This window comes from Mirounga leonina, unplaced genomic scaffold, assembly GCF_011800145.1.
Source record: "Mirounga leonina isolate KUSES-001 unplaced genomic scaffold, KU_Mleo_1.0 Mir_125, whole genome shotgun sequence".
Taxonomy (NCBI): domain Eukaryota; kingdom Metazoa; phylum Chordata; class Mammalia; order Carnivora; family Phocidae; genus Mirounga; species Mirounga leonina.
Window position 1 is genome coordinate 45516046 of NW_023270305.1, and position 72089 is coordinate 45588134.

The 72089-nt window shown below is 43.4% G+C and overlaps 1 protein-coding gene across 1 annotated transcript; it reads left to right on the top strand.

Annotated features, from left to right (window-relative positions):
- The first annotated feature begins 48173 nt into the window (after positions 1-48173).
- On the top strand, positions 48174-54683 carry BMP10 (bone morphogenetic protein 10). Its single transcript, XM_035001392.1, has 2 exons — positions 48174-48576; positions 53255-54683. Exons 1-2 carry the CDS (start codon positions 48243-48245, stop codon positions 54193-54195), a joined length of 1275 nt encoding a protein of 424 aa, XP_034857283.1. The 5' UTR covers positions 48174-48242; the 3' UTR covers positions 54196-54683.
- The last annotated feature ends 17406 nt before the right edge of the window (positions 54684-72089 follow it).

Consider the following 72089-nt stretch of genomic DNA (forward strand, 5'->3'; position numbering starts at 1 on the left):
GGATGATCTAGCCATTTTTGAAAGCGGGGTTATCAAAGCTTCCTGCTATTTTTGTGTTGCTGTCCATTTCTCTCTTCAGATCTCCCCTGGTTTATATTTCATATTTAGGTTCTCTGATGTTGAGTGCACATATATTTATAATTGTTATATCCTCCTGGTGAATTGATCCTTTTATCATTATGTAATGACCTTCTTTTCTCTTGTGACAGTTTTTGACGTACTTCGTCTGATGTAAGTACAGCCACCTCTACTCTATTTTAGGTGCAATTTGCATGGAATATCTTTGTCATCCCTACATTTTCAGCTTATGTGTGCCCTTAAATCTAAAGCGAGTCTCTTTTGGACAACATATAGTTGGATTTTTTTTGGATCCACTTATCTACCCTGTATTTTTTTTTTTAATTGGGATATCAACTCTGTTAATCCACTGCATGCCCAAGCATCAACCTGCTCTAGGCCATCACGGAGGAGGGGCAAGTCCGGATCAAACAAAACAAAGCACCAAGGACGCTAGCAGAGCTGATCTGGCTACTAAAGCTGGCCCGAGGGACACGAATGTGCCAAAAGGGGTTTTGTAGGAATTGTGGTAAGGCTTGCAGTGGGGGATTCGTTCTTCACAGTAAGTGATATGTCATATAGACTCATTTGGTCATTTTGAGGTAGAACTAAATGTAATTTCATTCAGAGCTCCCAGGATTCAAGTATGTGAACCCAAACACTTTATTATGCAAATTATTTGTCTGGACAGCTGTTTAAATGAGTCTAAGCATCAGTTAACCCAAACATAATAAATATCAATTGATGAACTAACAGAAATATTGAGACTTCTAGCTTCTGATAATGATGAATTAGCCTATATCAGACTAACCTTGCTGACAGAACAATTACAAACCTGAACAAAACATTAAAAAAATAAGTGTCTGGAGGCACTGGAGAGTGACCCAAAGCAGGCCGAAACTGAAGAGGTAAGACCTTTGAAAGAAATGTTCATCATCTATTGTTGATCAGAGTTTTCCAATATTACATGACAAAAAAATCCACTGAGGACTCATTCCCCACTTAGTCCCTATTCCCAGCCCCCCTTTCCTGCTGACACAACCTCTTTGTTCAAGTGGCAGCTAAATGGCAGCCAGGAGGGCCGAGGTTGGGAAGGCCTGGGCTACCTCCATCTCGTTTCCCTTAGGAAGATAACGTAGCGCCGGCTTCCTGAGTCTTGTGATTGGTCTACGGGTGGCCGTATGAACTCAGTTCTGGTCAAGGAGAGCTAAATGAGACTTCCAGGAAGGGTCTTTCTTTCCCGATAAAGAAGGACAGACCCAGCTGGCATGCAAGTCTGCCCTCTGCTCTCTCTCTTGTTATTCTTCCTTCAGCTCGGACATGACGCGGATGCCTGGAGATGCATCTGCTATTTGGGGACCATCAGGCAACAATCCTGGAGAGGAAAGGTTCAGGAAAGAGTGAGCTAGAGTGCTGGATGGCATCATTCTAGAGCAGTTCCAGCTGGGACCATCATTCCCGGGATTCATCTGACACAGAGCAATGTCTGTCTGTTGGAGTCGCTGTGACTGTGTTCTCTTTATTTGCAGCTAGAAGCATTCCTTACACACCCGAAAAGGCAGAGTTAATCCTCTGGGCACACATGTCCCAGGCTCTGGGCCCACCCCGCCACCAGTGCCTGCACTCTGCTCCCCCCCACGACTCCTTCGGAAATTCCAGGTTCACCCCATCCCTGCACTCACACTGCAGACACCCGATGCCATGCACTTTTCAAAATATGACTGAGAAAAAACTGTTACTGGGAGCCCACCATCTAGCTCTGCCCGCCTGCTCTGCCTTCTGTTAGTGCAGACCCCGTCCCCAGTTGCTCCCTCAGCTCCGAAGCAACTATGTGAGGCTGCAGCAACTCTTTTGAAAGGACTCAGGACACACCCAGGAACCGAAGCAAGTGTTTCCTGGTTCTGGGGTCTGGGTCTAGCCATGTAAGGAGGTGAGCGCATTTCCTGAGCATGCTTCTAACTGCAGGGGAGGATCTCTGGCTATAGCAGGGTCCCCCTGCTCGTGCTGTAGCATGCGACCTAGTGAAGCCAGCCCCTGAGAATCCATCCCTCATGTTTTTAATGACACAGCCCCCCTCTCGACCTTTCTCTGAAAAGTCGCCTTTCCGCCTCCATAAGGGCGCGGGCTTAGGCACATAGTACAACGGCCAACCGTTCTCTCCTTAATGACCTCTGGCACCCTCACTTTCCTCCCGTTTGACCCGATTCAGTTGCCGTGATAGGGAGGTTCCTGGGGTAGTTGCTGGCCTGTAACAGGCTGACGTCGGTCTCCACTCCAAGGGTCCTGCCCAGGGTGTGTTTGATTTTTGCCGGGAGATCCTCAGAATATTCTACTACTGGACTTCTCCACTCCCCTGGGACCAGGCTGTGGGTGGACATTGCCAGGGAGTAGCTCAGAGGAACTTTCTGGGGGTGTTGGGAATCTTCTACATCTTCATCTAGGTCATGGCTACAAGGATCTCTTCATGTAGATATTCGGAGCCCTATGCTGAAAATCCCGCACTCTACTGTATGTTGCGCCCCACCGAAAATGTCTATAGATTTTTCTAAAATTTGTAATGCAATTGAATACAGAGAAGGCCCACCCAGTGTGTGGCCATCTTAGGAGACATCACAAGTCGACCATGGGCTGTAGGTGGCCCCCAGCAGCACTGGAAGGCTCCTGCTCGTGCCTGGAGCCAGGCCAGAGGGCTGGCTGCGGTGGGGGTTTGTGGGCCCATGGATAGCAACAACTGTGCTTGAGGGACAGCCTGGGGGACAAGCTCAGGGGGACAGCCCGGGGGAAATGCACTGTCAAAAGTGAAGCAGGCCAATGGAGAGGTTCCATAGGAATAGTTGTCCAGAGGTCTGGGTGAAAAGGTGGGGCTGGTCTCTCTGCTCCAGGCAGGCTGCAGGATGAGGTGAAGCAGCATGTTCCAGGAAGGATAAAGGGCCCCCATCCTGAACCCTTGGGAAACTGAGGCACAGAGCAAGCAGGGAACCAGAGAACAAACACGGAACAGCTACTGCCCTTGGCTGGCGAACTGGCTCCCATACCCTCAGACCTGAGGCTCAAGAATAGCTGGTTCTTCCTTAGGCTGCTGAGAAGAAGGATAATGGCAAGAGTTGGGAGCACAGCTGGCCAGGATGGAAGGGCAGCAAAGGGACAAGACTGCCCCCCTAAAGGGAAGTCTGCAAGAGGAGTGTCGTTCCCAAACTAGGAGGCCAGGCACTTGACCTCAGTCTTGATTCTCTTCTCTCTGAGAAGCACCTCGTGGGCAAGTGTGGAAGTTTTGCAAGAATCTCAGTGATTTCTTGGTGGGAGCATTTTGTGTGGTCCCAGCTGGGATTTAGTCATGACAGAGAACTTCTGGTGATCCCTCCCAGTGACTGCCTGCAGGAGGCTGAGGACAAAGCCCAGGGAGAGCTCAAGCTCAGGAAAGCGGGAGCTGGGTCATGGTCCAACCCAACCACAAATCCTGGATGGGGAAAGCAATACTAAGCACATGGTGAGGTCTCACACTCAGATTTGTCCCCAGTTGTCCCCAGTGGGTTCATACTGGAGGTCTCAGGGTGGTGAGTGGGGAACAATGGCACCAATGCATGGGGGAGACGCATTCTCCCAATCTCTGTGTGGAGTCTAGAAGGCCCGTGCTCCTCTGAATCCCAAAGGCTCCCCAACGAGTGGCAGACATGCCAGGGTGTGCCCCCGACACCACACAGCCGGTGGTGGAGACGGCTCAGCTGAGGACACTGGGGGCTGTGGGTTTCCAGACCCCTTTTGCCGGTCCTCAGAGGTCAGAGACTGCAGGCACCCCAAGAGAGGGGGGAAAAAAAAAGAAAGAAAGGAAATAAATTTCCCTGCTTGGAAGATCAATGGACCAATTCTTAACCACTTCTTAGGTGCTTCCAGAGAGGCTCAGAAACTAGTACAATGGATTTAGCAAGAAGGCTGAGTTCTTCGATCACAAGTAGATTGAAGTAACAGACTAATGTTAGTGTGATCTTGATTTCGGCTCCAGTCATGATCTCAGGGTCGTGAGATCGAGCCCCTCCTCGGGCCCTGTGCTGGGCATGGAGCCTGCTTGAGATCCTCTCTCTCCCTTGCCCTCTGCCCCTCCCCTCCCTTCTTTAAAAAAAAAAAAAAAGTGCGCCAAACTCCGACACAATCTTCTGTGGATAACCGTCTGTATCCCCAATACAAAATAAAAAGAGCCAGGGATGTTCTGGGTGTGTGTGGGGGGGGGGGGGCTGGCTCTGTCCCTCCCAGCTGTAGGAACGGACTGTTAAAGCATGAGTGCTAAGTGATCAGGTCCCTTATTCATCTGTAACAGAGGGAAATGCCCGGGGGTTACCACTAAGGGGGTTAAACAAGTTCCAAAGAGAGCTCTGGGAGGCCTCACTTCACCTGGATCTCCCCCCGGGGGTTTTCATGGTGGAGGCTGGGCCACCATGGCGAATAGGCTTCCACAGAATCTCAGGCCCAGAGACAGAGATGTGGTCCCAGACCTAAGGGCTTAAGCCTGCACTGTGATACTGTCTTTCTGAATTCTTAAGGGACTCCTCAAGGGACACCCCAGAGAGAGGCCCTTAGAAAGGAGCCAGTCTGGGGGGGCACCTCCTTCCTCACACCGTGCTGGCGTGCACGCTGTGGACCCTGCGTGTTTGGGAAAGCCGGACACCCCAGAGAGAGCAGTGAAACTGCGGGCAGCTCATCCGCTGGATGGACCAGTGAGGCAAGAAACTGGATAGTTCCAACCTGGAGGGAGAAAGCGTACCCACTTTTCCAGATGACGAGGCTGGATCTGGGGTTGAAAGGAAGAAGGTGGAGGATGAAATGAGCAGCTTCCCATTGGCAGAGTCGGGGCTGGGCCCCTGAGTGCTGGTTTCAGGCCAGCGGCCCCCACCGGGCGGGTCAGACTCACGCAGCCACCCTGGGGTGGCCCAGGGATCTGACCACAGATGGAAAGTCCCATAAAGGACAGAAGTTGGACTACGAAACAGGAAGCAGGGTCCACTGCCAGTGCGGTACCTTTGTTTTTTGTTTTTGTTTTTGTTTTTAGGATTTTATTTATTTATTTGAGAGAGAGAGAGGGACAGAGATGGTGACAGAAAGCATGAATGTGGAGGAGAGGGAGAGGGAGAAACAGACTTCCCACTGAGCAGCGAGCCCGATGTGGGGCTCGATCCCACGACCTTGGAATCATGACCTGAGCCAAAGGCAGACGCTTAACCGACTGAGCCACCTAGGCGTCCAGCCAATGCGGTTCCTTTAAGAAGAAAGAGAAGCATTTTACAAAAAAAGATCATTTAATCACTTTAAGACCCCAGAGTAGCATGGAGATATTTTGAGTTGTTCCTAAATTAGATGAGGTCATCAGAACAGCTCTACTATCAAGAGACTGTGGGACTAAAATGGAAGAACTCCCCTGTTACAATAAGTGGCTTCACATCCCCTATTTCTATTTCTTTTGCTGACCTTTATTTATCCTCTTTGATGCCCCTCACCTCAGCCCCTCAAGTTCTCCCTGTTCTCCTGCTGGATCCTCCTATTATGAAGAAGACTTGTTCATTGGGTTAATGTATACTAAGATGTAAGGGATGGGCAGCGGCCTAATGGGAAGAAGTTACCGACTATCTCTAGAATAGCAAGTGGATGTTGAAGTCTTATCTGGTAGCTTCCCAAGTTAGTCATTGCTGATCTCCCACCACCTTCCCAGCAGGAGCGGCAGCCACTGAGATGTTCCTTCCCCAGTGTGATCTACAATTAGGGGTCTGGGCAGCATGAGAAAGAGGAGGATCGAAAACCCCAAAGCCATGGGCCTTTAATGGTGGGATGGTGATGAAGCTTTAGGTCAGGTGAGGCTATCCACCAAGGAGAGGGATGTCCTTGACCTTCCAGGCAAGCTAATTCTGCCTCTTGTTCTCAGTGAGCCCTGATGTCAGGAAGTCATCTCTGCCACCAGAGAGAAATACATCCCAAGTTACATTATTTTCTTTTATTATGTTATGTTAATCATCATACATTACATCATTAGTTTTTGATGTAGTGTTCCATGATTCCTTGTTTGCGTATAACACCCAGTGCTCCATTCAATACGTGCCCTCTTTAATACCCATCACCAGGCTAACCCATCCCCTCACCCCCTTCCCCTCTAAAACCCTCAGTTTGTTTCTCAGAGTCCATAGTCTCTCATGGTTCATCTCCCCCTCCGATTCCTTCCCCTCTTCATTTTTCCCTTCCTAGTATCTTCTTCTTTTTTTTTTAAACATATAATGTATTATTCGCTTCAGAGGTACAGATCTGTGATTCAGCATTCTTGTACAACTCACAGCGCTCACCATAGCACATACCCTCTCCAATGTCTATCGCCCAGCCACCCCAGCCCTCCCACCCCCCACCACTCCAGCAACCCTCAGTTTGTTTCCTGAGATTAAGAATTCCTCATATCAGTGAGGTCATATGATATATGTCTTTCTCTGATTGACTTATTTCGCTCAGCATAATACCCTCCAGTTCCATCCACGTCATTGCAAATGGCAAGATCTCATTCCTTTTGATGGCTGCATAATATTCCATTGTATATATACACCACATCTTCTTTATCCATTCATCTGTTGATGGACATCTGGGCTCTTTTCATAGTTTGGCTATTGTGGACATTGCTGCTATAAACATTGGGCTGCACGTACCCCTTCAGATCACTACATTTGTATCTTTGGGGTAAATACCCCAAGCTACATTATTTTTATAGCCAGTAGCAAAGAGGTGGAATAGACCGGAAAATGGTCATTAGAATTTGTCAATGACCTAAAAATCATACTGCATTTTTTGGTCTCATCCATGGACTTGGCTTTCTAGTCAAATTATTAACACACCTTCTTTCCGCTGCTGGGGAAACTAGGTGGGGATCTCTTGGCATGTAGTCCTTGATGGGCTTTCCACACTGGGCTAAGTTCTTAACTTGGCTGAAGAGTGAATACAGTGTAGGTCAGGCCGCAACTGGAGGCATAATGCTTTTTAAAGACAGGAAGAAGTGGCATTTCAAAATGGTGAGACAGTATATAGAGGTGGTACAGCAAGGAGGAAGAGAGAGAAACATATTCCAGGGCACCCAGAGGATGCAGTTTCCAAAAATAGCTGTGAACTCAAACCTGGCCCTCGTTTTGTCTCTAGCAGCAATATCCAATCTGGCCATAAGGTGGCGACCTTACTCAAGAAAAAAAATGTGCCCGTCCTTGTGACTTGGTCTATGTTCCTTTTACCCTTAATTTCTCAACTTTTCTAACCTCAACTCTTTTCTCATCTCTAATGATAGCGTAGAATGGGTTTGAATTGTTTTTGCTTTTAAATTATGTTTTTACTTGCTATAAATCAGATGAGTGGAACAGTTTCTTTAAAAATTTGACTCTTTTTTTTTTTTTTTTGGTAACCTTGAACACTTCACTATAAAACCACCATTTTAGAAATGACAAAACAATTCTACAAAAGATTTTTTAAATGTGACCTGAAGTGCATTTTTTTTTTTCCTCAAAAATCAGTGACCCTCCTGCTACGGACATTCAGACATCCGTGCTGCCCAAATATGCTGGCCAGGTTACTTAAGCAAATGACAGCAGAGTTCAAAGACTTGCCAAGGACTTCCTATTGGTGTTTAATTCATTTGACTACCCTTGTCATTTAAGAGGCTGAGAGGGAGAGAGGGCTTATTTTCAACCAGCGATAAAATGTGTGTATGTGTTTGGAGGGCATGCAGGGGAGGAGAGATGGCACAGGGATGCAAATACTCTATTAATTCCCTCCAGTATTTATATTTAACAACTTAGGCTCACTAACAGGTGGCTCACACCCTTTTGGGGTACCTCAAAATCATGTCATCGCATGGAATTCTCATCGATCCAATTACGGTTTGACTTAAATGAATCAAGGGCCTTTGCGTGACGGTGAGGATTTCATGGGCATTAAGAAGCAAGCATACACTGACGTCCCCCCATGTGTCCAGCATCCTGCTAGCAGGTCGGGATGCTGCGTTGGAGGGCACCAAACACAGAGGGCATCACAGTGAGCTGATGGTTCAGAGCCTCGTCGGCCGAAGTTGGGAAGGCAGCCTGGTCCATCTCGGCCAGGACACAGGCTGTCCTGCCAAACAGCAGAGCCGCCAACAGGGCCTTAAAGCAAAACAGCAGATCCATGTCATTGGCTCAGTCACAGTACTAGTGGACTTGTACTCGCCATCAGCGCTGGCACGTAGATGTTCTGTAGACTGTGACACAGAGCCCCGGGCAGAGCGCGGCCCCGCGCCCCCCAGCACCGGGCCAGCAGCAGGATCCGCGGAACACACAGAACCCTGTTGCTCCTGGGACCTGTGGCCTTGTCCACCTGCTGCAGGACTGGTGGGACTGGAGGGGAGGGGGTGGTCAGCACCTGTTCTGCCACTGAGCAACTTTCACGGTCCTCAGCCGTTTCCATGAGCCTCAGTTTCCCCAAATGTAAAGCGGGAATTTGGGGCCCTCTCCCACAGGTCTGTCGTGAGGATGAGGGTATCCCTCCATTCATCCCAGAACCTGGGATCTGCCCTTTTATGACACTGACTGCCCAGGTCCCACCCTGCTCCTGTTACCTCTTCCCTGGCTGCCTCAGTTTCCCTGGAGGTTGCCTCTGTCCTTTCTTTTGTTTTCCCTGGACCCCAGACCCAAATATTTTCTCCAAAGCAGGCACCTCTGGGCCTACATACAACCTTCTAGCAAACATTATCTTGCTACCTCTTGTATCCATCCTGAGCTTCTCTCTACCCAAGTCTACTCAACTTGTGATGGCTTGATTGCTCCTACTTCTTCCTAAAATTCATTCCAGGCCCAAAGGCAGCCAGGATCCCAGTTCACCCTCTCTTGATAGGCAGCTGAATCTTTTACAAAGTTAATTTTTACAACTGATCTTTTCTTAAAGCAAGGGTTTTTATCTAGGCCCATGATTTGTGGATTGTTCTAAAATGACCTCCTGAAATTTCATGTAAAGCTTTATTTGTGGATGAGGTTTGTTTCTCCCCAGGGAGAAGAGCCATACCTATCATCAAAATTTTTCAAGAGTCTTTTCTTAAAAAGTTTAAGAACCACTGCCTCCAAGATCCTCTTTTCCCTACAGAAAATAGATATTTATTTTTTCTTTTTTAATTTATTTTCTGGTCTCCTACTTAACTTCACTTGGGAAAACTTCAGAAGGGGAGAATAGTAAGGAAGAATGATTTTAGGTGGCAAAACCATTTTGGGGAAGTAGATATAGTATGGGTTCACCCATTTCACAGATTTGGAAATAAGACCCAGAGACATAAAGTGAATGCCTGATCTAGGGTCATACAGCAAATTAGTGACAGCGTAGGGACCTGTCCAATTTGCTGCTGGCCCCAGGCCCTTTGCAGAGGCCTCCCATCCTCCTTCCAGACTCTGTATTACCCCAGGTGGGAATTTCCCTTCTCTTTCACCCAGGGCCTATACCAGACCAACAATGGCTCATCTTCTTGCAGATTCCTGGGCCAAAGTCACTCATTCCTGAAAGATAATCTTTTCAAAAATCTCAAATCTAGGGCCTTAAGCTTTAGAAAAACAAACCAAAGAATGCAGAAGGCCAGCCATGCCTGGAGTAGCAGCCTGGAGCCCCTCATCTGTGACTTCTCTGGGCCTCATTGTTGTTCCTCTTGGTCTTTCTTCCTTCTTTTCTTTTTTTCTTTCTTTCTTTCTTTCTTTCTTTCTTTCTTTCTTTCTTTCTTCTTTATTTCTTTTTTCTTCTTTCTTTCTTTTTCCTTTTTTTAAAAGATTTATTTATTTGAGAGAGAGAGGAGACAGAGAAGGAGGAGGGGAGAGGAAACAGAGAAGAGAGGAGAGTGAGTTTTGGGGAAAGCATGAAATCAGGACCTGGACACCCTCATGATACCCAGATGATAACTGTAAGCTTGCACTGTTGTCATGTGCATTTGCTTGAAAAGGAACTGTTAGAGGAATAGAAAATTAAATCTATTCAAAGCAACCTCAACCCCCTTATCCTCTAGAATATTCTTTTGTATTGTTATTGTACACCTAACTTTGCCTTTTAATCTTGAACTTTTCAGAAGATGACATGGAGTATTGGGAAAAGTACCAAACCAAAAGTCCAAGGTTTTAGTCTCAGCCCCAACTTCCACAGTCGGCACTTGGACAATAAGAACCGATTTTTTTTTTTTTTTTTTTTTTTAGATTTTATTTATTTATTTGAGAGAGAGGATGAGAGGGGAGAGAGAGAGCACATGAGAGGGGGAGGGTCAGAGGGAGAAGCAGACTCCCCGCCGAGCAGGGAGCCCGATGCGGGACTCGATCCCGGGACACGATCCCGGGACTCGATCCCGGGACTCCAGGATCATGACCTAAGCCGAAGGCAGTCGCTTAACCAACTGAGCCACCCAGGCGCCCCAATAAGAACCGATTTTATCAGTATCTACTAACTTTTCATCAACCAACCGATGGTGGGGGAGCCCTTTTGGAAATATATTTATTTTACCTTGGGGCAGAGCAGGTAAGAGGAGTTAATCTGCCGACACTCTGTGCGAGTACATGCACTTATATATGTCATGCTTGCTTTTTGTGATCTATCGCAAGCAGTAGCTGGAGCAAGAGACTAGCAGAGGTCAAAATGCTGTGCAAGACTGAATTAACTGACTGCTCTTATTACTAAATTCTTTATTCAAGTAAAAACCTCAAACAGCATGATCATTTTTCCTTTCCAAATAGCAAGTGACCAGCATTTGGATCACTTGCCTTCATGAATATGTCCGAAGAATATTACACCTAAGTCAAGATTTTGGTACAATTGTATCAATCTGGCTAACTTTCAGGAACATACCAATCAGCAGTCTGATTGCGGCAGGATCTTGGAAAATCTGACTTATGAGATGACAGAACCAAGCCTATTGATCTCTCGGAGCGTCTTTTGGGCTCTAAGAGTTGTAACTTTGGCAAAGTTGTCATTTTTGAGAAAAGAGGGAAGCGGCCTTGGTCTTGGGCAGTGGGGCAGGCCTGGGAGGGACTGGGGAGTCTGTGTGCTCACATGTAATGAAAGGAAACTGGGAGACAAAGGGAGGGGGCAAGACACTCATTCTTGGTTCCCTTACAACATCCTCACTATGCTATAATGAGTATCTCATTACCAGAGATCAATAGTCCAATTACTTAGGAGAGACTTCCCTCAAAAAATGTTGGGTTCCCAGAAAAATGTTGCAAGGTGCAATTTTTCATCATAACACATGTACATGATGTAATTTGTGTACATACTCAGGCATGATCTGTACAGTTTGCCACATATATGTTATTCACATGCAGTATTTCCCACGTTTTCCCAAAGCTGCCTTCTGTTATCCCCTTTTGGTGGTCAAGTTCAGGCTGAGTGGGTGATGCCTTAATTCATTACTACCTTTTATGTATGAGAGAAGGGGTGTGGTAAGCAGCCTTCCAGATGGCCCCAACAATCTTTACTTCTTGGTTTTCATGCCTTTGTATAGGTCCCTCCCACACTGAATAAGGCTGACCTGTGCCTGGCCAATGCCATGTTGTGGAAATAATGGTGTGGGACTTCGTAGGCTAGTTCATAAAAGACACTGTGACTTATGCCTTATGCTCTCACTGATCACTGACTCTGGGGGCAGTCAGCTGCCATGTTGTGAGGACATTCAAGCAGCGTTATGGAGAGGTCTATGTGGCAAGAAACTGAGGCTGCCTGTCAACAGCCATCTTGTGAGGGCACGATCTTGGAAGCGGATCTGTCAGCCCCAGTCAAGCCCTCAGAGGACTGCAGCCCCTACCAACATCTTGACTGAAACCTGATAAGAGATCCTGAGCCAGAACCACAGAGCTAAGCCTTCTTGGATCCCTGACCCTCAAAAACGTGTAATGTAATAAATGTTTATTGTGTTTACATTTGGGATAATCTATTATGCAGTTAGTGAGAGCCAGTGTTTGTTTATTGAGGTGAAATTCATATAACATAAAATTATCCAATTTGAAGTGAAGAATTCACTGGCAGTTAGTACTTTGCAGAGTTGCACAACTACCACTTCTAGCTGGTTCCAAAATATTTTCATCACTCGAAAGGAAACCCACACCCATTAAGCAGTTACTCCCCACCTTCCCTCCCCTCAGCCCCTGGCAACTACCAATCTGCTTTCTGTCTCTACAGATTTACTTATTCTGCATATTTCAAATGGATGAAATCATACAATATGTATCCTTTTGTGTCTGGATTCTTCCACAAAGCATAATGTTTTCAAGTTTCATCCATGTTGTAATATCTACCAGCACTTCATTCCTTTCATGACTGGATAATAATACTCCATCGTATGGATATAACACATTTTGTTTACCTACTCATTTATTGATACTCATTTTGGCTGTTTCTACCTTTTGGTTGCTGTGAATCTGTGTGTCCATGACCCTGAGTCCTTGTTTTCAATTCTTTTGGGGGTATACCCGGGCAAGGAATTGCAGGGTCATATGGTCATTTTCTGTCTAACTTTTTGAGGAGCCATCAGACTGTTTTCCACAGCAGCTGAACCATTTTACATTCCCACCAACAAAGAATGAGGGTTCCACTTTCTCCTTATCCTCGCAGACACTTGTGATTTTGTGATTTTTTTATTATAGCCATCCCAGAGGCTACGAGGTGCTATCTCCTTGTGGTTTTTATTTGCATTTCCCTAAGAGAGGAATATTATTCAAAATGTCAGCTATCAAAGTATGAATTTGGGCCTTAGGAGGAATGCCACATTGAGGTGAACTCATGAACTCATTAATCCACTCGCTCCTTGAACAAACACTCCTGTGCATCTTCTACAGAATAGGCCCCAGGTGCTGCCGAGATCTCAGAGGTCAGTAAGACGAGGTCTTTGCCCCCAAAGAGCTTGCAGGCCACTGGAGAAATGAGATGTTTAACTTTGCCTGAATTTCGAATTTCTTCTGACTGTGAGCAGTTTTGAAGGAGACGTGAGGAAGTGTTGGCAGACTTAACCTCACACAGATACAGGACTCGGGGGCGGGGGTGGGGGGAAGCCAGGAGCCAAGATTCTAAAAGTTCATGAGACAACATTGCCAGATTCACAGTTTTGTCCAGGGGCAGACCTTTCCAGGCCGAATGAATGAGCACATGCTTGTGGCAGTCCACCCCAGATCTCCCCCACCCCTTGGCATGTTCAGGTGCACCAGGGCTGGACTTGGCTTTCCCTGTGCTAGAAGACAGCCCAGTTGACAATACACCTGCTTAGCTTTAGAGTTGGGGCTGTCAGTGGGGGAGAGAGTTGTCTTTTTCGCTCATCAGCTCCCAGTTCTAAACCCTGAGCTTAGGCTTTGGATCAGGCTTCATTCAACTCACCCCTGCCATCAACACAGTCTTACACAAAGAATGGCCTCCTCCTATTCTGATGCTGCCATATTCCTGTTCATTCCTTTAGCTTAGACAGATTAGGAATTGTACGGTGTGCTTACGCTGAACTTAAACTTGGCATTTGACTGGCTTATACTGATCACTACCAGGCCTCCATTTGTCCCCTCTCCCCCTGGCTGGAGTCTATAGGTCCTGTACAGCTTGCCTATATATTTTATGACATAATCTGCTTCTGCTTGCTGGGTTTCCTTTTCTTGCCTTTCAAAATGATTCATTTCATCTTAACAAATGAATCTGAACTGCCTACAATGGGCAAGGCACTATGATCGTACTGAGGAGTCAGAAATTAATGAAGTCTGACATGGTCTCTGGCTTCACAGAGTTGACATGCTAAAATGGGATATAGCATTGAACACATTCATCCATTTGTTCCATTGGTTATTTATCCGACAAATATTTATTCTTACTGGGTAGTAGGCAGCATTCTAGGTGTAGGGAACACAGTGGTGAGCCAAATAGAATGGTCTTTGATAACAAGGAACTCGGTTATGGAGGAGATAGGAACTTAGTGCATAAACATGCCCATCATCTGCCCCTCCCTGTGTCTTCACTTCCTCCCTTACTCAGCTTAAATTCTGTGGCCAGGTATTATAATCACTACCTTAAATATGCCCTCAATTCCCTTGCCCTTCTCTTGTTTCAATGAACCTCTGGATTAGCCACATCTTTGCCTACTCCATTGAGTAGGACAAAGCTGGAGAAAAACACACAGCCACGTGGAGTGTTCTATCTTTAAAAGCTTGTTCACTGACCAGTAGTATGCCCTTCAAACTGACAAGTGATTGTACTGTATTTCTTAAGTCCAGTCATACCCTCTCTTTGCTAGGCAACTTCTGCATGCCCTGTTTCTCTCCCTAACCGTCCAGTATCTCTTCTCCATCCTCACTCTCTGACGATGATCTTGTGTGGTTTGTGGTACTTAGCTCCATTCCTCGTCTTCCAAGATCTTTCTTGGATTGCAGGAGGCAGAACGATTCAAAACTACATTTCCCAGACCCTCTTGCTAGCTGCTTTATCATTAGGTTCTGCCAAGAGGAGGCGTTGACCCTAGGTTGGAAGGCAGGAGATGGGGAGATGTCATTCTGGTTTTGGCTCCTGCAAACCTGCTGCTTACAGGTGCAGGCTCCAACAATCAGCATTTCTGGCGCCGATGAGAGGGTGGCTCCTGCTCAACCTTAGCAGTGGCTTTACTAGCCAATCAACAGTCCCCTCACAGGTACCACTTCTCCCATTGACATCTTTAGCTTTTCCAAGTCCTTGCATTACATTTCTCTGCTTGAGATGTTTCCTGTTTTCCAGATTGGACACTGACTAATAAACCTTGCTCCTTCTTCATTAAGAACATGGGAACGATCTGGAAAGGACTTCCCTATGTTCCCACCACCATGGCTGCTTGCCCACCACCGTGTGTGTGTGTGTGTGTGTGTGTGTGTTTGTGTGGGTACTCTGATTTCTCTCCTATTTCTAAGGACTGACTTTGCACAGTCCCACCTAAGGCCGATCTCTGCTTCTGATCTAGGTCCCATATCTTCCCTCTCATCAATTTCTCTGCCATGCGTCATCCATTGTTGCTTCTCTTCCCTATTATTCCCATAAGCAGAAATACATGCTGCCATGTCTCCCACATTCAAAGGAAATAAAACAATGGCAGAAATAAAACAAAAAGGAAATTCCTCTCCTGACAGCACTTCTCCCTCCAGATACCATTCCTTTTCTTTCCTTCCATTTAGAGAAAAATTCCTTGAAAGAGAGGTCTACAATGTCTCTTCCCTACTTCCCTCGAGCCCATTCCCGTGAGGCTTAGCCCCAAATACTCTGTGAAAATGCCCTTAACAAAGCTAATGACTTCCACAACCACTAAATGCAAAGGTTAATTCTTAGCTCTTCTCTTCTTTGACAAAGCAGCAGCATCGGGCACCTGGAGCCCCTCTCTTCCCTCAGGGGGCCTCCAGGACACCGCTGTTCCCACCATTCTGGCCATCTCTTCTCCGTCTCATTTCTCCAACCTCAAAGTGTGGATGTGTTCTGGACCTTAGTCTTTGGGCTTTTCCTTTTTTTCTGTCTACATTTAACTCATTTAGCCATTTCATCCACTGTGTTATGGCTTTAAATAGAGTCTATATGCTGACAACTCCTAAGTGTCTACATCCAGCCCATCTTTCTTTTGACCTGCAGCCTCTTTTGTCTAATTCTCCCCCTGATCTGTAGTCACTGAAAGATCAACATGCTCCTGTTGTTCCGTCCCTGACCAGTCCGTAGCCCACAGCCTTTCCTGTTCATCTCAGTAAATGGAAGCGCCCTCTACTCACTAAAGTCAATGCGACTGGAGTCTTCTTGATTCCTCTTTCCCACCCCTATCCAATCTATCAGGAAATCTTTTCACCTCTACCTTAAAAATATACACAGGGTTACATAAATTCAACTCTATTACTACTACTCTTGTTTAATCCACCCCCATCTGTCACCAGAATATTTTGAAAGCCTCCTAACAGGTGTCTGCCCGAGTGCCCCCCTGTTAAATCCTAAGGCAGATCATGTTACTCTGCTGATCAAAACCCAGCCATAGCTTCCTGTCTTATTCAGTGTAAAAGTCACATGAGTTATGGGGACCTTCCAAGCCCTACAGGGTCAGACCTCCATTACCTCTCTGCCTTCCCATCCCACTGCTCTTCTCACCCCTCTGCTCCAGCCACTCTGGCTTCTTTGTTGCTCTTTGCTCAGGGCCTTTGCACGTTCTGTCCGTCTGTCTGGAACATTTCCCCCAGGGATCCTTGTTTTGCTCCCTTATCTTTTAGGATCAAGATGTAAGCTCAGTTAGGCCTTCCCTGGGCACCCTATTTAAAACCGCAAACTTGGGCCACCTGGGTGGCTCAGTTGTTAAGCATCTGCCTTTGGCTCAGGTCATGATCCCAGGGTCCTGGGATCGAGTCCCACATCGGGCTCCCTGCTCAGTGGGAAGCCTGCTTCTCCCTCTCCCACTCCCCCTGCTCGTATTCCTTCTCTTGCTTTGTCTCTCTCTGTCAAATAAATAAATAAAATCTTTAAAAAAAAATTAAAAAATAAAACCACAAACTCCACCCCCAGCACCCTCCATCCTCTTTTTCTGCTTTCTTTTTCTCTGTCACACTGATTACACCCTAACATACTATGTAGTTTACCTATGTAATCAGACCTGCTTCTTCTACTAGGATGTAAGGTCTGTGAAGGTAGGGTCTTTTCTGCAGTTTACTGCTTTATCTACAGTTCATAACACAGTGCATAGCACCTAAGAGGTCCTCAATAAATGATTGTGAATCATTAGCATAAGTGCCCTCAAGCAAAAGAAAAGAGTGTCGAGAGAGAATCACAATGAGAAACCAATCTAGATGCAGGGGGAATGGTAGGGAGGAGTCTAGCCTCTCGGAGAAGTGGCTTTTGGGCTAAGACCTTCTAGAAGCATGAGCATGGCCAGTTAGGAGTGTGGGTTGGGGGTGGGGGAAGTAGCCTGTTCAACTATTTTTGTTTGCCAGGGACTAAGAGGTTTCCTCAGGGGTAAAAGGCAAGTGCCAGGCAAACCAGGACATGTTGGTCGCTCTAGAGGAGAAGGAAGACTGTCCTGAGCACAAGCTGGGACAAGTGGAAATGCCTGCTGGGGAGGCCCCAGGGGCCAGGCTGGGCAGGAATTGTAGGCTGGGCCAGCACATGGTTTCTATTGTCTGTGTAATGGGAAGCCACCAGAGGGTCTTTTAAAAAATCCTTTCTAGCTCTTCTGGGAGAATGAGCTGGAAGGCCAGTAAAAGTGCAATGTGGAGGCTTGTTATCTTCTGGTAATAAGGGTTATGAAAAGGGGTCTGGGTTTTATGAACTTCAAGTCAGAGTCAGTCTAGGCCCTTGCGGGGCGGCGGGTGGGGTGGGTGGGGTGGGGAGGCGGCAGGCTTACGTTATTGTTACCTTGTCTCTTGGGGTTGGACAGAGTGGGCAGACTGGGACCTACCTAATTTCAGTTAATATAGGCACTTACTGTGAATTACTAAGTGGGTGAGATCGGAGTGGTTTCTTGATAAAGAGAGAGCCTGTCAAGGGGGATTTCTGAACCATTTTCTACATCAAATCAATAGAGGTGTTAATCCTCAATCTAGATAACAGAATAATTCAATTGCAGACTTTGGCTTTAAACCCCACTGCAGATTAACCAACTGTCAAGGACCTCAGCCGCCAACGGACAGGTCTGGATGATGAAGAATGCCAGACTCTTATGGCAAGACAGTGGACGTTGCAGGCCTGACTCCCCGCTGTGGGCGCAGGGGCAGTGCCTTGAACTCCTGGATGGCCCCGGGGACCTTACCGCCTTCTGTGGTCATTGTACACCTGGGGCTGGAAGAAACCCACTCTGCACCCGATTGTAGGCGAAATCTCCTGGTCTGGACTCTTTCAGACATAAGCTGTGATCGAGGAAGAGAGACTGGCAGACAGAAAAGCATCATCCACATAGTTTTGTCCTTTTAAAAATAAATTTTTAAACAGGATGAGAACATTAATAAGCTTCTTGAAAATAAAGTTGACCCTAACACTCTCATAAAGTTTGATTATTCTTGTGTAATCCCTCCTGGTATTTTCCTATGGGAATTTATCTATTAACATAATCTCTAAAAAAAAATGTCTGCCCTCATCAAGATAAAAAGCTTCTGCACAGCAAAGGAAATAGTCAACAAAACCAAAAGACAGCCGACAGAATGGGAGAAGATATTTGCAAATGACATATCAGATAAAGGGCTAGTATCCAAAATCTATAAAGAACTTATCAAACTCAACACCCAAAGAACAAATGATCCAATCAAAAACGGGCAGAAAACATGAACAGACATTTCTGGAAAGAAGACATCCAAATGGCCAACAGACACATGAAAAAGTGTTCAACATCAGCATCAGGGAAATCCAAATCAAAACCTCAATGAGATACCACTTCATGCCAGTCAGAATGGCTAAAATTAACAAGTCAGGAAACGGCAGATGTTGGCGAGGATGCGGAGAAAGGGGAACTCTCCTACGCTGTTGGTGGGAATGCAAGCTGGTGCAGCCACTCTGGAAAACAGTATGGAGGTTCCTCAAAAAGTTGAAAATAGAGCTATCCTACAACCCAGCAACTGCACTACTGGGTATTTACCCCAAAGATACAAATGTAGTGATCCAAAGGGGTACATGCACCTCAATGTTTATAGCAGCAATGTCCACAATAACCAAACTGTGGAAAGAGCCCAGATGTCCATCAACAGATGAATGGATAAAGAAGATGTGGTGTATATATACAATGGAATATTATGCAGCCATCAAAAAATTAAATCTTGCCATTTGCAACCACGCGGATGGAGCTAGAGGGTATTATGCTAAGGAAAATAAGTCAATCAGAGAAAGACAAGTATCATATGATCTCACTGATATGAGGAATTTGAGAAACAAGACAGAGGATCATAGGGGAAGGGAGGAAAAAATGAAACAAGATGAAACCAGAAAGGGAGACAAACCATAAGAGACTCTTAATCAGAAGGGGGGAAATCGGAGGGGGAGACGAACCATGAGAGACGATGGACTCTGAAAAACAAACTGAGGGTTCTAGAAGGGAGGGGGGTGGGAGGATGGGTTAGCCTGGTGATGGGTATTAAAGAGGGCATGTTCTGCATGGAGCACTGGGTGTTATGCACAAACAATGAATCATGGAACACTACATCAAAAACTAATGATGTAATGTATGGTGATTAACATAACAAAAAATTTTTAAAAAAAGAGACTCTTAATCTCAGGAAACAAACTGAGGGTTGCTGGAGTGGTGGGGGGTGGGAGGGATGGGGTGGCTGGGTGATGGACACTGGGGAGAGTATGTGCTATGGTGAGCACTGTGAATTGTGTAAGACTATTGAATCACAGATCTGTACCTCTGAAACAAAGAATACATTATATGTTAAAAAAAAAAAAAAGATAGTAGGAAGGGAAAAATGAAGCTGGGGGAAATCGGAGGGGGAGATGAACCATGAGAGACTATGGACTCTGAGAAACAAACTGAGGGTTCTAGAGGGGAGGGGAGTGGGGGGATGGGTTAGCCCAGTGGTGGGTATTAAAGAGGGCACGTATTGCATGGAGCACTGGGTGTTATACACAAACAATGAATCATGGAACGCTACATCAAAAACTAATGATGTAAAAAAAAAATGTGCCCTGAATTTTTATAATTATATATTTCAATTAATCATTCAAAGAGGTTAACAAAGAAGGAGGGGAATATACAAACCCCAGGACAAAGAGGGCTTTTTTTCCCTAATTATATGCATAATATTGCAATGAATGTCTTTGTGCAAAACATTTTTGTTCTTTTATATTATTTCCATAAGATAAACTCCCAGAAGTAGATCAAAATTGAAATATTTGAATGCGTTATGATTTTTCATACACAGTACCAAATGATTTCCCAAATCCCAAAACCCAAAGTATTGTGTTAATTTGCACTTCCACCTATAATGTTTATGTATATAAATCTCAGAGGGATAAATATTATCTTTTTTTTAGTTTTATGGGTTAATAAGTATGACAATATGTCTTTGTTTTGCTTTTATTTCCTTGATTATTGATGAGATAATTGAATATTTTTCCATATGATTTTTTTCTGTTTCTTTTTTTATTAGTTGCTTGCTCTCTGTGGCTCCTGAACGAGCTTTAGCTTGCTCTTCTGTAAAATGGGGACACCAGCAGTATTACTTTGTAGGATTTTTGTGAGGGTTAAATAATCAAGCAGGATTCGATAGTGGTTGCAAGCTTAGCTTGGATGTCATCAGCCTGGCTCTGACATTTGGAAGCTGATCGGGGGTGGCATGATCACACTGTCAAGAGTGAGGGGACTTGGAGTTATGGTTGTCGCCATTTTTGGAAAATACTATCTGTCACATTATCATTTTCATCTTTAACTAAGCCTCTAATTACACAAACTATGCAGCCTATTAAAACATGAAAGTTGAAACTAAAGTCCCTTTTGACCAGCACTTCAATGCCAATCTCCTTTCCAAAGGTGACCATCATCATTTGTTTCGTGGATGTCGTTCGTGTATGCATACATACGCACACATACACACACGCCCACCCACATCCAGGGAAAGTCTGTAGTGGGTTTCTATGTTTCACATAAATAGTATCATACTGTATGTATATCATTTTAACATGTTTTTCACTCAATATGTCTAGAGACGGCATTATGTCCTACACTGAGATCTATTCTACCCTTTTGCATCAGTGGATAGTATAGATAGAACATAATTTATTGAATAATTCCTTTAGTTGCCAGCAGAGAATGAGAATGTCCTTTTTCAGGTTCTCTCTGACAGTTACAAACAATGGTTTCAGTTTTTGCCAGTCAGATTGGTAAAAAGGACATGATGATTGCTTTACTTCGCATTTCTCTGATTATCAGAGAAATATTTATTTCTTTTCATAAGTTTATGGGCCATTTGCTTTTCTTATGTAAATTGCTTACACTTTTTAAAAAATATACTTTGCTCTCTTCAGTTGGTCATTTAAACATTAATTTACAGGAGTTTCTTGATATACTACTATTCCTTTGTTGCAAAATTATTCTCCCAGCTTTCACTCATCTTTTTAACTTTGTTTACGGTCTTTTATTGCATAGAATTTTCTTATTTTGATGTAATCAATTTTATCAATTGTTTAGTTTAAGGTTTAGTTTTGCGTGTTTTCAAAATATTTGTTTAAAAGCTTTTTGTACCTCTAAAATATTCCCCTTTAATACTAATACTTTTATAAATTTTGATCTATAATTCATTTAGGATTTAGTTTTATGAATGTGTGACTTAGGTTTTAATGGACAGTTGTTCCAATCCCATTTATTGAATTCTTTCCCCACTGATTTGAAATAGTATCCTGACTGCATGCTGAATTCCTATATATGCAGATATGCTTCCAGACTTTTCATTGTGTTACATTGATCTATTTGCTTACTCTTGTGATGATACCAGTTTTTAGAACTATAGCTTTCTAATTTATTTTTCTCCTTCTCCTTATTGCTGTTCTTCAAATTTGTCTTGGCTGTTCTTTCCTGTTCAGTCTTCCCTATGAACTTGGAATCAACTTCTCAAGAGCTTTTGATTAGCAATGCATTGAATTTAATAACTAATTTGGGGAGACTGAACAAATAATATTCTATTTGCTAATTTTGTCATTTTCTTCTTTCTCCTGCTTCCTATCCCCTCACTGGAGCATGCCATTTACAAAGCAGCCACAAGGTGGGTGTAAGGGCAAAGAAGGTGAAGCTCAGTTCCATCTTGAGATGCCTGGTAAGAGACTCAGAGAGGAGGATGAGTGTGCTGGTTGGAAGGAGGTTGGAATTATCTATAAGGAATACCTTATACTTTGTTTAGCTTTCAAAAATTTCACTTCTATGATTTCCCTTGGAACAGTGATATTTCCCCATTTTATAGATGAAAAATGAAACCCAGAGAAGTGAAATGGTTTCTCAAGGCTCTGCAACCAGGATGGTCGCATGCAGAGCCCACATTCTCCCACAGCAAGCCGACTGCTCTTTCCATCGCATCCCACAGCAAATTTCAGATTTCCCTTTTCCACGGTATCTGAATGGAATACAAAATGCATGGAAACTAAAATCCAAAGCAACAGCCGAAGAACGCATGCAGGGCCATCAGCCCTGTGTTCAAAATCTTAGCGTCATTTAGCAAGTACCATAGGCAAGTGGAATCAAACAAAGGCCTTCCCCACATCTTTTCTGGTCTCCAGGTTACCCTGTGGCCTGGCAGCAGTAGGTGCTGGAGTAGGTGCTGGATAATCTGTTGAGTGAATTGGGGAACGGTCTGGCCCCTGGAGAGAAGGAAAAGGAGGTTCGGAACTATTAGGGCAGGAGACCCAAACCCAGATCAAGTCACCTCCCTGCATGGCGACTGCTGTCCATTCAAACCCCTGGCTGTGGGCTATGGACATTTTTGGTGGCTGTGGCCTGTGCACCTCCCTCTGTGTCCCTACTCAAGGGTCAAGGAGGTCCCGGACAACAGCTGTATGTCTTGCCCATCTCCATGGTCCTGAGATACCTGTACTTCATATCACAGATCCAACATAGCCACTCAATATTCAATACTTTCCCATAACCGTCCTTATAAAGAAGGTCCGTCTTATTTCCTTGCCCAAACCGCCCATTGCAACTCCTTCTTGTTAGTGTGATATTCCTCCACCCCTTTCTTCTACCCCTGGGATTCCCACATTATGTGATATCCATCCTTTGTCCCTAGTTTCTGTTCTGGTTTTGGAAAGTGCTGTTCAAGGCCCTTCACAATTACCAATCCGTTGCCCATGACCTACAGACTAATTGTTCATAGAGTAGCAGATACACTTCCATGGCAGGTCACCAGCTATTTACCTGTCACTGTAGAACTGTTCTACTTTCCTTATCACAGCAGAATTTATTGATTTCATCTTGTGCTTGCCCAGGCAGATCTCCCCTTATCTCAGTGTCAGGAAGGATAGGAGACCGTATTATTGTTCCAAATGTCGGCTGCCCTTCCCTGGGACGGAAGGAAGCATTCTCTCTCCTTGCCCCGTTGATGTCACACTTGCCCAGCTTACTTGTTTTGGCCAGTGTATGTGAATGGGAAGAGGACGTGTTCCTCCTAGGTGGTAGTACTAGGAGCCAGCATTTGTTCTAGTACATTCCCTTTCCTTCTGCCATAAGCAGCAGTGACATTCCAAATAGAGGCCACTCTGTCCCTCTGAGTCCCAGAATGACGATAACAAGCAGATGTGCAGCCGACATATAACAAATGTTGTGTATTATGAGCAAGAAATACACTTTTGTTGTAAGGTTTTGGGGTGGTTTATTCCTGCAGCATGGTGGTAGGCAGAAGGACTAACTCCCTTCCTCATGGTCGCAGAGAGGGGAGGCCGTTTCTTCCATTCTGTGGGAGTGAAACAACGTAGTAGAGACCCACCAGCCTCCTTCCTGGAGGAGGAGATACGCCTCATCTGATTGGTTATGGGGGAGAGGGGCTGGCTCTTTCCAGGCTCCTGTCAGGATCTGTCTGTCTATAGGGAATTGGCATCTGCATGCAGCTGTGTGGTGACTCCCAGGGACAGGCCCTGTGGAGTTGGCCTGTGGTCCTGTGGTGTCCAGTGGTGCCAGTGAGTTGGCTGGCAAAATATTAAGAAGTCTTGTGGGAAAACACCTAAACCAGCCCAGCTTTTATTAATGAAAAGATGATAATTTAACCTCTATGTATGTGGTCCTGTGTCTAGCTCTCAAATCTGAACTAGGAAACAGTGGTATTGTATATTTGCCCCCTGAGACTCCAATATACAGCATTTATGTGGTCCCACTCTAGTCCCTCATCTTATCATATAGTTTCAGTGACGTCCCCAAAGCTGTTCCTGGGGGATCTGTGGGCCATCCAGAAACACTAGAGGGCACAGCCTGGCAAGCCAAAGATGATTTGAGGAAGCTGTTACTATCCTGACTGCAGGAGAGAAGGACCTGCCCATGCAGGGGATCATAGGGCTTCTGCTTATGATGCGTGAAAACTCAGAAGTCATTGTTTGTCTGACTTTCCATGACATCCCTCAGCAAACTGCCTCAATGACTCAAAATAGGGACTCAGTCTGTGGTTGAAGACATCCTGGAATGCACCTCTGGTCTACACCTCTTGGCTCAGGTCCATTCAGTTAGAAAATCCATTCATGTCATCTACCTCACTCAGCAATAACACTTCCCTCCCTCCAAGGAACTAACTCAGGAAGACTGAAGGGTGGTGGAAATAGACCACTCCATGACACCCTCCACCCCAAGCTACCAAAGCTATTGGTGTAGGTTGTTCCACTGGGAGACAATAATAGCTTTCACTAGCATTAAATATATGTTTCATGTCAAAAAATGAGAACTAGAGAGGTCATGTGACTCGTTGAAGGTCACACACCTATTGTTTCTGTGCCTCCTTTCAAACCAAATAATAACTGTGACAGTTCATTGCATGATTCCTATGGGTTCAACCCTATGCTAACTTTTTGCCATATATTATCTTGTTTAATTCTTATGCCAGCTATGTGAAGTGAGTCTTATTATTATTAATTTAAGGATGAGGAAACTGAGACTCAGAGAATTTTCATAGCTTGCTTGAAATCTGATTCCATAATTGATCCTATGACCCATTCTATACAGTTGTATTATAAAATTTAGTGTCATAAAATTACAATACTGTATTATAAAACTCAGAAATTGAGTCTGGGAGCTGCTCTGTACCTTGCATGTGGGAATTCAGATCCTACACAACCAAAAAGAGATTTGAGAATGTCAGAATGTCAGAGCTAGAAGGCATGATCAAATGCAGGCCATTGCGGGGCCTCCCCCCAACCCCACTACCACGATGCTAAGTGTGCACGCGCACACACACAGAGCACAGATTTTCACTGCCATCTGCCATAGAGAAAAAGATTCTCAGGGAGCCAACAGAGCTCCATCCTGTTCCCATGCTGATCTTTACCTCCTGACTAAGAAAGAGGTCTATTCAGATTTATTTACCCGTAGTGAGACAACACCTGAGAACCAGAGACAGTTAGCTTTGGTTGAGATGTCTAATTTTAAAAAGCAAATAGTGGCTGGCCAACTACAATGTTCTTCCCTCTCACATCTTTGTTAAAAAGATAAATGCTGTAATACTCACCACTTAGGGGCTTTTATTGTTCAACGTAATACCACAAGATTGATCAAATAAGTTAACATCCCATTTTGATGGTCTCATCTGGTGGGAATAATGGTGTTCACATGACAATGTAAATAAGAAAAAAACAGGCAGTGCAGAATGCTTCCTTCATGTTGTTCACAGATGAGTACCAATTCCACGTTATATTTTTATCTTGATGCAATTAAAAGTTATACAAAAGTTGAAAGCAGAGAAAAACGAGCTTTATTTTCCTGACCGATTTGAGTATAAATCGCCACTCTGATGCCCATTAGCAGCGAAACCTTATTTGCATTTCCTACAAACCAGGATATTTTTTTACATAAACACAATACAACCATCAAAATCAGGAAATGAACATTGGTACATTGTTACCATCTAACCCCCAGCCCTCAATCGCCTTTTGCCACCTGTCTCATTTAGGTTCTTTATAGAAAATTACATTTAGTTGTCATGCATCTTGGAGTTTTTTGTCATTTGGAACAATTCCTCAGTCTTTCCTTCACTTCAATGACTTTGACATGTTTGAATGTTATAGATCAGTTATATGGTAGAGCATCTCTCAATTTACATTTATTTGATGTTTCCTTATGGTTAGATCCAGGGTATACATCACTGGTAGGAGCATCACCGAAGTGATGCTGTATTCTCCTCATTGCATCCCATCTGGTGGCGCTTGATTCTGTGCTCACCATGCTCACTGTGATCTCGGATTAAGGGGGCCTCTGCCAAGCTCTTCCCCCGTAGTTACTCTGTTTCCCTTTATACTTAATGAGAATACTGTTGAGAAACACTTGGGAACTATGTAAATATTCCACTTCTCATTGAATATTCTATTCACTCATTCGTTTGTTTGTTTCTATTGTATGGACTCTCTGTTTCCTATTTTATTCAATGGGTTGTAATCCATCATAATCATGACTTATTGGATGCTCAAATTCTCCCCAATTTGGCCAGAGGGAGTGCCACTCACTGGTTTCCATTTCCTTGAGCATTTGTTTATTGTCTTTTGAGCAGGTTCATTCTTGAGCATTTCTTCAAGGAACACTGGGTCCTTTTACTGGAAGATGGTATTCCGAAGACTGGCTCTGAGCTCTAGATGTGCTCATTGCTATTTCAGTCTTCTGAGTGGTCAGAGTAGGGAGTATATGTATGTCTATACAAACTTAGAAATATTCATACATATGTAGGAATAGATGGAGACATAGATGTAAATGTGTCACATTTTGGTTCTGTAAATATTGATAATTTATTAATCATCCATATCAATCCTATGTCATTCTTATCTGTATCTACACCTATTGGGAAAAAAAAAACATAGTTCATAACAATACCTCCATTTTAAATTTAATACCACAGAGTTCATTTTAATAGCTTTTTACTTTCCATATTTGTAACTCCCTTCTCTGACAGTGAGGGACCTGACTCCTGTTGTCCTTAATATAGTTACTTACTTGCTCAGTCATCCTGTAGTAACCAGTTTCCCCATAGCCACCAGCACCCCTTTCCTGGTGGGATGCCCCCTTAGCCCCACTCAGACCCAGACTCCCTGCTCTGGGCTACCACGCTTCCCTCCTCTCTCCATCCTCCCTGGTGTGGACACCTGCTTCGCTGGACCCTACCTAATGGATTTAGGAAGAAATTGTTCAGGAAAGGAAGGAAAGACATTAGAAATAGCACTTATTTTTTTGCAAGATAAAGGAGAGGAGGGCTCTTCCACCTTAACACTGTATTATTTGAATATTTGTAATGGTGAGTACTTGGACTGGCTTAGAGTTGAAGGGAATCAATCTGGGAATGACACCCTGATAATTTTACACCAAAAAACTGTTCCCAAGGAGATCATCTTTGTTCAAAGACAGCCTCAACAAGCTGTGATGACCTAAACCAGAAATGGTAAAAGCAATTTGTGAATAAAGACCCTGTGAGGGGGGCGCCTGGGTGGCTCAGTTGGTTAAGCGACTGCCTTCGGCTCAGGTCATGATCCTGGAGTCCCTGCATCGAGTCCCGCATCGGGCTCCCTGCTCGGCGGGGAGTCTGCTTCTCCCTCTGACCCTCCCCCGTCTCATGTACTCGCTCTCTCTCATTCTCTCTCTCTCAAATAAATAAATAAAATCTTAAAAAAAAAAAAAAAAAGACCCTGTGAGGATGTCTCTGTGATTTGTCCTTCCGACTTGGTGGGGAGGGGTGTCTGTGCAGTGGGTGGGAAGTGTGCTTAGCGGGATTGGGCTCTGGGTTCTAATCCTGATTGCACAGCCCATTCAGGGAGGCGGGGAGACAGACTGTGAACTGCTGAGTGTCAGTCTTGTGAGAAACACCTGATCATCTCTAGATCCCCTTACAGTGAGGCAGCCCAGGATTCCTGCACACAGTATATTTATCACACTGTCCACCCACCCTCCTCAGGGGCAAGGACCAAGCCTCACTGTCATCTTCACTGTGCCCAGCCGGGTCCGGCAAATGGAGGCGTCCCGTCGGCCTTTGTGGGTGAGTGAGCGCCCAGGCGAAAGGCCCCAGGCTGGCCGGGTCTCCCTCTTTGGAAGCATCCACTGCTCGCCCCGCCGAGCGCTCCCTCCCAGATCGCGTTGCTGGGAAGTCACGCTTCTTAGGAGTGCTAGTGCACAGCAAGGGCGTCCGTCCAGCCCATCCCTCATAAAAAGCCCCGATTCCCCGATAAGGAGAGGAAGTGACTGCTGCAGGAATTTGATCTGTGATAACCCGTCCTGCCACTCGTGCTGGACTGGGCTGTACATCCGCACTGCGCAGCTGCTTGTCGCACGGGGGCCGCCTCCCGCAGCCTCTCAAGGAATGTGTGTCCAATACTTGGTGCTGAAAGGCTGGGAGGAGAAACAGAGCCCAGGACGTGTCAGGGCGGATGGCTCCCCGTGACGGAAAGGGCGTGATCCTCAGGCGGGCAGCAAGTGGCGGCCGGGGTCGTGGGGAAGAATGCAGAGAGAATTAGGAGGAGCTCTTGCTTCCCTGGGCATAATTGTTTTGAAGAAATACAAAATCCATCTTTTTTTTTGAAACATTTCATATCCGTTTCCCTCGAATATTTCAACCTGGCCTCCACTAAAACTGAGTTGTAAATAAGCACAGCTAGCATGTGTCTCGTGCTCATTGGTGAACTTTGTAAAGAGCACTGGCCCTGCCGAGATGCCGAAATGGTCTATCATCTAAGTCTGTTAAGACAGCTGTCAAAGGACCCAGATTTCTCCAGTTAGCTGTGGGGTCGGGGGAGCACATTTTCAGAAGTAAAGAGCCAGGTGGTTGACTCCTATTCTTGCTGGAGGAGGGGAAAGTGTAGATTGCTCAAAAATACCCAGACAGGCATCCCACCGATTCATTTGGATAATTTGTGAGTGGAAAGAGCTTTGGGTTAAGTGAGGGAAGATCTGGTGTCTGCTTCAGTTTTGCCATCTACCATTTCTGTCCCGACAAAGGAAGACCTGCCTCTGAGTCTTGGATCTGTCCATCTGTACAATAGATATCCTACTATTATGCGGTTCAGTATGAAAGTGCTTTGTAAATGGCCAAGGGCTATAAGTATGCTGAAAGTATTACTATTGGTGACTTCTCTTTTAAAATACTCATGCTCCTGGAAGATTAAACCTATTATCATTCACATCTAAGTGTTAATTGCGTTAGCCGAAAGCAATAGCATTCTCCAGATTTCTCACTGTAATTAGCAGTGGAAAAAAGAGAATTTTATTTCAGATCGAGCTCCTACTCTCACACCACCAGTTGATGGGGAAAGGGGGTCTAGAGCTGGGCAGGTGCGGGGGCATCTACAATATAATGATGTAGGGTTTCCGTAGATGATCTGTGGGCATAACATTCTTGGATTCTATGGTGTAGGCTATGATAGCAAAATATGCCGTAGGAAATGAACTACTGTCTGGTATAAGATATGCTATTATCTTGAATTATTACCTAAAAGGAATTAGAAATATTGCCCATGAAGTGGTAATTCGAGGCTGAACTGAGGACAGATAATTAGTGTGATTTGTAGCATCTGCAGCACAAAGCACTGTGCCCGGTGCACAGTTAAGTGTTTATGTATCATAGAGACCGTGTTTATACGTGTGAGCTGCATTAAAAGCAAGAAAAAAAGTCAACTTTTCTGCTTGTGCCACTGATGTGTTATGGGTTCATCAGTCTGTTTATCAGAGATTCTCCTTGTTAATTTTTTTAGGTGCAAAGAAGTATGTAAATGGTAAAGAAGAAACAATCTAAATATTTAATCATAAGATATTGGCTAAGCAAATGTAGGTATATGTAAATAAATGGAGTCTCACGCAGCCATTTAATGAAGATGATGTACATTGGCATAAAAATATGCATATTACATTGTTACGTTTAAAAAGACAGGTTACTAAACAGGTCTTATAGCATGGAAAAAAGTCCAGAAGACTTACACACCAAAATGCTTACCAAGGTTATATATCTTCATGGTAGGGGTAAAGGTTTGTAAAAGAAATTTCTCTTTCACTTTTTCTTTTGCTTTTTGAAAGAGTTTCATTGAGATATAATTCACATACGACATCACTCAGCCATTTAAAATGTATAATCTGGTGCTTTTTAGGAAAGTCATAAAGCTGTGCAACTTTAGAACATTTCCAACACCACAAAAAACAACCTCACATCCTTTAGCTGTCCTCACCTCCACCCATCCCCTTGTAACCACTAATCTACTTTCTGTCTCTATAGGTTTGCAAACACCCTCCTAATTTATATTCTAAATTCAAATTTATATATTAAATTCACCTTTCATTGGAACTCAATGAGGGTCATCCAGTGACCAAGTTTCAAAGCAACCATTCATAACTTAACTGTTTCCTCTGGACCAAAACCACGAACCAAAGTCGCATTTCTTACTATGGGTGGTTTTAGACTTGACAGTAAAGCTGCTTAGCATGTGGGTTGAGGAGTGAAGAACCTAAGCTTCCTTTGATTTTGTATGGTTCTCTCATCCCTGGCTGGAAACAGAGCCTTATAACTTCTAGCTTCTTTTATTTCTGATCTGGGATCTCTTTTCTTTTCTTTTCTTTTCTTTCCTTTCCTTTCCTTTCCTTTTCTTTTCTTTTCTTTTCTTTTCTTTTCTTTTCTTTTCTTTTCTTTTCTTTTCTTTTCTTTTCTTTTCCTTTCTTTCTTTCTTTCTTTCTTTCTTTCTTTCTTTCTTTCTTTCTTTCTTTCTTTCTTTTTTTTGGAGAAGAACTGAGATATGACTGCAACCTTCACCCTTGACGTAACACCCATTTCCATGCTGTGGCTTGCACAGCCTTATTTTTCATCAGGAATCACTGGATTGAAGTCAAACTCAAATTCCCAAAACTCAACTGGGTCAACTCACATCAGAAATATTCGCTTTATTCATGTTTTTGAAATGATGTGTCACCTGGATCTTAGGTATTAGAAATGGAGTTTTATAACCAAGGAAATAGGGCGATTTTTTTTTTAAGTTTTTAAATATTTATTTATTTAGAGAGAGCAGGTGAGGGGCAGGGAGGGGCAGAGGGAGAGAAAATCTTAACAGGGGCTTGATCTCACAACCCTCAGATCACGACCTAAGCTGAAATCAAGAGTCGGATGCTTAACCCACTGAGCCACTCAGTGGGTGCTTTTTTAAAAAGTAGTTGCCTGTTTCCTAAAGTTCAGGTATTTCATATGTATGAATTCATTACTCTAATATTTATTAATCATTTCCTATGTAGAGAGCCCTGAGTTAAGTGCTCAGTTATACAAAGAAATGTAATCCTGAATGAAATAAACTTACAATTTGAAACAAACTTATAAAAGACCTCCAGTCTTTGGATAACATATTCCTTTCCTAATTTACACTATTTAGGAGATCAGTCTCCTCAACTGTAATGACAACCAACGTTAAGTCCTTCTAGGTAACACAACAAACATGAAGTTGAACCATATAAAGTCACCAAAATTCTACAGTTTTTGACATACAAAAATGGCAGTTTCAAATGGCTCAATCTAATAGAAAAATGAAAAACTTGCAGTAAATAGTGATAGCAAGTGCTTACTATTTTCCCACATTGAGCTTAAACTATTTTATAGACATAATCTCGTTTAGTCTTACAACAACCCCACGAGACAAGGAGTATTTTGATCTCCATTTAATTAATTAATTAATTATTTATTTATTTTAAAGATTTTATTTTTAAGTAATCTCTACACCCAACATGGGGCTTGAACTCACAACCCCAAGATCAAGAGTTGCACCCTCCACTGACTGAGCAGACCAGGCGCCCCTTGACCTCCATTTTATAGATGAGAAAACAGTCTCAGAAAGATTCGGTAATCAGCTCAAGTTCATAGGGTCAATAAGGTCTTATTGCATGATACACAAAAAACTCTGTGTGACCCAAAAAGACTATGCTCTCAAATATTGTACTAAAGAAAACATTAAAGGAATTGGAGACAAAGTAATGGCTAAGTAATAGAGAAATTCTTATCCAAGTGTCTGCTGTATAGAGCGTGCTTAGTAAAATCGGAGGGTGGAGAAAGGAATGACGAATGTTAATAAAAAATACCCAAGTATGAAAACCCTTCCTTATCTTTCTTTTATATTCCAAAAGGTACAGATCATTGTCCCCTCACACTGTAACATCTCCCAGTGGGCACCATCTCCATCTGATTTTGTTTCCAGAAGTTCTGCAAAACACTCCACTCAATTCCCCTTTAGTGAGTAATCTCTGATCGCTACCAGGAATCTTCAACCTGTTGGACCAGAATCGTGTTTCCATAGTAAGCTCTTCTCTTTCCAACAGGCCTCAGGCAGTCCCAGGATCCAACCATAAACTAGTTAAGGGATGAGATATAAGCTCATGGAAATTAACTAGCAGTATGAAACATCAGTAGAAGAGATATGTGGTCTATGAGTGGGTCCCATCTTGACTAATACATTCTAGTCAGAATTCTACTGCATCAGGGCACCTGGGTGGCTCAGTCCATTAAGCGTCCAACTCTTGATCTCAGCTCCTGTCTTGATCTCAGGGTTGTGAGTTCAAGCCCCTACTTAAAAAAAAAAAAAATCTACTGCATCAATGATTCAGGCAGTCTTTGGGCAGAGGCGATCTGCTCGGTAGGATACCTCTGCGTTTACTAACAACGGTCAACAACTGATAAAACACCAATGTGTGAACCACTTGACTCCATCTTGTGATGAATACACTTTCCCGAAGTTCTGACATTGTAATCCACCACTCTCTAAGTTTTGCTCGCAAGATTTGTGCTGGCAACTGCTCCTGCAGCTATTTCAGAATTCTGACATCTATCAATGCTCTTTGGGCAATGGAATGCTACAAGTCGTTCTCGTAAGTCATTGGTACCAAAGGGCAATGTTGAGTTCTTGCAAAGTATGGTGGGAAGAGCATCTCGAAGATGCCCATAAATGCTATCAGGCACTGCCTGCTACATGAGCGAACCATTCAGGGAGAGGAGAGATACAGAGGAGTGTGACAGGGGCTTGAGCATGTGCAGGATAACTAAAATTAGTTTCCAATCTGAGATCCTCATTTCTGCCTTCTCTGGAATGACTGTCATTATCCACGTTTTTCCCCATACATGGTCCATTCTGAACTAATCCCAATTCAGAGGTCTAAATGTCAGCCGCTCTGAAAAGGCAACTGAAACCCTGAGCCCTTACAAAGCCTCATGCTACAGTGCTGTCTCAGTCACTTTCTTTTACCCATGAAATACTGCTTGGACAGTGTAATGACCTCAGATGGGTATTTATCGAGGGCAGTCTATTTGAATTAATTTAAAAAAAAGAGGCAAAGAAATTTAACCCAAATTTTGTCATTATTCCTAGAAGTGTGCTTCCCAAATGCAACCATTGAATGCTAGAAGGAAAAAAAAAAAGAAACCTTTTAAAGATCTGCTTAAAAAACAATAAAATAAGTGGTTACTTAGGTAGCTCATACACACACCATAGGAAACCTGAAAAGACTAATAGCCAGTGTTCTCCAAATTCATATTTGGCATCAGTTTTCTAGTGGCAGGCTGATGTTGCAGGGTCTCAGGGGACATGGGGTGGTTTCGAAGCTGTGTTAAATGACTCCCAAAATGGCCCATGTGATGACACTGATGTTGAAGATTCCTGCGGAGAGTTTGAATGCAATTTTGAAAAATATGAAAATGGAAACAATTCTAAACTCGCAATGTATTTTCTATAACATTTAACCATACGCACATTAAAATTATTAAATGAAATAACAAGTTAGGGTTTGACTGTTTCATCGTATTCTTAAAAGATATGTATTCAAGATACCACCCCCTTCAGTCTATTTTTTTTCATCTTTCATTGGAAAAACAGAGGGACTATCTTATATTTGGGCTTACATGAGATACATTATGTGAGAAATATTTGTAGATTAATATAGAGGAAAGCCAGGTGTCATATATATAAGGGAGATTGGATGTCATTGTGCCTAGTTTTGCCTGAATTATTGATTCCAGTTGTTAAAATATTGTCAGCAAACATTCTATAGAATACTGAAACCTATATCAAGGGTCTGAAATTATTAAAACCATTAACCAATCTACTACATTTATTGTTCTGATACTGCCCAGCACAGTTTTTTTTTTTTACTTACCAAAAAAAACCCAAAACCCCAGCCCTGCCTAGTTCCTTGTTCACCTTAGTTTAGACCTCGTGTAACTATGAGCCCTCACCCCTGACTTTCATGATCATTGTAAGAGGTCTTTGACAAGGATTTTATCTGGGAAGAGTCATTTCATCTTTTGGCATCTTGGTTTCCCCGTTTATAGAAAGAGGATGATTTTTGGGGGATGGGAGGATGGGTTAGCCTGGTGATGGGTATTAAAGAGGGCACGTTCTGCATGGAGCACTGGGTGTTATACACAAACAATGAATCGTGGAACACTATATCAAAAATCTAATGATGTAATGTATGGTGACTAACATAATAAAAAATTTTTAAAAAAAAGAAAGGATGATTTTTGTCTGCCCTACTTACTCCACAGGGTGTCTGTGACGGTCCAATGACATGGAAATGGATGGGGAGTACTGTACTAGGCAAGTTTTCCTTCCTTAATATATATGTATTTTTAAAAGTTGAACAACCTAAAACACTCAAAGCATATATTTAGGAAGGAAGGGAGGGAAGATAGAAGGAAGGAGGTAAGAGAAGGAAAAAGGAAGAGGAAAAGGGAGGAAGGAAAGAAAGAAGGAGGGAGAGAAGACACGCAAATGAATTACTCCTAAGCCCATCCAGTAAAGGCTGTGGATTTCTCATACCCTGACTCCTTCAGCTTACCTCTGTTGAGTCTGGTCATATCATTCACACCCACACGGCCACGAGAGGACAGGCTGACAGACACTCCGCATTTCTCCTGGGGGTGCAGACTGCACATCTCACTAACTTTTTTCCTGTTTCATATACAAAATGGAGACTTGGTTGGAGTTCAGGGTTTGAGCCTCTCTTGTGTGGAATATTCTAAGGGCTATGTTAACCGGCATAAACGAAATGGGCCATTGCAATGAATGACACCTTCTCATTAAATGAGAGTTAACTGTGTATTCACTTAAACATTTAAAATAATTTCTAAGTTTTCAAAAGGATTTGATCCATAACTTAGGACATGATAAAAGATAGAGAAGATACTACATCTTAAAACAAGATTTTACTTAAAAGGGGAGAATAGTTTCAAATGGTGGAGCTGAATTGATCTCTACATTCATAATAACAGTGATTAGAACCAAGCCTTATTATTTCCAGCACAATTTCCCCTTGTTTATTGATGACAAAAGTAAGGTTTTGAGGGGTTAAGAAAATTGCCTAATCAGAGCAAGGATCAAGGTTTTCCGGCCACAGGGTTACACTGGAAACAGCAGGAAGTCCTAGGCTAAATTGTGTCTGACTCTGGGCAATACATTTTAAATTGTGTTTTCCAGTCACGAAGGTGAAAATAAAATCTTCGCAGTTTCAGAGGGATTTCCTAGGAATAAAAAAGTAGAAATTTAGAGATTCAATTAACAGCTGACATGGGAGTACCACCACACAGTCAGCACCAGGAAGAGTAAAGACATGCCAGAGGAGAAGGCTCGAAAGCCACGTGCTTGTTGAGCACGCCGCAGAGGGCGTGAGGTCCTGCAGAAGTTTCCTTCCTGGGAGCATGGAAAGCATGTACCACATGTGCGCAGAGCATGGGATCTATGGCCTTGGGTGGGAGCTGTGGGACACTGGCTGAAGGGGGTGGGGAGGAACACACGGAAACAGTCTGCGAAACAGCAGTAATACTAGTTAAAAAAAAAAAGAGGAAGAAGAAAAAGAAAAGTGAAGGTCGTGTTAAAGTGTTTTACCAATTCTTACCGGGGGTGTTCATTAATTTAATTAATACAACACTTGAGTGATCTGCAATAACTCAGCACCGAAAGAAGAACTTTCTATTGGGAAATTAACCTCTCACTGGCTCCATACCAAGTAAAGAAGAGCAAGTAGTCAAGGAAATAAAGCAGGAGCCCATTTTTATCTCCTCCCCGCAGAAGGCCTTCTCTCCAGGCCTCTGGCCCTTGCCATCCTCCCTCTCAGCGCCCCCCGCCCCATCCACTTCTCAGGGTTGAACACTGGCTATTTCCCCTGAGGGCTGCCTCGTGCCCTCGTGCCCTCGTGCCCTGAGGTGAGGACGTACACCGTCTCAGACCAGCCCACGATATTTGCTGTCATCCCTGTGGTTCTGCAGGCCCACTTCACTCCTGAAGTTTACAGCATGACTGAAATTCAAAGCAGCGTTGGCTTTAGTAAGTATGGAGATGGCTCTGGTCCTACTTGTATGGACTGGATAAGATTCTAGAGAGGTTGCTTAAAATTTATGTTACATTTTACTGTATTTGATGGAGGGAAATGATATGTTTTAGTGATGTTCGTAAGGGTTGGGATTTACTATGTGTTGGATTGTATCGCTCACTAAGTCAAAATTTTGGAACCTACAATGCATCATACGTATATGACATGGTATCCCTGTGGAAACTCTGCAACTCAATTCTCTCTTGAACTTCAGTTTCAGCTACCTCCTTGACATGGTGGCCTAGCTGTCCCATTTTCAGTTCAAGTGTGCTACGAGAAAAGTTACCCCCACACCACCTCTCAGACCACTGCTTTTCCAATTTTTATCTTTAAAGTGAAAGATAAGTTAGGAGTCATCTTTCCACGTGTCCCCACGAAGCTTCTCACTTTCCCTTCAGTGGCTTGGGCTCTGGAGGCAGATTGTCTGGGTTAAAGTCCCAGTTCCATCACTTGGTACGTGTTCCACAGTAGGTCTAGTATATCATCTGTTGGAGCCTCGGTTTCCTGGAATGCAAAATGGTGCCTGGCTTTTGGAATTGTGAGAATGAAAAAGAATCGCTCACATAAAGAAATTATTGTCAGACACACGGTGGACTCCATATTCGCTATTATTGTTATTATTTTTCTCATCATCACCATCATCACCCCTGCCCTGTCCTTACACTCATCTTACTCACCAGAAGACGTTGCCTCTCACTTCCCAGAGGAAATGGAGGACATTGGGGATGAAATTCCCTAACTTCTACCACCTCACATGTGGCCACAACTCCCTCTTTTCCTCTTTCCCTCCGTCGTAGACAATGTTCTGTTCTCTATGACTTCTCCTCCTTCTCCCAGCTGTGCTGTCTTTGCCACCTGACTCCCTCCATCCAGCGGCCCCCTCTTGGGGGATGCAGTGTTGAAGGGACTGCCTGGGCTTTGCGACTGAACACAGCTGGTGTCCATCTTAGATCTTCCTCTTCCTGGCCCTCCGACCAGACTCTTCATCTGTAAAGTGGAGATGATGATAGCACCTTGATCATAGGGTTGGGAGAACAACTGGATGAGAGAATGGGCATAAAGCATGGGACTCAAAGCCAGGCACAGAGAAAGACCTAATAAATAGCAGCCTTTTATTGTTCTTGGTATGTCTGTCAGTGTGGCCAGCACGGTGCCTTTCCTTGCCAGCCTCATGCCACTGTGGATTACACGGTGTAGGTGCTTAATAAACATTTGTTCTAGTGCTGGTGGTGAATGATGAATTATTAGCCATGATAAGTTGCCTCTGGCTGGGGCTCAAGATTCCTGACTCCTCAGAGAGCTGCCTGATATCACCACCGCAAGTTCCAGAGAGCAACATTTGTGGAGCAGGGGGATGGTCCAACCAAAATCATTTTAGTTCCATGAGGATTTTGCCCCAAACCTAATGCAGTCTCCCAGAGAGTTGGACTGGACCAAGCAGAGGAACACCTTTTCTCTGGCTATATGCAGGTTCAAAGCTTATGGGGCTGAAACAGTCTCCTTGTCTCCCTTTGGATCACAATCCAATCCATTGGAGAAGAAAAATGACTATATAGAAAACAAATTAAGAACAAGAAGGGGTCCAGAGACCTTCATCTTGAAGACCTAGGGAAGGGAGTCGGGGGTTGGGAAGGATGTGCTCTCCTCATTAGAGGATGCCCAGACCCTCGGTCTCATCCGCCACTTGGAGGACCAGAATTCTCATGAGTCAAATCCTGGCCAGTATGACTAACACACTCAATCCATAAAGAAATGGTCAAGAAGAGAACCTCAATATTTTCAAAGGAGACCCCTGAGAAAGGAAAGTAGGTAGCTATAGGAGAGTGGAAGTTCAGGACAGAAGATGGATGGCAAGAGGCAAGAGATAATAAGTGCTTTTAGGGGTTAGAATGCATCCACAGAGTTGAGGAAGATTGAGACATTTAGGGAGGTTGGTATCGTTAATTTAAATGTAGATTCCTTTGAACATCTTTCAGCTTAATTCTCTGTACAGTACTATAAAATAAAATACAAGAGGATAAGTATGGAATGGCATCATATCAGAAATGCACTCCTTTGTTCATTGATTTCATTGAGCAGGTACTACGTGCCAAGCTTCATACTAGGTTCTAAGGATAAATGAATGGGATACAGCCTCTGCCCTCAAGTTTTCCGTTGTATTCAAGAAGACAGGCATTCTAACCTTATCTCAGGGAAGCTGATAGAACTCACAAGTATGTTAACCATGCAACAGAGAATGACCATTCTTGTGCCTGGAATAACAGCTTGGGTCTGCATATTTTGGAATCTTTTTTATCACAAATTTGGTCACTTGGCTTTATTACTCCAGTGTTTCATGTTAGCTAAGCTGATGACTGCTGTGTGGTAAGAGTGTCAGAATCAGGTGACTGCAGAAATCTCCTTTAAAAAGTCCTACAATTTTCTGTTATTCGTCTAGCCAAACTCCATTTAGCTGCCTGGTTGGTTATTTAAAGAATTCTGTTGTTATCCTTCACTAGAATTCCTTTTAGATGCTGTTATCAATCCCAACTGCACAAAATCCCCAGAGGTAATTAACCAACAAGTCTGAAACACAAGGCCTTGACACATAGTCCAAATAATAATTTTGGATAGCATGCAAACAACCATATCAATGGCTTTGGTCTCCTGAACTTCCACACAAAGTAAATTGTACTAGAACATGCTTCATTGAAGGTACTTATCTAAAATTCACTTTGTCATTTTTCCCGTCATATATTCGCATTGCTTTGTAAAGATTGTTTAAACAGAATTGCTGTCTTATGACATCATATGATTAGATTGGAACTTGACTCTGTAACCTGACCTTTTTCCATTGAAGGGAAATAATGAAAAGACATTTTCTTGGGGGGTAACGGAGCCTTTTAAGGCAGAAGTGATCATCTCTTTTCCTTTAGAAACCAGAAGTTTGATTCCGTAAATAGATTTGCTATTCCAACATTACCTAAATCCAAAAATTATTCATGGCCTCAAGTTTCTTTTTTTCTTTGTTGTGAGCATGACATTTCATGGAGACGGGTCACATGCAGACCGTGTGATTTCACAAGGAGATGCATGATGCCCAGCAACAGTGCTGTCACAATACACTTAGGCTATCACTCTGATACAGAAGACCCTCTCCAAGAAGCCCTTCTGGCATGCAACCTTCTGAACTTGTCAAGTGAAAGTATTTAGAAGAGTGGCTGCCCATTGATAAGGAGGTCTCAGTGATTTCTCTCTCCTTCCTTCTCTCTTCCTGCAGTGTGTCTGAGGCCAGCTAGGCTGACCTCTGGTGTTCCTTCCCCCTTTGAGAGGCAACGAGTCTCAGTTCTAGGATTTGCCTCTGTGGCTCGTGAAACTGGGGAGCAAGGGGTTACTTTTGTAACGTTCCTTATGCTCATGCATTCTCAGACTAGAACACTGATACTCACAAACTGATTTGGTGGAAATGCCTCTTTTTAAACAAAACCATGTTTGTCTGGTTTTTTTTCTTCCAGGTATCCATCATCTTACACTAGTCACTTTCCAAGTTCAGTATCATGAGTGTGTTTGCCGTGACCTCACAGCTCTCTAGGGAAGGTCTTGGTGGTGATCTCAAAGAGGGAATGTGTGGGCAAAACGTAGGTACGTCAAATTCTACAGACAAGGGGACCATATTTTCTTAGTGGAAAAAGAAAGGGGAGTCATATTTTGCTTGTCCTGGGGAAACAGGACAGAACATTTGAAATTGGAACCGTCCTAGGAAATCTAAAAACCTTAACCTGTGCATTCAGCCTTCAGGGAAACCACATTAACAGCTAGTACAGAGAAGTCCAACACTCTACACCTGACTTACACATATAACTGCAGTCAAGGTTTTACATCATGCCCTAGCCACCTTCTCAGAGCCCAACCATATGGACCATCAACCTGTTTGGACAAGTTGGAGGGAGCAGTGAGTTTAAATCCAAGTTTCTCCAATCTCTATGACCTCAGGGGAATTCATGTAATCGTATTGGACCTCAGTTTCATCTGTAAAACGGGGAAATAAATGCCACCATAGCAAAATGAGGCTCCGATCATGGGGGCAAATGGCTGACACGCAGTGGGACTTAGTGCATGACCTTGGGTTTATTCCTCTCCCCTGTTCCACATCACCATGTTTGGAAAGCCCAGGAGACATGCTTTTCATGGGTCCTCATGGAACTGGAGCCCAAACAACCAGAAATCTCCTAGTTTCCTTCCCTGAAATAATTAGACTTATTCATGTCTCTTTAGTTTTTCCTCTAAGCTGCTTTCCAGATCTGAGTGTCTTGTGAGGCGTGAATGGCAGCTTATCTTGCTGAGAGTGTGGAATAAACCCTTAGCAGCCTCTGGTGTTAAAGGGCTTGACTTATCTCAGTGTGATGGCAGAGCGCCCTGGCTGGGCTTACGTCTTTGTCTTCGCACTCTGGATGGTTGCTTAGCGCTGCGGTCAAACACCTCGAGTGATCCCAAGAGCACACTGATGGACGGTCTATGCCACTCATAGGATCTCCTAGGTCAGTGGGCATTTTCATTTTTAGCCCTTACTACTTAAGAAGCACATGCCAAAAAAGATTTTGTTAGCTTTGGAGAACTATGAAAACGTTACTTAAGATACAGATAACATAATCTTCTGTAACATGCAAAAGCTTGCCTCGCTCCATGAATAAATGTGTTTCTGAAAGGAGGAAAAAACTCAGTTTAAAATGTAACTGGGGAACTCACTATGCTAAGAAATTCTTGGTGAAGTTTTTTTTTTTTTTTTTTTTTTTGATGATAATCATAATAATATTTTGTCTCTTTGGAATTTGATGGATAATATCAATTTATATACTTTTTCTAAAGGTGGGGCTGTCTTTTCTCCTTTTTTGAGCAAAGGGGGATAAGAGAACCATTTATCTTCTTGTTATTTTCAAGAGTTGGAGCTCACTGATGAGGTCCTAGTTCTTAGGAAGAAAGGCACCCTTCTCCCAGAACTTCTTCCCAGGGCTCTAGAGTAGCAACACAAGGTTCAAAATTGTTCTTTCCTAGCAAGGCCTTAATCCATCTAGATTTTATTTTTGCATAAAGAGTGAAGGAGGCAATCAATATTTCCAATAAATGACCCCAGCACCATTTATCAAATCACTGATACTTTTCCCACTTACCTGCAAAATGCCAGCCATTATGTATCATTTTTTCATATTTGTGAGTCTTTTGCCAGACTCTTTTCTATTTTGATCTATTTCTATAACAACACAATACCATCTTGATTATTGCTGATTTTTAATGAGTTTTAATATTTGGTATGAAAAGTCTCTCATTGAGGGGTCCCTGGGTGGCTCAGTTGTTAAGCGTCTGCCTTCGGCTCAGGTCGTGATCCCAGGGTCCTGGGATCGAGCCCCGCATCGGGCTCCCTGCTCGGCGGGAAGCCTGCTTCTTCCTCTCCCACTCTCCCTGCTTGTGTTCCCTCTCTTGCTGTCTCTCTCTCTCTCTCTGTCAAATAAATAAAAATAAAATCTTAAAAAAAAGAAAGTCTCTCATAGAATTCTCTGAGAGTATGTTAGCTATTCTTAACCCTTTGCTCCTACATTTAAATTTTAGGACTATCTTTTCAAGCTCTATTAAAAGTCCTGTTAGGATTGTGACTGAAATTTTATCGATGCTCTGTAGTGATTTAGGGAATCTTGACATCTTTATTATGTTGTCTTCTTATTCATGAACTTGGAATGTTGCTACATTCATAGAAGCCTCCTATCCTGTCTCTCAATAACATTTTTTGCTCCTGGATATCATGATTCACATGGGTTGAATCATTCATTATAGAGTTGTGGGAGCCAACACAATATTTTAAACCAGTGCTTGCTTCCCAACTTAAACTATGCCTTTTGTCCAGAAAACGAGCTCATGCTCTGTTGCAGATGCCAGGAATGAATGGGGAGAGCAACAGAAGAGCGAGCCCTTAAGCCTCAACCGGAGTCCTTGAAGTCAACCAACACAAGTGTTGGCAAGAATGTGGAACAACGGGACTCCTCCTGTGAGAAACAGAACTGGGAAAATCATTTGGGAAAACACTTTGCCAATAAGATTATTTGTAGTAGCACTGTATTGAATGGGGAGAAAAGAAACTGTCTATCAACAGTGTAATGGACAAATAAAATCTTTATATATTTATAAAACCCATAACTATGCAGTAGTGGAAATCAATGAACCACAGCTACGTCCATCAACCTATGTGCATCAAAAACCATCCTGTTGAATGCAAAAATCAAGTCATACAAGAGAACTTACAGTGTGATTCAATTTATATATAAGCTAAAAGAGGCAAAACTAAACTTTGTATTTTTAGGGATTTGTTCATATGTAGTAAATCATAAAAATGTAACAGATTGATTAGCAGAATATTCAAGAAAATTCAGCCTAGCGATCACATCTGCTGAGGAGAAGGAGACGAATTGGGAAGGGTTTCACTGTAGGTTTTTTTTTTTTAGATCTTATCTTTTCATTAGAGAGAGAGACAGAGAGAGCACAAGCAGGGGGAGGGTTAGAGGGAGATGGAAAAGCAGACTCCCCACTGAGCAGGGATCCTGATGTGGGGCTCTGTCCCAGGACCCTGGGATCATGACCTGAGCCGAAGGCAGACGCTTAACTGACTGAGCCACCCAGGCGGCCCCTCACTGTAGGCTTTTCCACTTTTAAACTGGGTGGTGGATACACGGTTATTTCAGTTTTATTATATCTTCACATTTTTTATATACATTATATAAACACTTTGTGTATATGGTAATAAGATTTTAGAATGATAAATTAATTTTTTGTCAAGTTTTAGATGAATGGTATACTATGGTATAAAAACTGATCTAGGTACAAAGAGTGGGTCTCAAGAAAATGCATGCCTACTTTAATAATGGATATTTATTTTATATGGCATCTGTGCTTTTATGACATTAAGTAATCTAAGGAAGAGAATATTTGAATGTTTACTATGATTTATTCGTTCAGTGACTTATGTATCAACTACTACGTGCCAGGTAAAGCTCTAGGCACTTAATGATATATCGGTGAACAAAACTAGGATCCTTGGCATTGTGGAGCACATGGTCTTGCTAAGGGATAAGGAGTGGAGGGCAGAGAAAGACAGACAGAAAACCATGTGCAAGCTATATTAATAAATTATATCTTACGTTGGGAGGTGGTAAGAAATGCTAGAGTAGGTAAGTAGGTTTAAGATTGCTTGGCAAGCTGCCATTTGGAATGGGGGTTCAGGGCAGGCTTCACTGAGGTGGTTACTTCTGAGCAAAGACTTGAAGGGGGCGAGAGTGACTATGTGGGGGTTGGGGGGAAGGTTGTTTCAGGCAGAGGAGCAGGTGAAGCAAAGGCCCTACAGCGAGAACATGCATGGAGTGTTTAAATAATACCAGGGAGGGCACTGGGGCTGGAGTGGAGTTAGCAAGAGGCAGTGACCCCAGAGAGGTAATGGAGGGCCATGAGGGCTTTTGTAAGACATTGCCTTTTTCTCTGAGTGAGGAAAGGAGTGATGATATGATGTCATATCAGGATCTAGGTGCCATGTGGAGAATAAACTGCTAGGAGGTGAGGACAGAAGCAGTTAGTAGCCTCTTACTGCAATCCGGGCAAGACGTGTTGTGGCACAGACGATTAGTTTCCACGTACCGTTGAGCCCAGTGGTATTCTATGGAGAATAAACATTATTTGACCACTCCACGGGTTCTCTTTTTCAGACCCACATTTCAAGTAAGCAAATATATTAATATATTAACGGTTGTGAAGACTATGTGGCAACATGAAAAACCCTTAAGATGGAATGGTCAGTGACAGAAAGGAAAAGGCAAAGTTGCATCTGCAGAGTGTGGCTATTAAAAAAACAATCCATGACCTCCTAATTGGTCGAGCCCCTGCTTACTCGTAGACTTCATCTCTGTAACTCTCCCCATCACTTGACTTTAATAACCATCCTGACCTTCTCACTGATGCTTATGCCTCCCAAACATGCGGTCGCTTCAGAGTCTTTGCATAGGCTGTTCCTTCTGCCTACAATGCCCTTCTTTCCTGGGCCTGCATGGCTGGTGCCCTCACCTCCACGTGGGAGGGCTTCCCCAGCCTTGACAGTGAAATAGCAACCCCTTGCCTTTGGCATTTCTTATCCTCTTACTTGGGTTTGTTTTTTTCTGCTGTATTCATCATCACCCAACAGACACTTTATCTGTATATTTGTTTATTGTCTCTCTTCTCCCAGCTGGAAAGCAAAGTCTACACGGTCCCTGGTTTAGTCCATTTTCTTCAGGTTTTGTTTTTGCACAGTACCTAGCACATAGTAGGTGCGCACAAGAAATCCTGAAGGAAAGACAAAGGCCTGAATTTTTTTTATTGCTAGCCTAATTATTGATGAGAATGCTTCATTATTGGCGAATGAAGGGCCCATGCAGAAAGTTATAGAAGGAAAGAGGTAAGGGACTATTTAAATCACAGACTTTGGAGGAGCTGAGTTGAGGAGATGGCCCCTGTGTGGTGTTGTGTGAGAAACACTTGACAGACTGATAAGCCTCAGGTAAGTAGCAACCTAAATGTTGTGGGGTCAGAAGAGGCAAGGGAACACTTCCCCGACTAAAACTGCGGGCTCTGAAATCTGGACTAATGAGCAATGTCACTGTCGAGGCAGCTTCCAATTCGAGAGGAGGTGCTGGCGTGGATGATCTCAGAGGAGAAGGGCAGGAGCTCTCCGAGCCCTCTGAGGGCAGAGGCAGCCCAAACGGTTGCTTAGGTCTGGGTACGGTGGGCGAGATCTGGGCTGGAGAAAGAGAGGGCAGCCGGAGAGCAGATTCTAGTAACAGGCAAGGGAATAGTAATCAGTGCAGGCTATCTATCCTCATGCTGAGTTAGCAAATGCTGACAGCATGGAGCTTGCAGAACTCTGGCTTAGGAATTTTAGGCGATACTTGCATTCATCGTGCAACAGTAATATGTAGGCTGAAATACCGAAATATTCCCAGATAAGCAGGTACATAGCTGCTGCCCAAGCCCCTCTGCCAGCATCCCACCCCAATCTCCCCAAGATCTAGAGATCAGTAAGTGAAACTTGAGGTCTCTGGGATTTTGCTCTGGCACTTCAGCTTGTAATCTGTTTTGATGGCTGGGACCTATTACATAGCTTACTAAATATTTTTATTATCCTACCTGGTTTGAGAAGGGATCCCTCAAAGTCCTGAAAATTCCTGAGCAAGTAGCAAGAGTGGTGTCATGCTTCTGAAGTGGGGTCCAAGGTGCAAGTGGTTCCAAAGCCCTAGGGTCACGTTGAAAGACCTCTTAAGTTCACTGACCTTTGGTCAGTCAGGAGAATTTGGTTGATTACATTTATTCAAGATCTGTTCAGTCCTAACGGGCACAGTAGAATTCACATGTGTGTTGTCCAATGGATCCAACCTTCCCTGGATCACAGATCGCTTTGAGAATCCAATGGAGTTAAGTCAGATCCTTTAGGTAAGTACAGCTATTAGAACTAGTCTTAAGAGTTGGCCCAAAACTTTGTAAAGCAGAAACTTGGGAGCATTTTGCAGTAGGATTGAAAAGCATGATATGTAGTTAATATTTCGCTTTCCACCCGTGGGGGTTCACTTAAAATATCTAGACGTGCCTTTCATCTTTGGCTCAGCAAAATAGTCATCTTTCATCCACTCTAAATGAATTACAACACATTCCAAATGAGCGGAATCCAAAATAATGAGATCAAGTGCAGAGTAATAGAATAGATTGTGTCCAGAAAATCAAGATTGGAAAAAGAAATGTGAAAATATTTGGACCTTTCAAAGTCAGATGAGAGCCATCAGGAAAAACTTCTAGGCAAAGTCATGGGGATAAAAACTCTGCAGCTAAAATGCAAGGTATCTCAGGCCTAGAAGAGGGTGGAAGCTTATGCCCCTTTCCTCCATGCATGGAGCCCAATCTCCTTCCTCCACCCCAGCGCAGGTGTGGGGCTTAAGGACTTTGCATTTCAAGAAGTCATAGGCATTGAGATGTGGTTATAGATATTTTCCTATTTTATCTTTAAGTCAGCCAAAAATATAAACATTTATGATGCAGAAACTGGTCCATACATTCACCCCAACAGTTCCTCGAACACCGAGTCCAGGGGATCCGGTAGAAATCTCAATTGCCTGTCTTTCCCCTTAGAACGCAAAGAGCTGGGACTTGGCAGGGTGGGATGTCCGTGCCTCTTCCTGACCCATGTAGCCCGTGCACCCGGGCTCTAAGTGCCGCCACTTACTCGGCTGTCCTGTGGCAGTTACACGCGCATGCCTGCCATTTAGAGTTTTGGAGTGTGCGTTGACATCTGTGTGTGTGTGAAGAGAAACGGGTGCTTGTTTTGATGCAGGACACGATACAGGGACCCTGCTGGTATGCTGTCAGGAGCCTCGTGGTCAAGCCCACCGTAGGATGGGTTGGACTCACTCACTTGTGGGCCTATTAGGGTATAATCTATTTTCAGTCTGCAATTGTCTTTTTAATGTAGGAGCAGAACCTTTCACCAAGACAGAGCCCTGAATCAAAATCAACAGCTACGAGACACACGGACAATTTTGAGCAGAGACTTTTCCTCAAAATACAAGTCTTTCTCTGGTAGTTCAAAAAATTATTGTAAACTTACATTTTAGGGGAGGAAAGAATCAGAAGACGGCTCCATAGGGGGCTTACGGGAAAAGGGATAGTGGAGATACTGCAGCTAACCTAATTAAAATGTAACTCAGAAACTGAGAGAGTATTACCGTGTACCAAATACCGAGACACAGCCTTCTGGACACAGTGCAGGGCACCCGAATCGCACAGGGAGCGCACTGAACAAGTCAGGACACACCAGTCCCACTGCTTCCGGGGGTCGTCCACGGGCCCATCACGACCACGCCAAGCCACCACTGCCACTAACTGGGGCTGGAGAGTGAGAAGAACTTCATTTGTTTTTCTTCAACCAGGCACACAATCAATTTCACCATTGTTTCTCAGACAAAGGCATTTGGCATTTTTCACCTGCCCAACAATGTGGTTTGCCGAACTTTTACTCAGAGCCACCTGATCCATGTGATGTAGCCATAAAGATGGAGTGGGCAGAGATTTTATCATCCTCATAATTCATCACCTGGGTGAAGGACCTGAGCTCCACATCCAGCTGCAAATCATTGCCTCCTGACTGTGGACTCTCTGGGGAAGGGTTAGGCTGAGACTTAGCCTTTCAGCACCTCTGCCCTTGACCCAGTCTCGGGGAACACTTGTTTAAAAGTCTGATTGTTTTTTCCTTTTCGTAAGAGTCAGAATGCCTCGGTTCAAATCCTGACTCTATCACTTTGTGACTCTGTGACCTCTGGCTAGTTACCAACCCTTAGTGACCCATATGTGCGACGGGCATAATAACAGGGTTCTTATAGGGAGCACATTTGGTGAGAGATGTAAAGCACTTAGCACAACGCCTGCTTATAGGAAAGCACCTAATAAATTTGAGTTGCTATTATAATTAAACACTCACCCTATTTTTCAAAAGCCACTTAGCCAGATCAAATCTGTATGAAAAAGGCCCTTGACCACGAAGTTTATACTTCCCTGTTTCTAAAAATGTAAGCTTCTAGAAATTTATAGAACTGCATTTATGTCTATTAACTTAACTTGGAGCTTTTGGATATTTGGTCTTTCTTCAGAACTGTTGATGTGAAGATGGAAGCCCCAGCACTTGAATTAATAATACGTGGTGCCATGATGTGTATTGCGCTGATTCTTAGTATCTATTCTATGCATGTGTGAAAGCGAACCACATAAAAGCAGAATTTAGGCATTCCTGCCGAAAGGAAGTGAATTGAAAGGAAGAGAAGCAGAGCTTCTGCAAGGAGAAAATTGTCCTATCTCTTAGCCAGTGTCAGAATGTGGAAATGTTTATAAAATGCTCATTAAAAGAAAAAAGGATCGCGAGATAGAAACAAAATCTGGTGCACAAGTTTACACTAGGGAGATAAGAAAGGCTAGGCCCCTATAGGGGATTTCGTTATCCAATTACTGCAACCTGACTTTTGGGGGGAGAGGAAGAGAGGTGGGGGGGAGGGGGAGAGAGGCGAAGAGTTTCCAAACTTGTCTCCAGTGACACGAGACATTAACGCTCCACAAGATAAAACTGCCACTTAGAGCCCAGGAGAGCTAAACCTTCCTGGGTTGGCCTGGGGGCTTGAGCAGAGTCATGGGTTCTCTGGCCCTGCAGCTGTGCGCTCTCTTCTGCCTGGTGGCTCACTCGGTTTCTGGCAGCCCCATCATGAGCCTGGAGCAGTCGCCTCTGGAAGAAGATATGCCCCTCTTCGACGATGTCTTCTCAGAGCAAGATGGTGTCGACTTTAATACATTGCTGCAGAGCATGAAAAATGAATTTCTCAAGACACTGAACCTATCTGACATCCCTTCGCAGGATTCGGCCAAGGTGGACCCACCCGAGTACATGTTGGAACTCTACAACAAATTCGCAACAGATCGGACCTCCATGCCATCGGCCAACATTATTAGGAGTTTCAAGAATGAAGGTAAGTTTACATTTTATTGATGAATTTGGCTTGGATTTTTTCAAGGAGTGAGAAGTTAATTTACAATGCATGGAAATAACATAGATAAGGGTGAATACATCTATGTAAGGGTGTATGTACACAGATACTCAAAAACAATGCACATTTTGGTCTATACCATTTTCATGGTCATTTCCCAAATGTTATTAAAAGGTACTTAAGAATATCTTTTAATTCAAAGTCATAAAGTGTCTACCATTTTGACATCATAATTTGGTCTTTAAAATTTCTTAATTTGAACTGCAAGTAATACAAGAAATTAATGTTGGGGTACCACTATACCTTTGTCTGTTATTTTCCAGATAGGTCTCAGTTTCCCTTTGTCTTTTAATTGACTAAAAAAATCTGTCAACTTCTACTTAGAATGAAAATAGACAAAACCCAAAAATCGTGACTTGTGCTTCACTCAAACTTTTAATGTGGTTCCATTTCCTGACCTTATTTAAGAAATATTCAGACAGGATGAAAACTTGTATAAAAGAACTGTTGTGTGTATGTGACGTGTACATCCTTAAATTACTGTTTATAATGTCCAGGACGTATGCATGGCCCAGTTAATGATCCAGCTTATTTCAGTGTCTTTATGTATAGCAATGTGCAAGCTTTAAATATCAGCAGGAAAATGATGTTAGCTCCCTCAGCTTTATTCAATGACTAAATGTAATGACCTAGCAAGTTAATCTTTTATTTAATATGGTGCTAGTAGGCCAAAATATATATTTTTTCCTAATATGCATGGTAAAAGATGTGGATCCAAAGAAATGAATTCTTTAATATTTACCATTGTCATTAACAGGGTACAAAAGAGGGTTTTGATTGATGTTGACCAGCTGTTCTTAAAAGCAGAAAGGTGGTAGCAAAGAAATAGCTTGGGATTTGGAATTTTGAGGCAGGATTGACTTAGTGGTTGTGGATAATTAGCTTAATTTCTCTGAACCTGTTTTCTCATCTGTAAATTGGGGATAATATACCTACGTGACACAACTGAGAGATTTCTAAGAGGTTATAAGTAAGAAAGCATTGCATTTACTATGAATTGCTGAACAAACATTAGTTATTACTAAGGAATTCCTTAAATTCTAGGCATTAGAGGAAATGTGGAGTGGGTACTGATCAGTCCTGAAGATACCATTTGCCTTTAAAATTTAGATAACTGCCAAATTTTTAGGTATTCAGTAACACATTGGAAATGTTACTCAGTAACATTTAGTAACATAATGGAAATGGCAAACTGAAATTACAGATTCCTTTTGGGGGTGAGTCTGAACTGAAAATAAATGGCCTCCTTCCAAGGGCACCCTTCCTAGCACTTCTGAGCACTGAGCCCTGGGTGCCTGGTTCAGAGCATAGGTGGGAAAATGTTCACATACCCAGGGAAAACAGGAGTTTTTTTAGTTCTCACTTCTCCCATGGAGGATTTGCATGATGCAGGTCAGGAAGTGCAGTTTACAGATGGTCTTTTTTTTTTTTAAGATTTTATCCATTTATTTGACAGAGAGAGACACAGCGAGAGAGGGAACACACGCAGGGTGAGTGGGAGAGGGAGAAGCAGGCTTCCCACTGAGCAGGGAGCCCGATGCGGGGCTCGATCCCAGGACCCTGGGACCATGACCAGAGTCGAAGGCAGACGCTTAACAACTGAGCCACCCAGGCGCCTCCAGGGGGTCTTAATACCGGAGACCAGTGAAAGCGGGAGCGGATCTGTCTGTGGCCACCCAGCTGCCCACATCTCTGCTGCTCTGCGGGTGGAATGCGCAGCCCTGAGGACATGAATCCTGCACCGGGCTGACTCTAATGGTTGTTCCTGTCTCTCTTTTGACTCTTTGGGTCTGCACAGTGCAGCTGCCTTGGAGACAATAACCAAGCCCGCCCTGCCCCCCCAAACCAAAACCAAAAAAACCCCTCTTCCAAATCTAACTGATCAGGGGAAAACAAATGCACCTCTAAAGTAGAAAAACCATGACTTTAATTCCTACCACTTCTGACCTCACTCTGTCATCTTGGGGAAGTCAGTCCTCCGCATTGAAGCTTGATTTCTTCTGGTGTAAAACGAACACAATAGCAATAAATGGTCATTGTAGGAACTAAATGAAAGTGTTTGCAAAACACTGGCACATTTAAATATGCTCAATAACATCAGTTCCCTTGCCTAGAACACAACACCTCCATATAATACTTTGTATATTTGCACAGTGAACTTATTTTTTTTAACAACTTTATTGATGTATAATTGACATACAATAACCTGCATTATTTGAAGTGTATAATTTGACAGGTTTTGGCATATATAAACATCCACTGAAACCATTACCACTATCAAGATAGTGAACATATTCATCACCACTAAAAGTCTCCTTGTGCTTCTTTGTAATTAATCCCTTCCTCCCACTACCATGAGCTTTTATTTTGCACTTTTCTCATGGACAGAGCAACCAGTCTACTCCCCCACTTTTGGTTTTCTCATGCTCCCTGTCCTACGAGAGTCAAGTCTCTTTTTTCTTATAAGAGGGGTCAACTCCCAAGTTACTTGATGTATTAAGGACCTATGCCATGCCCATAAATCAATTTGATTTGATGTCCAGAACCATCAACTAGTTAATACTTTGGACACATTGCCTCTGTTTAAGGTATCGTGGTAGCTCGGGGGCATAGAAGGAGTTTAAGCTGGGCTTTCTGCCAGCATGATGACAATCTGGTTGGGAAGACCCATTCATAAAAAGAAAACTGAAATGGCAAAGCTCAAAGGAGAGATATAGAGAGTAAATATTGGAATCACTAAATTCTACACCTGAAACCAATATTACACTAGATGTTAACTAACTAGAATTTAAATAAAAACTTAAAAAAAAAAGAGTAAATATTCAAGTGACCCAGAAGGCAGTAAACTTCTAGATAGGGAGGTGAAGAAGGGAAAGTCCCACAAGGAGGGATCACAGCTAGAGAGGTGGAGGGGAGGAGAGGAGGCTTTCTCAGAGTCAGAAGCACATCTCCAGAGGTGTGGTGTACAGCAAGGCAAAGGAGTGTTTTGGCAAATGGTGAAGATACCTGTCTACCCTAACTAGGCAGGTTTATGGTTTCTTGAACCTTTCTACAAATATCAATTGTTCAATTACAATGTTCCATGCACTGTAGGGGATGAATGGGAACTATGACTAGATCAAGAGGGTAAGAACTGGTTATAGCTAGTTTTAAGGGTCATGCTAGTGTTTCAATTCATCTCATTGGCCAGTATTTCCCACTGGCAGAGTATGAGATGATTTTAAGTGGTACCCTTCACAGAGAAACCTACGAATCATGTGAAATAATTAATGTGGATCAGAAAAAAAATCCACATGACAATCACCTCAATGCCCTCATTTCATGAATGTTGTTCCTTAGGACAGGCCTAAAAGAGATAGTAAGTATAAAAATAATCATATAAAGAAAAATATTAAAGAGTACAATCTGGAACAGGGACCCTACTAAAATAATGAATCGGGTATACAGTTGGGAAAACACTGCCAAAGATGACAAAGAACCCCTCAGTTGGTGGTCTTTAGCACTCTGGTGTCATGGAACCCTTTGATGGATGACAAAAGCCTTCAGGGATATTTTGTAGTCATGTATTACCAGGGGCAAGTATACAAGAGCTTTGGGCTCCTATAAAATTCTCAGATAGGAAGTCAACATGATAATATCTGGAGGTGTGCTTCTGAGACTAAAGGACCTGTAACAATTTATTTCATAAACATTCTGAGTGATTCTTATGTGCCAAACTCCATGCCAGCCGCTAAGGGTACAAGACTAAAGCAACCAATCTATCCCAAGGTTCGTTTTCTCCCATTCCTCCTTGTTGACCACACACCCAAAATTCAACTGCTGTGACCCCCTTGGTTTATGGCTATTTTGTTGACCTTGTCAGACTTTGGTGTCTAGAGAAGGAGTCAGCAAACTCTTTGTGTAAAGGGCCAGACAGATGGTAAATATTTTAGGTTTTGTGGGCCATGTGCTGTCGCAGTTCTGACATTGTATTGCAACAGTAGCCATTGACAACACAGAAATAAATGGGCCACGCTGTGCTCCCCTGATCCTTTATTTCCAGAAATAGGAAGCAGGCCCAATATGGCCCACGGGCTATAGTTTACCAACCTCCGATCTACGTGGAGGTCTTTTAGGAAGACCAGTGCTCAGCCAACCATGTGGGGAATCTTCACCTATTATGAATGCAAATATGAATGCAAAGATGAGCCACGAAGTGCTCATCCCTGAAAAGCTTCCGAAAAAGAGCAACCTCCCCATGTTCCATTGATGGCTCTGTACTGGTTAGGAAAATTGGGGGCTTGCCTGCACAATCTCCAGGGTCCCTCCCAGCTCTGTAATTCTGTGGCCGATAAGCTATGCAAGCAAGGCTGAGAGAGTGTTCTCCCATTCATTAGGCAGCCACTTTCTGTCTTAATCTTGGCAGCTTAAGTCAGTTTAGCATTCTACCATTGACCTTTCAGTATTTTCTGTCGGAGAAATCTCACATTGTGTTTGTTTTCATTGATCCTCCCCCTCATTCCTCTGTATCAAGCTTCCCGCACAGATAGGCCCTCCTATTGCATAAATAAGCATCTGTTTTCCTCTGTGACATACTACAAATCTGATTTTTGTTTTTCAGATCTGTTTTCCCAGCCAGCCAGTTTTAACGGGCTCCGAAAATACCCTCTCCTCTTCAATGTGTCCATTCCTCACCATGAAGAGGTTATCATGGCCGAACTCAGGTTGTACACACTGGTGCAAAGAGATCGCATGATATATGATGGAGTAGACCGGAAAATTACCATTTTTGAGGTACTTGAGAGCAGAGGGGACATTGAGGGTGAAAGAAGCATGCTGGTCTTGGTGTCGGGGGAGATCTATGGAACCAACAGTGAGTGGGAGACTTTTGATGTCACCGATGCCATTAGACGTTGGCAAAAGTCAGGCTCATCCACCCACCAGCTGGAGGTCCACATCGAGAGCAGACACGACGGAGCCGAGGATGCTAGCAGGGGACAATTGGAAATAGACACCAGTGCCCGGAATAAGCATGTCCCCTTGCTTGTCGTGTTTTCTGATGACCAGAGCAGCGAGAAGGAGCGGAAGGAGGAACTGAATGAAATGATCGCCCATGAGCAACTACTGGAGTTTGACCACTTGGGCCTGGACGGTTATTCCAGTGGGCCGGGAGAAGAAGCTTTGCTGCAGATGAGGTCAAACATCATCTATGACTCCACTGCCCGCATCAGAAGGAACGCTAAAGGAAACTACTGTAAGAGGACCCCGCTCTACATTGACTTCAAGGAGATTGGCTGGGACTCTTGGATCATCGCCCCACCTGGATACGAAGCCTACGAATGCCGTGGGGTTTGCAACTACCCCCTGGCAGAGCATCTCACACCCACAAAGCATGCAATTATCCAGGCCTTGGTCCACCTCAAGAATTCCCAAAAGGCTTCCAAAGCCTGCTGTGTGCCCACCAAACTAGAGCCCATCTCCATCCTCTATTTAGACAAGGGCGTCGTCACCTACAAGTTCAAATATGAAGGCATGGCAGTCTCCGAATGCGGCTGTAGATAGAAGAGGAGTCCTGTGCTTATTTAATAACTGTAAATGTGTATATTTTGTGTTCCTATTTAATGAGATTATTTAATAAGAGTGTACAGATCATAGAGGCTTGCTGCCTTACGGAAATGGGCAGGTCAGTTTGTTGTACGAAATGCATATTTTGCTAATACAGTCTCATCCCTTCCAATCTGTTTTTCTTTGGACTTGCCATTTCCTGGCAATGCCATTTCCAATAGCAAGGGGCAAGCCCCCCTAATTGTCCTGTAGGTCAATTTGAAAACAGCAAGCCCCAAGCAGAAAGAGCGTGTCAGATGGTAGATATTTGTGTATGTATATGTGTACATAGACAAACTCATAAAGCTCTTTCGGTTCCATAGAGGTGGATTATACTCACACGTGTGCATGACTCAATCAAATGTGTATATATTAAAAACCAATGGTACGTTCTCAGTCAACTCTTCTCTGAGTAGGATTTATGTCAAGATAATTAGCACCAAGAATTTCACCCACCTAGGAAGCATTACATTTCCCAAATACTGTTGGATATGTAGGTGTAGCATTTATCAGTTGAGTTTGTGCCAATGCTCAGAGCAGCAGGACCAGGTAAAGGATGCTGCATGTTTGAGGGGAGGGGTTATTTAATACAGAAACCAGATGGTTTCCAGAGGCAGTGGCCTGAAGCTACCATAGCAAAGGATGAGCCCACGGAGCACCACTGCGCTCTAGAGGGCAGCACCTGGTCAAGAAAAGAAAACAGAGGGGCCTTCAGGACGTTCCTGAGGTAATAGGATCGCAAGGCCCGGTGTGTTGGCCTTCACCGCTGCAGAGGGTAGAGGAGGCGGGGAGGGCACTCGCAGGGGAGGAGGGGAAAGGATACAGATGCTATCCTAGGATGCGTGTGTAAAATTATAAACAGTTTTAACTGCAGAATTAAATCTTTTGGACAAAATAAAATTACCCGAGACCAAGAGGAGGAAAATCAGAAGGGATCTGTCTGTTGGACTCTTCTTAATATTTTGCTTCAATTCTTCATATTTTTCTCTCGCCTCTGCAGCTCTGCTTTTGCTTCTTTCCACCTCTCTCTTTCCCTCTTTCTCTCTTGCCCCAGTGCCTCGTATCCTTCTCTCACTCCTGTGTTCCCTGTCTTCACTGGCCTTCATTGCCCTTGCTGTGGGTTGGGAGGGGACACCTGAAAGCATTTGCTGTCACGGTGAGTGGAGTTAGTGCTCTAATGTCTAGATTTCCTCCCAATATTTAATTTGATTTTATTCTGGTAAGATTCTTTATGAAATGTTTTGTTCATGAAGAACACCTAAGTATAAGAGGAAAAAAAAAAAAAAAACCAAACCAGGGTCTAAAAGGATACTTCTAAATAAATGAATTAATAAATAGACACACACGCAAATGACTCCAAAGCTAAGCCCCAATTTTGAAATCAAGTTTGCCCCATGGGAGGCTTCCCAGTCCTCCCATTCTGCAGCAGTCTTTCCAGTTTGGAACTGACCAGGACTAAGGGACTGGGAAGCATTCTTGATGAGGATGGTCTAATGGGTTTGCCGGCAGTTGGTTAGTTGGAAGGACATGGAGACTCTGGCTCTGATCTTAGCTCTGATCTTAGCAGCCCCCAGCACCACCATCGATGCAAGATCATGGGCTTTGTGCAGGAAGAACCAGAGCAGTGCAGTTCTCAAACTGTTTTTGACTCCTCCAGGCATCTGACACTGATGGTTCACACTTCTAGGAATGCAGTTTCCAGTACATTGTCCCCCATTCACCCCGTTGAACGCTTCCTTATGAAGTCCTGCATTTTTTTTTACCCTGGGAAACCATCAGCTTCCTTTTCGCAAACCTCTTGGGGTTATAAACTCATATTGCACTAGAAAATAGAGGTAAGGGAAGCTATTTTGAAGGACATTTTGCCCAATTTGGACATCTGCTCTGTACATCCACTGTCCACTGATGTCCAGAGGGCAGATCCTGGGAATTCACTGCCCCACAAAAGTGCAGTTTTGACCATCAGTGAACATACAGTGATTGACAATTTGAGATGGCCACACAACTCAGAATCATTCATTTACGAAAGAGCCTCCATATAAAATGGTGTGCATGAGTGCATGTGTGTGTGTGTGTGTGTGTGTAACAGCCTTTGGAGAGCCACACTTAGAGCCCTCAGTGCGGTGTGATGCATCCTTTATATCCATGGTACACACTGTGTACTCACTCTACGTCCTGCTTCTCCTTTCTAAAGGACACTGTCTATAATAGACATAAAGTAAAACCTCAGCTGAGCAGGATAGTTCTGGTTAGATAAAAATCAAGCAAAATCTTCTTTCTGTGTAAAATATATATGACACTGATGTGCTGGTAAATGCTTTAGGGCCAGTCCTCTTGATGTGTAGATTTCAATGGTGTAAATACTCTCACCAGAGCCTCTTTCAGGCTACCCATGTGATATCAAGCGGCTTGCAAGATTCCTGAAAACGGAGCAGGCTGCTCTCAGGAGACACGTGGGCAGGCCCTGGCACCCACTGTTATTAGCAGGCTGATGTTAGGACACTAGGATGTGCCAGACCCTGCTTTCTGCGTGCTCTCTGCCGACACGGCCAGGTTTTGGGGAAAACCTTGTGGCAAGCGTTTATAATCACTCTTCTGTTAAAGACGTGTGAACATCTAGGCTGTCAGTGGTTAGGCTGTGTATCCCAGATGTTTGTCCTTATACTACAGGCCAGACATAAACATGCATTTCTATGATTGATTTCCTCGCTAGGGAAAAAGAGTACCGAAAGCCACATATTGGTTCTCCAAATGTTGCTAGTTGCATTTTTTTCATCAAGAAATGCAAAGCCATAAACTATAAATAGGGGAGCCCCCCCCCCCACAATCAGGCGCCTTGCAGCATGTCTGCACCTCTCCTCCATCACTGCATTAACACGAAGCCATGAAGTTGTCAGATCCTTAGGAAGTAGGAGTCACTAAATGTCCTCTCTGGTCGTAGACCTTGGCTGCATGCCATACCAGTCTTTTTTACTCTTTTATGGAAGAATTATCATCACTGAAGTTGATACACCTAAATGACTCTCGAGAAGGAGTGTAGCAGAGGGACTTTGACAGCCAACAACCAAAATATTCATGTAAAAGTTTCTAGGCTTCTTAACTATTTATTGATGGATATATTTATTTTTGTAATATAGTGTAGAATATCAAATATTTTATTTTTAATGTCTGTGACTCCCTCTTGGATAGAACAGTGCTTTTCAAATAATGCCTTCCTCAGAGTATGGCTCCTTTACAATTTATGGCCTGTATTTTCATCTGCCTTTTTGCACCAAAATTTCCTGTTACTTTAAGAGGACTTGCAATAAGCTTGCCATCACTTTGTATATTTGTGTCTTGCAGGCATGCTGTGAGCCCCGAGGCGTATTTACTCATTTGTAAATAGTATAGTTTTAACTGGATACTGTAGTTTTAACTGAAGTGTAGGCGTTCCAGAAAACATTTAACCAATACGTTGTCATTTTTCCGTGAGAGGCGAATATTGTCAGGCTGTGAGGGGCTGGGATTGCGGGTCAGTGAGTGGAGGCAGAGTTTAATTGGGCTTTTCACTCCCCAAACCAGGTGCTTCCTCCTGATTGTATCCGTTGCCTTCACTGACCACCAATTCAGAGACCCACTTGGACAAATCCATTTGTAATTAGACCAATTACTCTATAAATATAAAAAAAAAAGTTGATTTAGGGATTCCCAAGGGAGTCAGCCTCAAAATGTGTAATTTCTTTCCCTGTGTGTAATTTTTGGCCCAAGAAATTAATGGTAAATACTTTTCCCAGAACTGTTAGTACGTGTTTTGGTTTTGTTTGGAATCTATATTCTTCAGGTAAAACAGATTTCCACAAAAAGGAATTTTACATATTACTTCGTACTGGACCCATCAACAGCCTATAAAGCCCAGAAGCTTTGTGGCAAAGCCATTTACAAGTTGTCCGTAGCACAGAAGGGATGTTGCCTTTTCTAAGGGTGGTGGACCTTTTCACAGAGTCACTGTGGGCCATACCTCACCCTTTGCAGTTCTGGTGAAAAAGGAACATGGCTGTAATTCTGTGCATTTTCTCACTTCCAACAAGGACATTTGACTTCACACAGTCGGTGGAAGAAAAGTACGTAATGTACACCAGCGGCATAAAAAAGGGTGTTTCTGGATGTGGAAATGTATCCTAAGTCAACAGCCTCATCTAGGAATGACAGTTTGTTGTGCTGGGCATGCTTGTCTCACACACAAGCACTTGTTTTGTGTGTGTCCGGCTTGATCGCATGGGGGAGGTGACAGTTTGTTGTGCTGGGCATGCTTGTCTCACACACAAGCACTTGTTTTGTGTGTGTCCGGCTTGATCGCATGGGGGAGGTGTGCGCGCTCCTGCCCATCTGACAAACGGGAAACCCGCCAAAACCACAGTCATGCACAACCAGCTAAAAAGCACGCACATTTCTTTTCTTGTGTAAAACGTGTTCATCATTTATGTCCAAATTTCTGTAGTAATGACTAGACTAAACGAAGATGAAGATATTTTACACTGTGTTCATAAACCAAATGTGTACATTCAGAGTCATCGTGTTAAATAAAATGGAAACGCTATTTTGACCATAATTATTTGCAACTTATTTTTCCTTAAGATGAAATGTTTTTTGCACTCCCCCCTAATCCTACTCCCCCCCCCTTTTTTTTACGTTTTCATCTCACAGTAAATCCAGGTGGACTAAAACTTCTTCCTGTATTAGTAGAACAGCAGTGGCCTGAAGAAACAGTGTCCTGGCTTTAGCTTCTAAACCAGAGAGCGAGCTTCTGTTATGTGGTTCTCCCATCTCACACAACTTTCTGTAAATCCCATGAATGCCAGAGACATAGCTAGAAAATGAACTGAGCTCTTCTTGGTCCACAACCGAGAAATATTTCTTCTTGGAATTTAGAATGACGCAGATGAAAGAGATATTACTTAGGGGAGCACATTCAAGCCAAGTTTCACTGAAATTTGATTATTGAACATCATAGAATCTCAGGCTAGAACAGACTTGTAAACATGTTACTATTAACTGCCCCCAGCAGCCCACCAAAGTACTTTCAATCTTTTCTGCAAATATTAGTAAAGAGAAGGGAGTGCCATACCTCCTTAAAGGCACCTATTACAGTTTTAGAGGGCTCTGCCTCGATTGTACTCTATTTATCCAATCGTGTAGGTCACTATGTGCACAAGTCACTGTAGGAGAAACAAAGGTAAGCAGAAAGTTACGGGGAGCTCTTCCTTCTATGGAATTGAAGTGTCTCCTCTGTCCCTCATAACTTCCCAGTTCACAAGTCTGGGGCGGGGCACATACACATCAAATCCATCTTTATGACAGCCTCTAGGCATGCAAATCGCTCTCCTGTCCTTCTGGATCCACTGTTCCCATTTCCTGCAATGATGTGCCTCTGAGCACAGAGCCAGACACAGCGAGCTCCCTCAGCCAGATGGAAACAGAAGGTCTGCACCTGGCCCAGGGCCTGTTCCCTGAGTGGATAGTGGGCCTGGTGGGCTGACAGACCCTGCTGCCTGGTTCTGGAAGGAAGTTCATTTCTATGGTAGAATGTGGGATTGGGAGGCCATAGAGACAGAGCCAGGTGAACTAAAATTCCTTCTATCGGACAATCATCGTGTACCTCTTTTGGGGAGAATCTTCTGGTGTCCCGGCTGGTAGGCTTTATCTGACAAAAGCGTCAGCAGAGAGCACAGTCTTTGTCCCTCAGGATCAGGAGAACTGATAAGGCCAGGACAAGAGTTCGAGTCGTGAAGGGAAGGGAGCTGAGAACCCAAGATGGGGCGCGGGCCAGGGCTGGACTAAAAAGGCCTGGAAAGCCGTTCTTCTGACTTGATTTTGAATTCTTTAGCAACCTATTCATTCTGTTCCCTAAACAATTCCATCTGTGGTTGTCTCTCACAGGGTGGTGCCTGGACCCATTCTCCACATGTGGTCTGACCTGAGCATGGCGGCATAGGGCCAGCCACCATTATTCTAGGAGTTTCTTATCTCCTGAGACAGCCTGGGATCAAATTGGGGAGACACAGCTGCAAGTTATCTTGGGGGACAGTGTGTTTACAGAGTGAGAGAAAACATTTTCAAAGCTCGGATTATGCATTGAATACGGTTTCTGATGGCGTTCCTAATGGGAATTGGTCTTGGTGGTGTTGCAGGAAAATAAGACCATGAGGCAGGGCTGCATGTGACTTTAGTCACGTGGATGGGAGCCCACTTTTGGGCCAGAAGTGACTATTTGTAAATAAGGGGCCTATTTTGGAGAAGGTGAGAGCTTGTTAACTTGGGTGGTTATAAATGGATTATGCGATTATCTCCAACTCACTCTCCCGAACTGTCAGTTTACAAGAACCAGTTCCTGCCCTCTCTTAACCTTCCTCAGACCGTTAGCACAGAGCCAAAGTGCTCATCTCGTTCCGAGAAGGAAACCCCAAAACACATGGACACCTCAATCCATTCTTACTCTTAAATGTGATTCTGAGAATCTTACAAAAAATTTAAGTCTTTCAGTTCAATTTGAGATTCTTTGGTGGGAGGCAGGAAGCACCATGGTCAAATCAGGATTTGGCAGAAAAGTTTCACTCACAGGACACAGGGCCAACTTTCTTGCACCACATGGGAATGTGCTAGAAAATCTGGTGCTAACACCTTATGAGTATTCCTGCCTAACATGCATAACCTAACCTGACCCTGAGTGCAGAAACATCACACGAACCCATGAGAAGGACATGCTACAAAATAACTAGTCTATACTCTTCAAACCCATCCATGAAAGGCAAAGATAGATTGAGAAACTGTTCTAGATTAAAAGAGACAAAAAAGATGTGACACCTAAATGGAACATGTCACCCTGGACTCGTCCGAGATCGCTAAAAAATGGCCAAAAAGGAAATTATCTTTCTGTTAGGCTCCCTGCAGCTCAGTTAAGAGAGCATCCAACTTTATCAATTGTAGACTTTCAAATGACATTTATTTCCAAAATCTTCTGCATGGTTATTGCTCTTTTTTGGAAGCTGCGAGAGGTTTCTACAGGAGGAGTAAGTAGGCTTTTGCCCAATGCAATGTTGAAGAAGCAAGCAGGCGACACTAAAAATGAGACCTTTGCCCATTAGGCAAACTCAATGGAAGGAACAGAGCCGGGGGCGAGGGGGTGGCTGTAGGGGACACACTTCATCAGTGTGGCAAACCTGACGTCAGTAGATGCGCTACAACAAAACATTTTCCTGAAATAGCCAAGCTCAACACTCCACTCCCCCAAAAGAAGCAAGCTTTTCAGGCAATAAACCATCTGTTTCAAGTGTTTAGAAAACGGATCTCCAATCACTGGTAATTTAAACTTCCTTATACCCCAGTTCAATGCTTGATAAGGAAAGAGTGCTAACAAGATGGGAACTGAGTTACTATATTAAGAAACCCAGACAGAACAAAAACCAGCCCCCTGCGGTCGTTTTGTTTATGCTGTAGACCCATCTGTTTTAATTAACATCATATTTACATGAGACCAGCTCCTGGTACAGCGTTTGCAGCAACTGTCACATGGTTTGTTCTTTGTTTTTTATGAAGGTTTTGCAAAAGCGTAACTGAGACCAGGCCTGAATAAGGGATATATAGTGGAATCATGTCACAGCATCCTAGCTTCCCCAGGCCAGGCGCACCTGCTGTGGGGTTTTGAGCCAGGTGTCAGATGGCCGGAGAAAAATATAGATGTCCAGTTAAATTTGAATCTAAGATAAGCAATGAATAACTTGTTTGGTATAAGTATGTGCCATATATTGCATGGGACATATTTATACTCAAAACATGTTCTTTGTTTATCTGAAATTCAAATTTAGTTGGGTGTCCTGTGCATTTATTTGCTAAATGTGGCAACCTTAGTCAGCTAGTGCTCTGCAGGTTACAGGAATGGAAAGAGCCAGAGGAAAATAAAGTAGCTATCCTTCCGTTCCCACGTGGGCTATTCAGAGAATCACAAATCAAGCCTAGCAAGGTTCATTGTTGAAGAACAGCTTTGAGATTGGAGATTGAAATCTACTTGTCCATGATACCTGCTATATTGAAAACAGTAACGTTACCTCACACGTCATCCTCCCCATTCCCCTGAAAATCTTTCCTTTAAAAATTTTAAAGATTGGGACGCCTGGGTGGCTCGATCGGTTAAGTGGCTGCCTTCAGCTCAGGTCATCATCCCAGGTCCTGGGATCGCATCCCACATTGGGCTCCCTGCTTAGCCAGGAACCTGCTTCTCTCCCTCTGCCTGCCGCCCCCCCTACTTGTGTGCACTCTCTCTCTGACAAATCTTTAAAGATTTTATTTATTTATTTGAGAGAGAGAGGCTGGGAAGAGGGGCAGAGGGAGAGGGAGAGAATCTCAAGCAAACTCCCCACTGAGCACGGAGCCCAACCTCACAACCCTGAGATCATGACCTGAGCCAAATCAAGAGTCCAAAGCTTAAGCGGCTGAGCCACCCAGGTGCCCCAAAAATCTTACCTTTAAAGGTTCTTTTTCTCATATTGACTTTTCCTGTTTTAGATTTTGTTAAATTCATAAAAGTGAAATTGCTAGAGAAAAGGACATGCACATTCAGAATATATCATTCTGAGAGACACTAGCAAGTTCATCTCCAAAATGTTATACAAATTCTACTCTATCAGCTGTATACAAGAGTACTGTTTCTCTTCAGTTTCCAATATTCAACACTACTGCTTTTCTTAATGGATGCTGCTCTTGTTGAATTGTGTCCCCCAAGTTCATAGGTCGAAGCCTTAACCCCCAGTACCTCAGAGTGTGACCTTATTTAGAAATAGGGTCTTCAAAGAGGTAGTCAGTTGAAATGAGGTCATTAGGGCAGGCCCTAACCCAACACGATTGGCGTCCTTATAAAAAAGGCAGATTTGGACGTAGAGAGAGCCATGAACATGGGGTGAACACAGTGTGAAGATAAACGCAGAGGTCAGCATAGTGCATCTTCAAGCCAAGGACCTCCAGTGATTGTCAGAGGACCACCAGCAACTAGGAGAGAGGCATGGACAAGATCTTGTATCACAGCCCGCAGAAGGAACCTACCTTCCAACACCTTGATCACAGACTTCTAGCTTCCACAGCCATGAGACGATCAATTTCTGTTTCTCAAGCCGCCCTGTTTGTGGTACCGTTACAGTAGCTCCAGGAAACCAATACAGATGCTAAGTACAATAAATATGAATACATTTAAATTTATTTCTGTAATGATTGGTGAGTTTGAATATATTTGTTTATATTTCTTGACTAATTCTCTTTATTCTATCAAGAGACTTCCTTTTATCCATTGTTCATATTCTTCTAACTGATTTATTGGCACATATTAAGCCATATATGTTGTGTGCAATTAATCCTTTGTTATAGACTGTCAATAGTTTTCCTGTTTGTTGCTTCTCTTTTAACATTTCAAAAATACTGTGTTTTGCGGCTCAAACTTTTTACATTTTTATTTAGTCTTTTCCTTTGTGACTTCTTGGTTTTGTGCATCACGCTTAGAAATGGTTTCTCCATCTCAAAGTTATGAAAATGTTTTTTTCAGCAGGGGAATGTGTGGCCTAGCTTAATGAAACAGCCAAAGGAAGAAGAAGAGGTTGAGGGAATAGGGATGTTTTTTCCTGACTCAGACCATCATAAAGCAATTTCACACTGGGCCTGGAAAATGTTGAAAGCCTCACTTTATCTTATAAGTTCTTCAAAAACCTCCAATTTTGCAATTGCCTCTCAATCCATAGTTCCCATGACCAGAGAGCTGGTTGCTTACTCCTCCCTCAATGCCCAGGGAACCGGAAGCCAACCCCAGGTTCTTCTGTGCTAATGTTCCATCACGTCTTCAGGTTGTCGTACTAGATGTTCCCATTCTCTGTCCCTGTGGGACCAACCATACCCGAACAGTGCTCAGAGTATAATACCTCACCGGTGTGGAAGCTAGCCAGGGGCTCCTTGAGTCTCTCTCTCTCGGTCTCTTTACATGGCTACCTCAGGGTAACTGGGCCTCTTATGTGGTGGCAGAAGGTTTCCAGAGTACCTGTCCTAAGAGTGCTAGTGAGGCAGAAGTTGTTTTGTCTTTTATTAACTAGCCTCCAAAGACATGCAGCATCACTTTCTCCACATTCTATTCTGTAGGACTGAGCCATCAAGGCCAAATGATCAATGGGATGGGAATTAGACCCATCTTCTGAAGGGACATATGTTGATGATTTTCAGGCATCTTTGAATACTCCCATCAATAACATCTAAGAAATCTAAGAAATCTCTAAGCTGATTCCCTCTCTTCTGTGCACTGTCCTTCATGGGTCCATATGCCTGCATTCCTTGCCCCACTTACCCTGAGAGAGCCAGCCTGTCCCTGCTCAACAGTAACTTCTGTTCTTCACTCTTCCACCAGAGCAGGTCAGCAGCTTGGCTTCTGAACTTGGATTTCCTTCATGGGGCTCAGACTTGAGTGCTTGATCTTCCTCCCCAGAAACATGGGAAATGCATGTCAAGTTTTCCGTGGGGGCACAGTTTGAAGCAACTCTTACTTCACTTCAAGGGTAGGGTGGGCATTCTTCCCCTCCCCTTAATTCCAAAATGCAGAAACAGTCCAAGTGAATTCATAGTCACAAAATCACATTTTGAATACACGTAGGCATGGAAAATATTTCCTTAATGAGAAAGTTTTTTTCTTAAATTAAGTCAAATTGTGATAGGTTTTAAAAATTTGGTGAGTCAACATGGCTAAACACCATGTTTAAGCTAGAGCCATAAGCCTCTTTCAGTTCTGTTTGTTTATTAGATTTTAAATAAATTCTAATTTGGAATTCTTGCTGTTTGGACAAAGGAATAGCAGAAAAATTAAGTAACCTAACTAAAGTCAACAAATTAGTCAGTGGAAGAATTAATTATTAAGACCTAGTTACTGCAACTTCTTATGTTGGGATTCAACCTGACATGCAACCAAGATGTTTTTAGTGAACTTTTATCCTAAGATTTGCTTCAATACTTGGGGTTGTTGTTGTTGTTGTTGTTGTTTTTAATGAGCAGAAAACAAACAAAAAATTCCAGATCCTAACAGACTATCTTCTATATTTTCCAAACTTCTATGAACATTTTTTAACAAAAGCCGGATTTTAAGACTGCCAAGCAATATAGCAAGTGCAGATCTACGTAATGTGGTTGAATGCCATTGGCTCGAGGAGTTGCAAAGTGAGAAGCAAAGTGCTTTTGAAACAACCCAGGAACGCGGTGTTGAAAAGCCGCATGTAGAGTTAAGTAAAGGTTGGAGGCAGTGTGGACTTCCAGGCAAGTACAGTAACCAAGTCCCGTGATCCATCACCTTCAGGTTTGTTGTTTTTTGCCATGACAACAGCTTATCTTTGGTAGATGTTTTTGGATCCACAGCTGACACTTGAGGAGGTGGCTTTTCTTAACCGGATTGATGAATGAAGACCAAATATGAAAATGAAGCAACAGAGCAAGAGATTTCTCTGTGGAGCAGATCAAGGGATTCAGTATAACTGCTCTTTTCATGATGACACAAGTGATGTCAAAAACACACCAAGTGGAGCATACTGGTTTCTCTGAGCTCTTATATTCACAAAGAAGATGCAGTGAATCGATCACATACAGCTCATTGGAGCCCTTTAGAGCTATGACTAGTGCTATTCCTAGCACAATAACTAAAATCGGTAATGGAAACATCCAACTGTTGGCCTCTAATCCTTGCACCCAGGCAAATTAGATCAACCCGAAGTCCCAGTGCCAGATTTCAGACTCTGCTAGGCCCACCCTGAGTTTGCGTGGCCATCTTGTCATTCTGGACAAGAAGAGTACAGGTGCTGGGACAGACCTCGTCCTTGTCTTCTCCTTAGACCACCGAATGATCCCACCCTTCTCTTTGAGCTGTCTAGAATGGGGATGGCAACCCCCGGGGCCAGGCAAGTAACATCAACAGTGAGGTGGCCTGGAGACTGCGGAGGGCTTAGATTCCACCTGTTAGCAGCAACACTGGTGCAGGTCCAGACAATGGTTGCCATGTAGAGTTTAGGCCCATGTGTGCCAGATCTTCCAATTTTTAAGATGAGCTAGAAATCTGGAATTTCAAATTTTTTGAATGCTTCCGTCTGATTCCAGAAAGCTTCTCCATTCTGCGAAGTACAAATAATGCATCTCTGTGAGCCAGATTTGGCCCACAACCTACCTCTCTGGTCTCGAGGTTAGTTGGAACATGGGGAGAATCACAATCCCCCTGACTGGGTCTATGATTTTTCCTACTGAGCCCAGAGCTCTAGCAATGGTGTCCAGAACTGGAACTCTTCCTCCTAAGGCTCATTCTCTCTGTTTGACTCTCAGCTGCTTCTCTTAGTCAAGAAGAATCAGGAATTGGGTTGGGAGTTTCCTTGCCCCCTCCTCCCCAGATCTGGAGAGATTACCTCTGCTCCTTGGTAGTACAAAGTCAACAGCATCTTTAGAGTCCCCGGTAGGCCTGTTAAGGCCTGCCCTTGTTCCTGGCATTGTTCCTACAGCTCAACATTAGAATGGGACTTTCTCCAACAAAGAGGCATTCTATTCCAATAGTTCTCAGGCTACATCAGAATCATCCGAGGAATAATTTTTTAAAAAGTGTCTGGTCTTACCCAGGAGAATCAGATTTGGTCAAAGGGGTATGATGTTGGGGAGCAGTTCTCAAATGTTTTGTCCTCAAGACCCCTTTGCATCCTTAAAAATTACTAAAGATCCCAAAGAACTTTATGTGGGTTATATCTATTTATATTTACTATATTTACTACTTACAGTTATTGTATTTTTAACTGAAAATATTTAAATATATATTTACTAATCCATTTTAAAATTAATAAACTCATTGCACATTAATATAAACTAACATATTTTGTGAATAATAAATATATTTTCCAAAACAAAAGTGATGAGAAGATTGGCATTGCTTTACAATTTTACAAATCTTTTCAATGTCTGGCTTAATAAAAGACAACTGGATTGTCCTCTCTGCTTCTTCATTCAATCCATTGCAATATGTTGTCTTGGTTGAAGAGATGAAGAAAATTTGACCCCCTACAAATTTGCAGTTAAAAAAGGGAGACATATTTTAATAGCTCGTTCAGATAATTGTGGATATTCTTTGATACTATACTAAAACTTAGTGAGTGATACTTTCTTAAATGTTAGTGGCAAAGTGAAATTTTAAAGATTTTATTTATTTATTTGAGACAGAGAGAATGAGAGAGAGCACATGAGAGGGGGGAGGGTCAGAGGCAGAAGCAGACTCCCTGCCCAGCAGGCAGCCCGATGCGGGACTCGATCCAGGGACTCCAGGATCATGACCTGAGCCGAAGGCAGTCGCTCAACCAACTGAGCCACCCAGGCGCCCCAAAGTGAAATTTTAAATCGTATTAATGAACTCTGTACTTAGTTACATTAAAATCCGTTGGCCTTTTTGCACTTTTTTTTTGGTCTCACCATTCTGGATGCCAAAAGTCCAGAATCAAGGTGTTGGAAGGGTTGGTTTCTTCTACTTTTAAAAACATTTTTTGAGTATAATTGATACACAATGTTACATCAGTTTCAGGTGTACAACACAGTGATTCAACATCTCTCTATTATGCTGTGCTCACCACAGTGTAGCTCCCATCTGTTACCACACAACGCTATTATAGTATCATTGACCATATTCCCTGTGCTGTACGTTTTATTTCTGTGACTTACTCATTCCACGACTAGAGGTCGTCTTGCACTTTTAATGGATATTTTACCTAAGAATGATTCTATAATATCATGCTTTTGTCATTTGGAAAATATTTGTTCACACATCTTCTAAACGTTGACACACTTCATTATACATATACATCATCACACATCATGTAGCTCTGGGAAAACTTTATCGTATAGTTCTCATTCTCCCTGAGAGAATGAAAACGATAAAAGCAAGTATCTTGGATTGTTGTGAAAATGGTTTTGACCTCTATGGACCCCCTGGTGTATCAGAAAGAGCCCTTTTCTAGAACTATATAGATCTACTATATATAGTGCTACAGGCTAGCTAAGCGACCTTAAGAAAGTTTCCTCACCTTTCTATGGCAGTTTCTCAGTTTTAAAATGGAAGTTCGGGGGACGCCTGGGTGGCTCAGTCGGTTAAGCAACTGCCTTCGGCTCAGGTCATGATTCTGGAGTCCCGGGACCGAGTCCCGCATCCGGCTCCCTGTTCGGTGGGGAGTCTGCTTCTCCCTCTGAGCCTCCCCCCTCTCATGCTCTCTCTCTCTCTCTCTCTGTCTCCCTCCATCTCTCTCTCAAATAAATAAATAAAATCTTAAATCAAAGGTAGAAAAACGTGTTGTTGTGAGGGACTGTCCCTCGTGTTATGGGATAGTTAACATCTCTATCTCCCTCACTAAACACAGGTTGTAGCCCATCTTCAATCCTTCAACACACCCAGAACCCTGGAGTAAACCCTCTAGGGGGCGATATTGCCTCCACTTGAGATCTATTGGACTGCATGAACTTTAAGTTTCCTTTTAATTCTGACACCAACTCTATTAAAAAGTGAGAAAATGACCTAAAATAAGTGAGCATATTTTGAATTTCTCCTTTGCTTTGTGTGTATGTGTGTGCACACATCTATTTTAAATGTATCTAACTTGAACAAATGTTTATGACAATTTTGGTCTAATGACAGAGAAGGTAGCACGATTAGAAGAGCGAGAGTGGAGGCAGGAAGGGGAAATAAGTGTAGGGGAAAAAATCCACATTCTCCTGCCACATTTTTACGAACGAAGAATTCATAAAATCTTTAACAGTGGTTAGTGTTCTGTGTATCCACTTGAGCAGCTGACCTGAGGTGTGGGAAGAGAGAGCCAAGGGAAGAGTTCCCTAGACTACCAAACTCTGGAGACCATATAGACAGCCATGAAAACGACCCTCAGCCAGCCCTAACTCCTTTCTGCTCCTGAAGGGGCAGGTGTGTCCTAGAGGCTAAAAGCCTGAGTGCTAGAGCCAGCCTGCCTGCTTCTTACTTAACCCCTCTATGCTTCTGTTCCCTCATCTGCCGAGCGCAAAAAATAAAAGCACCTACCTGATAGACTTACTGTGAGAAGGAACTGTGTGAACGCATACGACGTACTTGGAACAGTGTGTGCCAGTGAATAACGAAGCAATAAATGTCAGCTAATAGTGTTACTAAGTGAAGGCAGGAAGCCCAACTCCCTACTGCTGAAAAGTTCGGGCCACCTTTGATGTTTTGTTCACCTTTCTCTGTTACATTTTTCCATTCTCCTCCCATAAGGCTGAATATAAAACTGATTTATCATACTTTTATGTGAGCACATGCGCAGTTGGTTTTCAGAGGGGAAAACACCATGTTTATAAACCTGGATGGTTTCAGTGAAGAGCTCCCAGACTGCTTTCCTGATGTTCATTCTAAGTAAAGGCAAAGAAATTTCCCAAAGCCCCATAAAGCGGGCACACCAGAATTTTGGGGGATGGGAACACACACTTTTAAATGGGGCTGATCTGAAATTATCTCTGTTGGCAACGAAAATCCCACAGAAACAGGCCAAAATGGAACTCCTGAGATTTCTAGCTTTGAGAATGGCCAGTGAGAAGAAAATTCTAGATTTAAAAGGGAGACCACCTTGCCAGGACTTTTCCACAGAAAGCATTTGGAAAAGATTGGAAGGGAATCCTGGAGATCTTCCTGTATAGTCTTCCTCTTCCTCCCCCAGAAAGACAGAGATTGGTTTACTTTTGGCATTCTGCTCTTTGCAGAACCTCTCCATGGGCTCCAAAGAATTTATACTTTCACAGCACCAGAGAAATGATGGTGGTGGGGGGAGGCTAAGCAGGCAAAGGCACCCACCTCTTGGGTTAACTGCGCCCTATTTGTGACCTGACTTCCGGCTGACTCACGGAGTTCTGAGAGAAGAGTTCTGACAGATGTGTATACTCCATCAGCATTGCAGAGATAAGGGTAGGTGATCTCACAGCAAAGCTTCTGTATGTTTGTGTATGTTCGTCTCTGAATAAATACTCTCTAGTAGAGCTTCTCGGTCCGTGTTTCTCGTATCTGTTCCTAAGTGGCCCAGACACTTAGCTACTCTTTCCTCAAGATTCTACTAATGAGGGCGCCTGGGTGGCTCAGTCGGTTAAGCGTCTGCCTTTGGCTCAGGTCATGATCCTGGAGTCCCGGGATCGAGTCCCGCATCGGGCTCCCTGCTCTGCGGGGAGCCTGCTTCTCCCTCTGCCTCTCTCTCTCTCTCTCTCTCTGTGTCTGTCATGAATAAATAAATAAAATCTTTATAAAAAAAAAAAGATTCTACTAATGACCAATTTAAGAACCACCCTTACCGTACCCACCATAAGACTACCACTCAAGTGTCATCTTCCCCAAGAGGCTCCCCCACATTTGGTGCTGGGTTCTTCTTTTTTATGTGTCCTATCAGCAACCATTACACACGGCCATTACAGCACGCGTCCTGTCAATCTGGAAAAGTCTACTCACAAGGACTGTATTTTTAATAATTTCATCCCATACCTACCAGGAATATTGTCTCTCCTGTTTCCTTTGCCAGAATGCCCTTCTTAGGGCTCACTCTGAAAACCCATCTATTCTCTTACTGAGGACTCTATTTACTTCTTATGTAGCATTAATCATCACCTGCAGCTTTTCTATTTGTTAGTTTTCTAGTATCTGTCTCTCTGTCCCTCTAGAAGGACCCTGTGTGAAGGCGAGGACCTTGCTTTCTTGTCTCCATCACAGAGCTTGGCTTTCACGAGCCAAAAATATTACCTAGAATAAATGATAACATGCCTGGCACATACACGATAGCCAAAAAGTACCTAAAATTCAGTCCAGAGCTGCATCACTGCATATCTTTCCAAAAATGAATTCTCTGTATTTTTTTGTTGTTGTAGAAAACTCTTATTTCATGCTGACCAGTTACACACACACACACACACGTATTATGTGGAAATGATGCAAAAGTCTTTTTCGGTGGGATGGTGTCTGCTGGTGACAAGGACTGAGTACTTCCTGGAGACTACTGGTTCTTCAGGGCTTTGAGACAAAGCACATTTTCTTTAAAAACCCTTCCTTTGGTGGGCGCCAGGGTGGCTCAGTCGTTAAGCGTCTGCCTTCAGCTCAGGTCATGGTCCCAGGGTCCTGGGATCGAGCCCCGCATCGGGCTCCCTGCTCCGCGGGAAGCCTGCTTCTCCTTCTCCCTCTGTCCCTTCCCACTGCTTGTGCTCACTCGCACTCTCTCTCTCTCTCAAATAAATAAGTAAATAATCTTGAAAAAAGAAAGAGAAAAAAAAAACCCTTCCTTTTGAAACGATTGGAAGCACCCTTGGGCATTCCTTTCTTGGTTTTAGAGCAGGGGCAGACCCAAGGGACCTGCCCTGTAGCCCATGTTGGGATGTATCTGAGGCTCGCTCCAGCCCAGTGCTCTGGACCCATCAATTAACGTTCCCACCTCCACTTACCTACCCAGGCGGGGGTAAAGACCTCGGAAAATATTGTTTCCTCAATATTTCCTCCAGCAAAGAGAAATACTGTTTGTCACCATGGAGTAGACAAGACAGGATCTTTTCTTTTTCTATGCATTTTTTTTCCTTGGCATAGCTGTCATTCAGGTCCTGCACAGGTGGTTGTAGAAGGCAGGATGAGGAGGGGCCCCGAGGATGCCCAGGCCATGGCTCTCACTGGGTCACTTCCATACAGGCCACCCTACAATGAATTCAAGCAATAAAGTCTCTCCGTAGGTGAAGTACCCCGGCGCTGAGAGGCCCATGTGCTCCCAGATGGCTTTACAGCTCCTCTCCAAAAGAGCCACTGACTC

What these genes read in the sequence shown, in the direction of transcription:
- BMP10 (XM_035001392.1), top strand. Translation starts at nt 48,243, where the DNA reads ATGGGTTCTCTGGCCCTGCAGCTGTGCGCTCTCTTCTGCCTGGTGGCT. An exon ending in TAGGAGTTTCAAGAATGAAG is followed by an intron (nt 48,577 to 53,254) that starts GTAAGTTTACAT and finishes TTTGTTTTTCAG; the next exon opens with ATCTGTTTTCCCAGCCAGCC.